The following is a 72089-nucleotide window of genomic DNA, read 5'->3' as shown; positions in this document are numbered from 1 at the left end:
CAGGAGAGGGAAATTCTTACCCACATCTTGTTGCTCTTCTCACTTAGCCAGACCACTTTCCATTAAATAGCTATTTGATTTTGATGTTTCTCCTGTTCTCAACTCAATCAATAATCACCTCTACAGTTTGGTTCTGTCCATAGAGATATAGTACTATGTGGCTGTGAGTCTTTTCTTTAATCACTTTGCTAATTTTGTCTTAAGTATTGTTTAGCCTTGGGTATCTGTTTTTCCAGATTTATTTAGAGTTTAGAAAGATTTGATATCTATGACAATATGTTACTGTCAGTCCAGACCGTCTTACCAATTTGTTGGTTTAAACAATTTCATCCTCTTTCATTCTATCTCTCATAGACTTCCAGTCTTTCTTTAAAATACTTTGTGAAGTACCTTATGGCATAATTAAACAGACTATGAGACATTTGCTCCTAAATAGTATTTATGCTACTGTTAGTTCTTTGAGAATATTGTATAGTATATTTTACTCATATTACTCCCTCCCTCCCCATCTTCTTCTGGACCCTTTCACTCATCATACACCCAACTTTGTGTCCTCTGTTAGGTTTTCTTTTTACACCCATATAATCCAATTTGTGCTATTCAAATATTTTTTGATGTGTATCATTTCATTGGAGTGTGTTCGACTTACCAGCGGCTACACTCTTACTTCCCCTCTCCTGGCAACTATCAAATTCCATTCACTACTTGTCTAGGGGTAGAATTTTGTGCCTAATTCATCTCTCTACACTGGGAGTTTGTCTGGTTTGTGCATACCATGTATAATGTCATAACCACTGTAAGTTAATATGTATAGCTGCCATGCTGTATCCAGAAGACATTCTTTTCTTGTAATCACCCATGGCCTCTAGCTCTGACATTTTTCTGCTTCCTTTTCTTCAATGATCACTGAGCCTTGTGAAGAGGGGGTGGGATGTAGATGTCACACTTAGGGTTGAGTATTCCATAGTCTTGTATTCTCTGCAACTTGACCAATTGTGGATCCCTGTTAGTCACTATCTACTATAAATAATAGTTTATCTGATGAGGGTTGAAAGGAGCATTAATTTGTGGATGTAATACTAGTCATAAAGAGTTGGCTTAATAATATGGTCATTTAGTATGTTAATACTACTAAGCTCTCCTGTAGGGCCTATTGCTTGTTTGGCCATAGGTTGTTGGCCCTTGACTCAATAATGGTTCCAAGCATAGCTTTCATCTTGTGTAGTAGGCCTTAAATACAAGAAAGTAGTTTGTTATATCCCTGATGTTCATGCCATTATTTCATCACTAGGTATTTCTTGCCTTACCAGTCATTATATTAGCTTATAATGTTTATGGCTGGGCGAGTTTGATTACTGTTTTTCCAAGGTAGCGTGCATAGCACCTTTCAGAAATATGAAAGCTAGCCAACAGAGTTGAAGCTTCCAAGTGAGTACCAGCTTGATAGCTACATGTTTGATGGACTCAGGTACATGGTATCTCAGGAACAGTATCATACTTGAAGGGTTCACAACATGCCCCCATGGTCAGGAATGTTTGCATATGCCTGGTGGACACTTCCGCCTACCCAGTTCCAGGTCAGGATAGCCATTTCCGGGTCAGGGAGTCTCTCATAACCAAGATGCCCGGTGGACCCGGACACTTCCGCCTAGCCAGTTCCAGGTCAAGAATGCCATTTCCGGGTCAAGGCGTCTCGTGTGACCAGGATCCCTGACGTATCATGGCTATGTAAGTGCGCAACATGGCCATGTGATCTACACACATGCGTGGAGTAGTGACGTGACCTGTGCATGCCCAGCCTTTAAAATCCAGCGCCATGTTCCTGGTTCCTTCTTCTTCTCCACACATGTCTTTCACACAGGCCTGTGCACTCTCTGTCCCTTTATCTTTAATAAAACTCTTATTAGCAGATTCTGTCGTGTTTCGTGACATTTTCTTGCAGGATAAGAGCACAATGCGGCCAATTAACTACAATACTTTCAAGTTCTGGAAGGTAATCAATAGTAATGGGAAAACTCTGTAATGTTTGAGGGTCTGTGGGAACTCACTGACCAACAACTCTAAAAATGGCAACCTGTTTCTGACACTGGACTTTTTATTTGTTAGCTGAGAAAGCAATGAATTTGTCTTCTATTGGTTTATTTAGTTTTTATTGGTGGTGGTTTTGGGGGAAGGGTTGTGTTTTTATTTGCTTTTGATTTTTGAGATAGTGTATCATGTAGCCCACTCCCTCGAATTGCTATGGAGCTGAAACTGGCCTTAAAATTTGATCTTCTGCTCTCCACATCACAAGTGCTGTTTTCATTTGTTTGTTTGTTTGTTTGTTTTTTAAATAAGATTGTATAAAAACATCTCCAGCCATGTATAGCAAGTATCAGTAATCATATACTGATGATTTATCATGTTAAAAATTCAGAATAGTTTTATTAAATGGCCCGATTTTAATATCAAACATTAATTTTGTTTGTTTGTTTGTTTTTTGTTTGTTTGTTTGTTTACAGGGTACAATTCTTGTGGGTCACAAGAATATACTATAGAGATTCAGCTGTGTATTGTTGTACCCAGATCGTGACCCCCAGAGAGACCACCAAAGACGAGCATGCCAGAATGCAAAAGCAAGGTTTAATTCTGCATATACAAGCCTAGGCAGGGACTTTGTCCAATACATCCAACAGATGTGGAGGCTGGAGGAAGCGCCCACCTATCTGCAAGCTCAGTTTTTAAAGGGAAAAGTCACAAGGTTACATCATTTAGGGGTGCTAGTATGGGTACAATTCTGATTGGCTCGCTTCTAGGGACTTCTAGAAATTACTTCTAAGGGAGTGGTTGCCCACCACCATTTCTCATTGGCTGCCCTCAGGTGGGGGCATTTCTGTGGTCAGTTACCCTGGAAACCAGGGAGAGGACATTCCATAGTCTGGCAGGCATTACCTCGTGACTATCTTGTGACTCTGTACTTTTACACTTCCTGGTTTCTGGAATCTGAACTGACTGGTTTCAGTAACTAATGGCCTATTCCTAAAAGGAGAAATCTTAGGCCTTAGTTTTAGGGTGAAAGCATTTTGATCTTATTTCTAAGATGGCCCACTTTGGTCTCACAGTACGAAAGCTATATTTTGACCACCAAGGGCCTGTCAAATCGGAAGCCATTCATCATGGAATATTTGGTGTTATACAGCTTTAATATTCAGCTGTGCCTTGCTATGAATTTCTTGTGGGCCCATATACTACTAGACTATTTGGCAAACCGTTCAGCTTCTCAGACCTGCTGAACCTCTAGGTAACTGACTCCCCCGCTGAGACTAGGAGACAAGCAGGCTATAGATGCTTCTTGTGCAAATGAAGCTGAGACCATCCCTTACCTTCAGGCCTAGTTGCTTCCCAGAGCAATTGACTGAGAACAAAAGAGGTCTTTGCATAACCAGGTGCAGTAAAGACTTGAGCCAAATTCCAGAGGCAGACACAGAACCACAGAGAAAAGAGGAAGACAGAGATTCTGTAGATGGTAAGGCAGAGTGGCTCAGGCTGAGAATTGAGGAGCAAGGAAAAGTTTCTTGTAGATTTTAGGTAAATCAGATCAGGAGAGGAGAAGAGGAAGAAAAGATGGAGGACGAAGAACAGGGGACAAAGATGAGATCAAAAGCATAAGGGCTTAGTTATTACCAGGGTATTGAAGGGGCAAAAAAAAGTAAGTTCAAAGAGGAACTGAGACTCAGGAAGGAACTGAAGCTGTATAGATAGTTTTGTCATAATAAAATAAAGGAATAAAATAAATGGACAAAAGAGTGTAATGTACGCAGATTCCCATCCCATGCCTGACGCAGCAACTTCCCTAAGACTCTGGGAGGAATTTTCTCAGGGCTGGAATTTGGAAAAATTCCATCATACTGTGTACCTGACAAGTTTGACCATGTGCTAACAAACAAAGATATTCTCCAGATCTCTTTCCCTTTCTGTGTATTTGCTTTTCCTCTCTGTTCTCAGTGTCACATTTATGTGGCACTTCTGGTTTCCATAATATCTTTCAGAGAACTTGAATGGGAATGTGTTAGATAATATCATCCTATGTGATACTGTATAATATTTATATAGTCTTGTTATAAAGTCAGAACTGAATGGACTATAAAACAACATCCAATACAAACTCTTAACTAGAATGATCAAATTGATAAGTGGAAACATAAAAAGAAATATCCATTTTCATTTGTCCTTACTGATGTCTATTTCTGATTCTTTTACTGTATCATGCACTATGATTGCTAGCTTCCTCTCTGTGCAAATGTGGAGTATGTAATTTGGGGAGATTTATGCTTTCAACAAAATTACATAAAGGAAGAAATATTAATGTTGCTTTTTATATTTATATTTAATTTTATATTACAAAATACATATATTACAGTTGCTTTTATTACTATGTACAAAATAATGGGTTCCAATATGACAATTTTATACATTCCTATAATGTTTTTTGCTTGTCATTTGGATTGGTTATACTGTGCCTAATAGGACAATTATTCTTCTCTTAGATGCAGCTATAATTTTTAAAATATTAAAAACTGCACATATTCATACATATTTGTTATATAATAAAAGTGAACCCTATTCATAGTATTTTTGTAGAAATATTGTTCTAATGATAAATTTTTGAAACTAATTATGCACAAAGTTCCTTATTGACAAAGAAGCCTCTTAAAGAATCTTGAAGATATGAGCTATGTAACAGAAAAATTTAAATATCATAATTCACAAATGTATCCCACTATCCTCCTCCTTAACTTCTTTTGCTCCAATTCTCTTTAGACAGTCTGTTTCCCCACAACTTTGCTATTGCTTTCACCTTGCCTCTGTATCCAAGCTGCAAACACAGAAAGTGTTGCATCTCCTGCTATTGTGACTGACAACACATTGAATCTCTGGTGACACATTTGGCAGTTTGACAGTGTGAAGGTCATAGGTAGATGTTTTGACTAAAGAGGACAACAATCACATTTCAAGTTTCATGGTATAGCATTATGCACATGTTGGATTATAGCACAAAACATATAAGCACTATATAAGCGTGTATTTCTTTTTCCTTTTTAAGGCTACAAATACATTGGTTTCTCCAAAGTGGATTAACCAGCCTAGACACACTATGAAATGTCAGTGCAAGTATGGATCCTCTATACACCAGTCTCAGGAGATCAGAGCATGTCTGCCATGCTGCTCTTTCCCAGTCAGATCAATAAAGTCACATATTTTTCCCCACTTTGCGACAGAAAAATATTATCAAAATACAGAGTCAGTGTTTTTTATATTGTTTTCTAAACAGAAAGTAACATAGGACCAGAACTCAAGAAGGAAAAAGTTAGCTGACAAATAAACACTCAAAAACTTGGGAAGAAAGTATATATATTTTATTACCCACTAAGCCAGGATAAGGGTTATTATCATGAGATAATCATTCCTCTGGAGCCATACAAGACAGGGGACACAGCTGAGTGCTATCATGCCCATGGGATGTGATTAGCTCATGATAACAGCATCCCCTGGACTCATTGCTATTATGAAATGTCTATTTCCCCCCATTTTCTATATATAAATAAATGATTTTGGCGGACAGATTCAATTCCCACAAACTGCAAGTTTGCATTAAAATGCGTCAGCTGTGAGATTCACAGATATTAATCTACCCTTTTGGAATGCTGAACAGTCAATCAGAATCCCTCTTCGTCTCAAGCTGTTTTATGATATTATTACAATGTATTTTGTGACGGAATGGCGGGTAAGGCAAGTCTCAGAGAAATAGGCTTGTTTGGGCTCGATTTAGTTGCTTGAGGGAAACCTCTACATAAAATGACTCTCCCTGCTCATGAAGGCATCCTAACTTTCTCATTATTTTTTTTTTCCTGCCTGACTCAATTTCTTTCCTGTATCTTAGAAGTCTGAAGTTCATTCCCCTAACTAGATTAATAAAAGCAGATTTCTCATTTTATATTTCTGAATTGACAGAAGAAAATACTACTGTGGTAATTTCAGAATAAAGTGAGAAAATGCTAGTACAAAATCAGGAAATTAACTTGGAAGTAAGTTTCTTTTTTTTTGTATTTAGGAGCAAATGGGAAGATTTTGATATAGTAGCAGATTGGTGGGATAGCTTTATCTTGAATTTGAATGAATATTGTGAAAAGGCAATAATAAGTTGATACAAATTTAAAACTTAGTATCATTAAAAATGCCAATATATTTTGGAAAATATTATTGGGATGAACATATCTCCCTCATTGTGTGCACAAGAAGCACAAAAATTATATCAGACATTTTTAATAAAAATATTTTTATCATGAAATATTTTGTGCATATGCTAATAATATTAGAATTAATTATTTTATATGAATAAGGTTGGTATCTAAATATGAAGGAGGAGTTTAGGACTAAATTCCAGTCCTTAAAACTATTTCCTTCCTTTGGATTGACCATCTCTTTATCACCCTTTATCTCGAGTGCTCTGTATTGCTGAAACCATCTAGGCATCCATCACTTGAATATGTACTGTCTTTAGCAAGAAATATACAATTTTCTATTTTTCTTTCTTCTCTCATTCTATAAATGCTGCCCTATGGTATTAATGAGAACAATTCTGCCTCACTCCACACAAACAGAATTATATACTGGCTTTTCTGCAATGTTGGATGGAAATACAAATTCATAATCAACTTGGATTCATAAATCATAAAAATACAAATAGTGTTGTATATGTAATTTTAAATTATAAATACTGTCAATACTTTATGAATCAATAGCCTGATATTATTGGCATGATATTTTGAAATAAAATTCTGGGTTGTACATTTCTAGAGAAAAAGATTCTCTTTTTCAATTGATAAAGCATTGGAAAGTGTGTGTCAAGGTTTGTTGAAGTAAGGGAATATATTAAAGTTAGGCTATACGTGCAGCATTTACTTATGATAAAAGAAATACCAAAATCATTTGTAGATACAGTTCAAGATGATGTATATATCCTCCAGCCTAATCTCAGCTGTGTTGTTACACACCAGCATCTAAGGAGTTTATGATCGCAAAATATGTTTAAGAAATTGTAAGTGAAATCTGACAACTTTTTAATGTTTAATTTTGATTTTGTATGTTTTTGTAAGATTTTATTGTGCATTTTTAATTATGTTAGTGTGTGTCTGTATATGCATTTGAGTGCATTGCCCATGGAGGCCAAAAGACAGCATTGGGTGGGTCTCCTGGACCTGTTTGCTGTAAACTGAACTTGGGTCCTCTGTATAAGCAGTAAACACTTAACAGATGAGCCATCTCTCCAACCCCAGACTTTTCATTTCATCTACAAAGATTGTGTTTTACATTTTTTTCCTAAAAATGTTCTTAAGTGTATGTCAAAGGTAGAACAAAATATGAACAGGCCCACATCAGTAAGTTTTCTAATTATTTAAGACAATTGTTATGTGGATGATTATTCTCAGACTTGAAGGAGTCCTGTACTGGAATAAAGTTTGAAAGTTAATAACTTGTTTCAAAGTTGATAGTAAAAATTAGTTCATGATACATGCAAAAAGTAAACAGCCAAAATAAGGAAAACTTGGTACTTTATTAGACACCTTTCTTGAGCAATAACACTTTTTTTTTGACATTGAATATTGCCTTCCCTTCCAAGAACTCATAATAGACAATGCAGCTGCAGAGACCATGGTGTTCCATTGTGCTTGCCTTGTACCTACAGGGCCTCACATTTGTTCCCTAGAACTGGGGAGAGGGGAGAGGAAAATTAACTTCACTCTAAATGTATATGAAATGCTGATTGACAACTAGTTGTTGTCTAAGTCAACATTTATTCTTACAGTTCTACTCTTATTTTTAAATTTTAGTATCAGTATCAGAAAGTGGAGTGAAAAGAATTCGAATTAGATATATATTTCACTTGTGTATTCAGAATAGTTAATATGAAAGCATGTTGAATTAATGCTGAAAGAAAACAGCATTAATTTAATGAGGATTTGTCTGTGTGTTAGGAATAAATTTGCCATAGTACACATTTACCTTTGCTAGTGTTTCCTCTGGATATTCAAGGAACCTATCTAAAATTTTTTTTTCATAAAAATGCTAACTTTAGAAAACAGTGCTACACTAGTAGTAAGAACTAAAAGGCAACATATTTTGCTATGTACTCTTCAGGCTCTGGGAGCTTTTAAATACACAGTGCCATGTGGAAGGAAAACTAAATACAATAACACAATTGTGCTTAACTTGGATTTTTTTTTTTTTTTTTTTTTTTTTTTTTTTTTTTTTTGGTTTTTTGAGACAAGGTTTCTCTGTGTAGTTTTGGAGCCTATCCTGGAACTCACTCTGTAGACCAAGCTGTCCTCGAACTCACAGAGATCTACCTGCCTCTGCCTCCTGAGTACTGGGATTAAAGGGATGCACCACCACTGCCTAGCTTAACTGGAGTTTTCTAATCCTGTCTACAGGAACTGACATTTGTCTCTCTCCTGCCTCAAAACACTGGTGTAGTTGCCTAAAGCATTAGTGCATGTGTCTACTAACGCATCAAAGAAATCATTTTCAGACAACGAGCCCAGACCCTCATTATTGGTTAGATTAGGTCGTGAGGCAAGTGCTGCTTGTACAGTCACAAACAGTAAATATTTTAGGATCTAGGGGCCACAAGTGTCTGTGTTGCATATTCCTTTGTTTCTTTTACTACACTTTGAAAATACAAAAGCATTTTTAGCTTGAGGGCCATATACAAAAGAATGTACTCCAAAATGCATATGGCCTTAGAGTCAGAATTCTGAATTAAATAATAGAAATTATTTTTAAAAGATGACTATAAAGAAGAAAGTATAATTAATTAACTAAGTCAAATCACATGCAGGTAGCTAGTCAAATGTGGTTTGGGCCAGCAAGTAGACACAATGGCATAGAGAAAATTAGGCGTGGACAATGGGTTTAATTTATGATGATGGAATCAGGACTGTGTTTAGAAATTTGTTTAATTGAAAATTATGAAAAGATGCTTTGGTTAAATATACCGATGCATCAAGTTATATTTAAAATTTATGATTATGATTCATTATTGTGATTATTATGATTATGTGACTATAATGTCTGTGGAGGTGCATGTGTCATGGTGAGTGTGGACAGCAGAGAAGAATTTTATGGTATTGGATCTCTCTCTTCACCTTTAGGAGATTCAGGGATCAAATTCAGGTCATTAGACCTGTGCATCAAGTAAATCCTACTGAGCCAATACATTGAGTGCTAAATGTGATTTTATAAACTAGAATTTATTAGGGTACCCTGTACTACTTAGATTTTTATTGCACTCTGAACTGATTGAGCGTAAGTACACAATTTCTTCTCACTCTTCAGGTATATCAATAAGAAAACCTGATTTAGTATGCGCTAAATTCCTTAGAGTAAAATAGGAAGAAATACAAGTTTAAAGTCCAAATTTGTGATTTCAAATTATTAATAGTGCAAAGTTAGAAAAATTACATAACAAAGCAGGTTCTGTAAATTTAAAGAAAATATTAATCAGTAAGAAAAATGAGTATATCAAGAATTTTTGTTTAGGTGAAACTAACAAGTAATAGAATACATATTTAAATTTATACTATTCAAAATATGTTGTTTGTGAAAGTAAAGGACTAGAGAAAGTTATACTTCCAAGTGCCGTATTGATATGAAGCTATTTTTTTTTCTAGAAGTATGCTCATAGTAAAAGATAAATGAGGGAAAAATCAAAATACAATCAGTAATATTGGATCTGGAATATTTATTTATTTATACATTTCTGCAAAGGATATATAAATTTTACATTTGGAAAGGAATGTGGAAGTGGCTTAAGTTTAGCCAATGTTATTGTGTGATGGTTTTCTATGCTTCACGTGTCCTGTACAACTTTTGGATTTTACAACACAAAGAATCTACTGTTATTAGGTTCTTTGCTTTGAAGGTATGTTCTTTGACATGGAAAACCTTATCACAGTTCCATTTCTGGACTCAAGGAGTCTAGACATTGAATGTCAAGTAGGAGTTCCAATCCACTATCCAGCTAATTTACTTCGAATGTAATGATGATGTGCACTGGACATAATATCTTGTGAGTCCTCTCTTTCCAGGTGATGTATGGCAGTGTGCATTCCATGCAAACTGGAGTCAGCAGACTGAGGTGCTGCACAGGACTTCCTTCTATGATTACAATCATTCTACCTCCCCAGGTTTGGCCAGATGGGGGTGCCTCTCTTAATTTAACCAAATATCTCTATTGTGTTACTATTTCTCCTTTTGTGGTCTGACCAGATAGCTTTATTGAGCTGCCCACAAGGCTGCCTGGATCCCCCCTCTACAGCTCGCTGAGATGTGTCAGTCTGGAGGCCTGCATAAGCCTGAGGAAGATGCTCTACCATTCCTTCTGATGTGTTTACATCAGGACCGGCCCTGTCTGGTCTGAGTTTCATCTGTCATTTGATTGCAAGGTGATTTCAAACTTCTCCCTCCTAGCAGCAACGTCTTACTTCTACATGACAGGGTGTCAGCATCACTGTTGAACAGAAAGCAGTTTTTGTTTTTGTTTTTAACATAGTTAACATTTCTGCAAAGGGTTTAAAACCCAGCTATCCTGTCGAGCAGAGCATGGCCCTCTGTGGATAGCTTGGGTCTTTGTGCCTGAAGGACTCCCCCATTGTACACCTGTCTTGACAGATTGAGGCCCTAAAACAGTATCGCTTAGTCACACACTAACCAGCAGGGGGAAAGTCTGTGCTTTTTATTAAAGCATACCTACTGGCTTAATGTTTGGAATTCAGTTCTACCTATAAATCAACATCAGAGCATACAACCCAGCGTGTTCAAGTGCTTTGTTTAGACATCAAAGGAAGAACACAGGCAAGCAGGATGATAGAAATATAACTAATCACTTGCAAATACATCTTTCCTGTCAGTGGGAGCTTAACCTTTCTGTTTAATGTGACGGAGAAAATGCAGGTATTTCCATCCTATCTGCTTCCTTTAAAGAAATATGGACTTGTTTCTACGGAAATAGGTACGCGTTCTCCAAGCAATGCAGAGCAAAGCGAGGCATGGAAGGAAGTCACAAGAAAGTGAACCCTGTCAAAATCTAAAAGCTGATTGTCACTGAGTGAAGGACAAATGCACTCTCATTGAATCTTCTGTCGGGTAGAAGAAGGGGAAATATTTGTGACTAAGTAGCGTTAGGACCAAAAGCCAAATATAATTTTTAAAGGGGCTTTTTTTTTTTTTTTTTTTTTATAAACATAGGAAGAGGAATTCCTTATTTGTTTTTTGACTGTCAGGGAATACAGTTTGCTCTTCTGTGGTGCATTGATTGGGATCAATTAAACTTCATCTTCTTCTCACGGTTTAGCCATCCATGAAGGGCCTAGCAAGGATTTATTTGAGGTGCTCAGAAAAATCCTAGAATCTATAAACCCTTCCTTTAATTTAAATGCTACAGATTACAGAAGAGCATTTGGTCACCTGCATGGATCAGTGGGATTAGAGACATCAAAGGAAAAACATTAAAAAAACAAAGAGAGAGAAAGAGAAAGAAAAGAAACATAGAGAAACAACAAGCAAAAAGTGCCACAGTACCCGGTCAGGAGGCAATGCTGAGGAGAATGTGAGGTTCGGCTGAGATTCGTTACTCCTGAATGGACGAACTCTGTGCCTGTGCTGGCCTTCTATCTGAATTTGGGAGAAATTACAGAGGCAAGACAGCTCAGACTGAGCATCTCTGCAAAGGGATCTTTCTATTTCTTCCCTATTTGATATCTCTGTACAGGGTTGGAAATCTTGATTTTCAAATATATGAGTGTAATGAAAACATTGTGGATGCTGTAAGAACCATAGATGATTGGTATTTGATATCTGATAATTGTATATCAGTGTAGTTCTCCTCATGTACCTGAGAGTTGATGTTTTCTAGTGATACTGGTACCCATGTTAATCTCATAATAAGGGGAAAAGGCAGAACTACTGACTTTGATACATCTAAGACTGTCCTGGGTCAGTAGTTGTGAAATGTTGAGTAATCAGTATTTTGGACGTTTTGGAAAATAAATGAACTCTCCCATAGAACACACTAAATTGCACTTTCTAAAACCTGTATACCCTATTTAGCAGTGGTGGTATTACTCCTTAAACAACACAGCATAGATAGGGTCAATGTTTTTATGTCAAATCTGCATGACTCAAGAAAATGGTATAATTAATTGATTCAGTATCTCCCTGCTTAGTATTTATGATGGTACATTTTCCTTAAAGAGCAAGATGGTTTTCTTCTGATATTGTAGCAGAATAATAATGAGTTGTCATTGATCACACAAATTTTATCTCACACCTGTGCCCTGGTGTCTGGAAGCGCTTCTCCACTGTACTTTCAGATATATCAGCATTACCAAATAGAGCATGGCTGTGGCCTCCCACTCTTCACTCCCCTCATGTTACACCCCAGAAATGTGCTCTGTGCAGAACATGGGCACTACGTGGGAGTATTCACATATATCAAGGTTAATAGCCAATTCCCACTGGCAAATGCTAATCCATGTTGCCAATGAGTCTTCACTGGAATAAAATGTGGCAGTTGAGCCCAATTAAATAAGGCTTGTCTAACAGCACCACAGAATTATGGCACTATTAAAATGCTAATGCACACACAGTGCTTTGAAAGAGATGGTAACATCCTTGAGGGCAAGAATTTGTTCTGTCCTTAGGTTGTGTACTGCATGGAGGAAAGTGGAACACTTAACGATTTTATTCGTAACAGCAAGCTAATTCTCTTTGTTTCAAGAAAAATTTAAGAGTGAAAATAACTTCCTGGGGCTTTCTTCTCAGAAGGAGGAAATAAATTGGTGACTTACAGAAATCAAGTCTGGGGTATCTTAACACCATTAGAAACTTCTGTAACATCCAGGAGATGGAAAGTTAAAAAGTCTTAGGGAATCCACATGTGCTCTGGAAGGAAGGCTGGGCATGGCTCCCTCTAAGTAACCCTGTGCAGAGCACCTCAGTTCTGACATTCTCTAGAGCTTCCACACCTTTCTTTTTTAGGTTGAAACCCAGAACCTTCCCAGTGATATTTCTTTCATGCTTTCAAGGCAGACTAATGGACTGTTCTGTACCCAAAAGTGAGTGAAAATACAGAAGTGTTTAGAATGGGTTGTCATGATCAACTATCAGTTCACAAGAACCTCTACAAAAACACTAGGTGTTGGTGTAGTACAGCGAAGTAGCAGAATAGGGTGAGTGGGTGGAGTTTACAAAAAGGATTTGGGAAACGAGTCACCATTATTGAAGTACTAAAAAAACTAGTGACTCTTGGTTACTATCTGTCCATCTGACATAACTCTACATAAGGATCAGAGAAAACATTAAATGAGATACTCTGATTCTTTTATATTCTCAAATCTTAAAATCAATTTAAATCTGTTTATTAAACAAAAGTTACATATGTGTCTAAAGTTCATTTATGTTTTGTAGCTTTCCCTTTTGAAGTTGCTTGGGTAGTCATCTGATCCCGAGAGTCAATGTTTGAAATAAACATGTATGGATGTATATTGTCAAGTATATTATATATTTTATTAAATAGATACATTAATTAAGCCATTACTGACATTTGAACATGAACAGAGAATAAAATTCTCTTCAAAACAATTTTCTCTGGTAGCATTTATTTAGTTGTTGGGTTTCTGTGATTTCTGCCTCATTTCTGGAAGCTGGAGACAGTTGTGTTAATGAATTGACCAGCATTTTTCACGGTACTCCACCTCATAGTCAGCCTCGAATCGGGCCATAACAACACAGAATGCTTAGGCCACATTTGCAGAATCAGATTTCCTCCCATTGAAGGAAATTACGCATGTGAGTAACAGATGTTGGCAAATCAGTCTCTGCCTTCTCTTTCCTGAGCTCCGCATTTGTAGCTGGACATGTAACATGTTGTTAAATGTGCTCACATATCTTTACAAGAGACTAGTAAGTCAACAGAAATAAACAAACAAACAAACCAACAAAAAACCCTGCTCCTGTTTGCTTCACTTAAGCAGACAAATCTACAAATAAATAACTCTAATTGCAATAGAGGATATTACACATTCTTTACCTATTTCTATCATCTTGGTAGAGAGAAAGGGTCTAGTCAATACTTTTAAGAACTTTGTGTAAATGAAATTACTTTTTCTGTATATATTTTACTGAATTGTGTGCTTTCAAGTACACAGCTTCTTTAATGGAGTTCCAGACCCCACATATATAAAATCAGTCCTAACTTGTGATGTGAACTATGATGTTATATGTTCAGTGCACTGGAAAACCAGTGGTTGCTTCTTCTTGTTCATGTTTCTTTCGTTGGCCCTGAAATATGAACAGATGATTCTGATCCTAACTTTGACAACAACATAAGAGACACATTCAACCCAGGTGAATTTTCCAAGGGTAGATACTGTAACCAGTCTCCTCAGAAATGACCATAAATTGAGTGCAGTCAAAAACAGTGCATATTATTTCCACCTGAACCAGAGTCTAAAACCATTTAAACAACACAATGTTTCCCTATCTTTTTTCAGATTATTAAATCTGCCATTGTTTTCCCAAGCTAGCTAATTATTTTTTCTCCTCAGCTTTAGTTATCTGCAGGAGATGGCTTGAAGCTTAAATAGTTTTTTTTTTTTTTTTGTGTTCACAAATCCATCCTTAACACACATAGGAGCAATATGCAACACACACACACACACACACACACACACACACACACACACACACACACACAGAGAGTCCTCTCTTCTATAAGACTTTATGAACAAGTAGAACGGAAGCCACTTGAAAGGCTTGGAGAAAACTTTCAGTAATGATCCTTAAGTCTCCTGTCATCCTTTGTAGGGAAGAAAGAAGAGGAGGAAACATGTGGGCAGTCATCATCAGGAGATATTGCCTTGGTGCATAGATGATCAAAAAGAAAGGTCTTCCCTAGTCAGCTCTAGGCTCTTGCAATAGTCACACAGCTCATCTCACTGCCTACTGACTAAGATAGAACATCGGGTCCTGCTTGCACTGATCCTCCAGCTCCACTCCTTGAGCTTGGCATTCAGAAGTCCTCAACTGCATTGCAGCCTATGGGAAGATGTTTCTTAATAGATTCTCAGCCCAAAGGAATCCTAGTCCTCCCCCTCTGGCCGGTCTATGGGTTCTCCTTGAGAATTCCAAGGAATTATAACATGGGCATACTTTTTATATTTGGTAGTAAGGTGTCTGAGTTCAGAGTCAGTTTACTACATTAAGTTTTTTTTTCACTTTTATTCATCTCCTAATATAACGATCACTTTTGTTTTCTACATAATGCTGACATCCATAAAGTACAACCTCCCACAGTTGCAGTAACCTAAATATAGATTTTTTTTTTCCCTTCTGGACACCACAGCCTACTATGGGTTTAATCCAGGCTCAGGTTTCTCTAAATCCAATGGATACACAACTCAAAGAACTCAGAAAAAAAAATATCTGGCTTGCTTACTTTAAAGAACAAAGGACTGTATTCCATGTTCTATCTGGCAGACAAACTCATGAAACTTAAAAACTATAGATAGTATAGCATTCGGTTCTATTGGTTAGAGGAAGTAATAATTCCTTTTTTATCTATCAACTTAAAGACAAATTGTGAGCCAGTGAAAAGTGAGGTGAATTGGAAATGTTTATATATTTTTGGTGTAACTCTATAATTATTCATGTTATACTGACTAATTCACCCTTCTTCATGGTGTCTAGGTTTTCCTCTTCTGAATAGGAATAATAGACATATGCTTTAAACCAAGCTAACATCTGTGAAGTTTTACAAGGGGCCCGTATAATTTTGAGCTAAGGCTCTGCTTCCCGGGGCTTTAGGTTATAACCCAAATAGAAAATTTAAAACTAAAACTACTCTTCCAGAAAAGAATATCCTTGCAGGATACTAAATTTCAAAGGTGACATAGATAGGGAACACAGCTACGTTTATCTGTCTAGAAACGAAACCACCAGGTGGGACACATGATAGAGATGCACAAATTAGGAAGGCTGGGTTAAAACTGTGTGAGTAACAGACCCTCCCTAATCCTTATCCATCTTAGGTACAGATGACATACTTAGCAATAGTTTATTTCCCACAGAACCTTTCCAAATAAGGGATTTACCTGAAGCAGAAAGTTCAATAGTACATTAAGATATATATATACATATATATATCATATCAATGTAGAGAAGCATGTTATAAAAACAATATGTTTTTGACCCCCCAAAGTTGATAATGTGATAATCATATTATGGATATCTGTATCATATGTGATTGTCATGTGATCAAACAGGAATGGTTTGTCATTATAGTTAGTAATTCTTATCTTCTAACACTAGAAGGTTCTTGTCAGAAGATATGTTTTATAAAGCACTGTATTGTCTAGAATATAAAAGGAGTCCAGAATATATAAATTGCAAGGGGTTCAGGAGCAGCTGAGACATAAAAGACTTATTAACTCAAAATTAGAAATGGACAGTTTGAAATATTTTTTTCTTTTTTTCTTTTTTATTCATTTTTACTCTGAAACTTTAAGAGATTATAATAAATTTTAGATATTTTCAAGTAGAATGCTATGGTAATAATTCAGGCAAAATTTAGCTCATAATATCACACACACAATGTTGCATTATTCTTTTTTTAAATTTATTTATTTAAAATAAGTTTTTTTTCATTTTGCATACCAATCCTAGCATTATTCTTAATGTAGAATACAATATTCTTAATTTAGAATATAGGAACACTTTCATATCTAATAAGGACCTCTAAGGATAAAAGCATTTAGAACAAAAGAAAGTGTGTTAAAATGGTCCTACTTCAAAAATATTCTGATTGAGGACTACATGCACACGCACACAGACACACACTTTGCCATTCTTTACAGAAACCTGTCACAGACAGCTCTTTCCCTTCCTAATGCTGTTTAGTAAATACTTTTAAACTTTTGTGGCTTTCTTTGTTATTTTACTTTACTACCTCCGCCGTTATGACAGACCCACACTGGCTACCTTATTAGCACGAGAGACCACTCACATCTACTGATGCTTGCCTGGCACCACGTATTTACATATTCCTTCCTCTTCTTCCTCCTCTTTAATTTCCTTTTGTATTAAGCACGGTGCACCTCCTCCTAGTGGTAGCACATGGGAAATCACAAGCTCACTGCACTGCACCACAGTGACAGAATGTCATTTCAATTGCCTTATTAACCATATGAAAAAATATATCACAACCGTGAGAAAACTTCTCAGTTATCTATATCTTCCCCCTTAGGCTATTGTCATGAGCCACTGGCATACTAAGAGGAGTGTACTAATTCAGTTGTCAGCTGGTTCACCTATTAAAAAGGGGGAAATACCAGCAAAAAATATGAAACCCATAACAGGAGTGCTGAAGAGGTCTGGAGAGCTCTGTCCACTTGTAGTCCCGAATTAAACAATTGCTCAAAAAATATCCTATTTGAACTGTCAGGGAGAATGCTGCTGTCACACATCTGGCTTGGTAATGAGACATTAGTGTTGTGAAGGCACCTTCTGGAGGAACATAAGACTAGGGGCTCATGCTTGAAGTTTTGAGGTGGAAAGAAAGTATCCAGGTATCAATCGCCTCCTGTTCTTTTATGAGACAAATTTGTGAGAAAGTTATAAAAGTAAACTAGTCTGGAAGTCTGATCAAAATCATAGGCAAGGCAATTAAACATACACATATTCACAGAGAGAAAGAGAGAAGGGGATAGAGAAAGAGATTTATGAACCAAAATGCTAGTATGAAATATAGAGATATCAAAGTTGTTAGATTTGACCAGAAAAATGGGAATATGCTGATTCTGGGAGACTCAATATTCCAATATAGGAAAATGAATATTTGATTTAATATATAAATGTTGTGTTTTTAAGCTACTAAATATGGAAATATGCATGGAAGCTGATATTTAAAGCATATGTAAAATATGCTTGCTTAATCATAACGGCTAAGGTAATTCCTCATGTCTGTGAAAAAAACTTTTAAACCTTCCTGCTTTGTTCTTTGTGGTTGATTGTTTGAAACAGAGCTTTACCATGTAATTCTGATTGTGAGCCAGGCTGGCCTCCAACTCACAGAGACCCACCTGCCTCTGCCCCCAGTGCTGGAATTAAATCATGTACCACCATTCTTGCCTGACATATGTGCTTTGCACTAAAACAATACTTTATATGATAACACACAAGAATACCAAAGTGATATTATGCTGTTCATACACTGCAGATACCAGATACTCTGCAGAGGGCTTTATGGTTTGATCTATTGTCATCTTCTTTAACTTGGCAAACGATAGTGTGTGTGTGTGTGTGTGTGTGTGTGTGTGTGTGTGCGTGCGCGTGCGCGCGCGTGCACGCATGTGCGTATGTGGTCATAGTTTAATTTCTGTAGAGTGTATTTTCTTCACCTGCTGTTATATAATTAACAGGTTACCAGCATCATGGCCTTTGAGCACAGGGCTGACTCCAGACTCTTTGGGTTTTCCTCTGAAACACAGTGACTCATGAATCTGTACAAAAAGTTTTAATTTTCAATCCACATTAAAAGTCATAAATTGTAAAAGTAAGTTTACTTACATACAGGATGTAAGACTTAAATGTGTCCTTTGGGATTATCCATTAATATAAGATATTAGAAACATCTGTGGTTTGCCCTCTTTCTCCACAGTCTTGGACTGTTTTTCACCTAGTTATAAATAACTGTGTTGTCCTTACCATTTGCTAATTTTTAATTTCACATAGATTCTTTTTTTTTTTTTTTTGATTTTTCGAGACAGGGTTTCTCTGTGTAGCTTTGCGCCTTTCCTGGGACTCACTTGGTAGCCCAGGCTGGCCTCGAACTCACAGAGATCCGCCTGCCTCTGCCTCCCGAGTGCTGGGATTAAAGGCGTGCGCCACCACCGCCCGGCTCACATAGATTCTTAAGGTATTCTAATTAAGAAAACCTATATGTGGCAGCTTTAATGTAGCCTTTAAAACTCATATTTTGTAGATATGAAAAAAGGTCACTGTGTGCTTTCAAAGTGTACATGGGAGACCATGAAAAATGTACAAGGCTATACAAAATTCCTTGGTAAGAGTTTTGATTGCCCAGTGAAAATCTAGATTTACAACTTTAGCCACATACAAGACAGTACTGCATAAAGTATGCTGTCTCTGTCCTCACATCTATTTTGAGTGTTTGCTCTGCTCTTTGTTCAGTCTTTAAAAGGAAAATGGTTGGTCCAGCTCATGAGATCCAAAAGTAGAAGACTCAGAAAAACCTATGAGATAGTGGTCTTTGAGGGGATGCATACAGCTCATCCAATCAGTTGTATAAATGGTAGTCTATGATTTGAAAGGTTCTTTTCAGACAGCATAGGCTTGGAGGAGCATGAAAAATTATGTAGGGCTTTATGGGGGGTGAAAATAGTCTTTTTATTATCTCTTTGGTAGACAAAAGACACTGTTCTACCAAGGAAGTCAGTACACCACAATTGTGTTTTAGGAAAGTGATCAGAAAGAGAAGTCCCAACATTGGTGCAAAGTCTCAGCTTAGGTTACATTCACTAATCCTTATGAAATACAGTATTTCTGCTGGATACTTCCTTCCACAGATGCTCATAAAGATACGCCCTACACGACAAGTGAAAGGTCTGAGAGATTAGAAGTTTAGTGTCTAGATCATAGACAGTTGCTCACCTGCCTTTCTCAAGTTTTCTCAATCTTCAAATTTAAAACAGTAAAACCTAAATTAAAAAAAAAAACCCTATAAGGTTTTCTTTAGGATATGTAAAATACTTGTAGCACTTCGAGTGAAGGACTTATTACTAATGAGAGATACACTAGAAAATAAAATATCTGGGACATTGTGACTCTCCTATCTTCAGGAAAATAGGAATTATTATAGACATTATGAATTTAACTGCATAGTTGACTTCAGTTTCAAATCTTTATGTTCTATTAGTTCTTGAGAGTTTCACACAATGTGCTTTGATGATATTTACCTCTCCATCAGCTTTTCCATGATTCACCCCCATTTCCTAGCCATACAAATTTGAATACCTTAAAAAAACTTCAATACCAATTTGTGCTGCCTAAAATTTTGAATGTGTGGTCTTCCTCTGGAGGTTAGTTGACTTACCAGGGACTCCACTTTTAGAGAAAACTGTCTCTTCCTCACCCAGCAGCTAACAACTGCCAATAACCCTATGGTTAGGATAGGATTGTGTGCCTAACTTCATTTTCCATGCTGGGATTTGGTCTCTCTTGACAATTAAGGATAATTAATTTATATCATTTAATTCCAGATTCGGTCTCATTACTAAGAGAGAACAAGTCACCTCTGAGTCTGTAAAATGGTGACAAAAATATCTTCAAAGAGTATTGTGAAAGGAAAATTTGGGATGGAAAACATCTAATATTTGAAAAAAAATCTCAGAAAGCCTAAGTCTCTTAAAGAGTTAACCTTGGATCCAGAAAATTCCTTAAACTTACCTCTTTTCTATGATAAATACATAGATCTGAATTCTCTATCCTCTTTTTATTTCACCTCATAGTTTACAACAGTATTTTCTGGAGCTTTGGATAGTGGGAGAAAGTATAGGTATGTCTGTATAAGAAAGGGAGGAAAGGAAGGAGGGAGAGAGGGAGGGAGGGAGGGAGGGAGGGAGGGAGGGAGGGAGGGAGGGAGGGAGGGAGGGAGGGACGGAGGGACGGAGGGAGGGACGGAGGGAGGGATTTTATATAGGCATGTGGATGGAGAGAATGGCCAGTTCTTACCTATTTGGTAATACACTATGCTAACTTTACTCAGTCCTATAAGCTTAGAGATCTCAACCATAAGAATCATTTGTAGTTTGTTTTTTAGAGTTGAAGGAACATATTGATAGGAAGATCTCATAATTACTGGGCATATGATTTTAAGTTTGTTGTGCTAAGATATGAAAGGAGTGGTGATCATGGTCTCAGGGCAATGATAAGCATAAGTAAATTCCTATGAGGGCAACAAATTTAGAGTTAACTGATGATGAGGATGGATGTTGTTAAGAAAACCACAAAGGAAATCATCACTAGATAGATATAGGGCCTCTAGAACAAGTATCTTCTGTTCTTTTGGTTTTAATATTCCTACCATGGGACATGTTTGTCTCCTGACATTCTGCAACTTACTACTTTAGGTCACAGTATCACCTCAGACTGGTGCTTCTGTGTGTGCAGTTCAGTGTCCTTTTCTCAATGTTCACATGACCATTCTGTTTTTTCTTACAGATAGATAACTTCACTACTGCTCTTCCTCTGCCTTAGGATGTGATGTTTTGTTCCTATGTTTCACCAGAGGGGTATATTTATTACTATGACCACCAGCCATTTCCCTCCAATGACAATGTCACAGATTTGATCCTCAAACATGCTCATCCTAGGGTATATTTTTAATGTCATTAACATTAAAATACCAACTTCAGACTTAAATGAATATATTTTTGAGATTTTTTTTCCTGTTGCCATGAAACAAAGTACCCTGACAAATACAACTTAGGGAGAAGGATTTATTTGACTTAAAACCCAGGTTACAGTTGATCATTAAAAGAGAAGTCAAGGTGGCAGGGAATTGAAGAGCTTGAGAGATTGCATCCACAGGCAAGAGAAGAGAGCAATGAATTAATACAGGCGTATTTTCACCTTTTCATTAGGGCCATAGCCCAGCATATAAAACGATACCTTCCACATTCAATGTGGGTCTTCCCATTTCAAATAACCAGTTAAGAAAGTCTGATCTAAACATACCCAACTAATCTAAACAGTTCCTCATTGAGACTCTTTTCCCAGGTTAATTCTAGAGTGTGCCAAATTTATAATTAAATCCACCATCACATACATATCAGAAATGTAAATGTCACCTAATCTATAGTGTTATCATTTAATTCAGTGGCCAGTCTAAGATAGTGATGCTCAAAATCTTGCTTACTGATAGACCAGCCCTATTAGTATCTCCTCAGAACTCAAGATCAGATGAAATTATGATGAAGAACTTGGCTAGATGATGCTGAAATGCTTTTCTAGGCCAAATAATTCTGTTACTAGGTGAATATTTGAAACTAAGAAAATTATTTGTGATTGTTTTCTTAGCTAATCATCTGTGGGAGTTCTTCATTTTCATGAACAGCTTTCTGGCATGAGTCGTTTGAAGTTCTGCAACCATCCTCAGACTCTACTGCCAAAGACTTGTTCTTACAATATTGTAAAACACAGTGACAAGTTCATAGTGACATTTTCACACAGACAAATGGTTTGTTTTTTGCTTACCACTTGATGATTCTCCCTTGTGCAGGGTGGTCTGCTTCTAACACCAATACAATTCAACTTCTGTTTTAATTTAATTTTTTTTCATGTTGTGGAGGGCACATTTGATTTGTTTACCTTTTCTTCTTCCTCATCTCTTCCCTTCTTTAGATCATTCCTTTGCACAACCCACCTTCTACCTTCCTCGCATGTACGTACATCCCCAGGCATTTAAATGCACAATGTGAATAAGAAAGTACTCATGACAATTATCTTTGATTCTTGCTTATTTCATTGAATATGATAATCTCCACACCCATATATTTTCCTGCCATATATATATATGTACATATTTATATAACATATGTAATGTTATATAAGACAATGCAAATATAAATTATAAAGTGTACATACAACATTTTCTTCAATAATTCATCTGATGGACATCTAGGTCAATTCATATATTGTTTGCTGTGGAAAGTGTGGTAATAAATATGATGTGTAGGTGTCTCTGCTGCATTTTGACTTAGGTCCTTCCAGGTGCATACCAATAAGTTGTGTAACTGGATTATACGATGGCTCTAGTTTTCGGTTTTGAGGAAGTCTGTCTGACCTCCATACCCACTGCACTATATAATCCCACCAACATTGTGTAAGACTTTCATTCTCCCTGCATCCTTGACAGCATTTGCTGATGTTTATTTTTGGAACACAAATTTCCCACAACAATGAAATCAAATTAATATTACTTCAAAATTGTACATGTCATTAAAATTCTGACTTGTTCATGATTTTTTTTCAGAAAATTAAATCCTCCAGTTCAAACAAGCTTATTTTTTCATACATAACCTATAACTCCAAAATCTCCTTCTGTGGCATAGTTTTCCAACCAAGGGGAAAACAATTTGCCACATTCCGCAATAAAAAAGTGAAACAAACAAACAAACAAACAAACAAACATAACAACAACATAAATCCGGCCCTCGTGTGGAAAATAGACTCACACTCTTTGAAAGTACATGGTCAAATTTTAAAGAAACATAGTTTGGGGGGTGGATAAAGCAAGAGAAGGGCAGGCACATTTTTAGACACGTCATAACATTTACAGTGAGTTTGGGTGAAAAGAACAGTAACTTCCAGCAGACCAAGAGAAATCTGCAGCACAGCCTGCCCCAGGGTATCGAAGAACAAAAATCTGTCTTCCACAGAGATCTTGAAACCTTCTGTTGCAAAGGCTTCCTGAAATGTGAGGATGCTGGATATTTTCTCCAGAATTCTGTATTTGCCGCATTGTTAATGCAGCATCTCTAAACACTTAATCCTTTCTTTCTGTCATCTGGGGATCCCTGGGAGTAATGTAGGTTTAGGATTCTCATCATCATCACTGATGCTGAGGACTGATTTCAACTCAGGGTGTTGTGTTTGCTTAATTGGAGGTGAGGGTAGTAGTGAGGATTGAAAGTGAAAGGCGGGGGCTTTGGTTTCAGGTGCCCCCTTCCTTCTTTTAACCTTTGGGGTGCACTCCATGTATACAGTCATTTTTTACAATTTGGTTCATTTCCCCCCAGAAGAGGCTGTTCTCTAATTCTCCACGTCAAACACACTGCTCTTCATCGGTTCTGGGTGTGACTACTAAGACTCTATCTACACTTGCTGGAGAAGTTTAGTGGAGTCACAACTTGGATATACAAAAACCAAGATTCAACCCAAGAGACGTAGGAAGAAATTTCATTTACTATGATTATTTTCTTCTTTTCATCTTCCTCTTCAACTTTGGTGCTTTATATGTTTTCATTGCCTTTTTAAAAACTTCAGTTCTGGCATTCTAACTCTGTTTTTGCACATGCCAAGCCAGAGCTCTTGTAGTGAATTATACTTCTGAGCTGTCTTTGCCTTCATGTGAAAGCTTCAATGCGTACATGCTTATGGGTACACACAGCCAGCTTTGACAACTCTGAATATGGAGAGACTAAACGTATAGCACATTTTACAGCCTGGCATGCTTTGGAACATAATCAACAATATTGTCATATACTGAGATTTTCATCTGTTACTGTACTCTTAATTTTACTACTCTTTAAAAAAAAATTTCAGGGCCTGAGATGGTTGTTATGTTTCTAATACCAGACATATTCTTTCTTCTGTTGAATGGGTCTTAATTCCAGTTAGAGAGCTGTCTGTTCTACACATCTACAAAGATGTGTTCCATTATTGTACCTTTAGGAGTATCTTGTAGGGCTGTTTGTTGTTATGTTTCATGGGTATCACATCTGGATAGAACTATTGGTTGCTTTGACAACTTGCATAGCACCTTCTGGTACTGTGAAAGCAAGTCCTCCATAAGGAGGTTCTCAGGTTAGATCCAGCACGAATGTTCTTCGTCTTTTGTCCAAAGTACATGGAGTGTTTTTTCAGCAGGTAATTGCAGCTTTAGCAAATTTCCACTGCAGGTTTCAGTTACTCCGTGTCTTAGTTAAGGTTTTGATTACAGCGAAGAGACACCATGACCATAGCAACGCTTACAAAATAAAATATTTGGTTAGGGTGGCTCCCTTACAGGTTCAGAGGTTCAGTCCATTATTATCACGATGAGGAACATGGCAGCATGCAGGTAGATGTGGTGCTGGATCAGAGAGTGCTGCATCTTGCAGGCAACAGAAAGTCAACAGAGACACCGGGCAACATCTTGAGCATAGGAAACCTCAAAGCCCGCCCCCACAATGAGACACTTCCTCCAACAAGGCCATACCCACTCCAACAAAACCACACCTCCTAATAGTGCTGCTCTCTATAAGATTATGGGGGCTAAATATGTTCAAATTACCACACTTGGGGTGGCCGGAAATAACTCAAATGAACTGTCTACAACTTTAACTGCTTTGTACATAAAGCCATGGTGATTTCTAAAACACATTTATTTTCTTGTGTGCCTTACTCAAAATCAGTAAAAATTCTTTTTTTTTTCCTTTGTGTCTTTCACATCTTGCATCTCAGTCCCATTCATTCACCATCCCTGTTTATCCGCCATTTGCCCTTGCAGGCCAACAACCCTCCCTCCCCGCCCAGACAAATAAAGTTTAAGAGAAAAAAAGAAAAAAGAAAAGAACAAAAGGTAGGGAAATCTCACCATGGAAGCTGCAGTGTGACACAGTGAGTCATGCAGTAAACCCTTTTATCCACATATCTTTACTTGTAAGTGTTCATTGCAGAGTCATTGGTCTGGTTTAAGGCCTCTGGTTTCTGCTCCACTGCATACTGGATCCTCACTGGAACTCCTCTTGGTTAAGCTGTTATTGCCCTGTGTTATGGAAATCCTGCAGCTTTGGGTCTGCAGGACTGGTCTCTTCACAAGCTCCAGCAGATCACAGATGGGGTGGGCCAACACATAACCCTGCTTCTGGGCCTGAGTAGTTGCAAGGTTGGTCAGCAGGTCAGCTCTCTCTTGTCCTCACCAGCAGGGTGAGCTCTCCTGCATTGCCCTGGTGAGTTCACCCTTTGCAGCGAAGGCGGGCGGGTGCAGTTCTCTTTCTTTCATGTCCTCAGAGTCAATCCCCCACTCCCACACCTTCAGGAATGGCTCTACTGTGATGCCCAGGCATGGCATAGGGGCCACTCTCCTAGTGCTGCTGCAGATGAGGGACAGGGCTAGCTCTCTCATTCTTAGGACCTCAGGGCCAGCTCTCCCACCTGCCTCAGGCATTGATAGGGGTGTGTGTGGGGGGAACACGACACAGGACACGCACACACATCTCTCCAGCCCATGCTGACACGTGACAAGTGAGTAATGGGGAGAGCTCTCCCATGCTCACAACTTTGGGGCTGGGTCATCCACACCTCTGCCAACAGGACTGGCTCTCTTGTGCTGCCCGGGCGAGGTCCAGAGTGTTGTAGCTGGTGAGGAGCAGGGGAAGCTCTTTGGCCCTTCTGACCTCAGGGCCAGCTCTCCCACCAGCCTTAGGGGTTAATGGGTAAGTTGTGGGGAGCAAAAATTCTTAAACTAACTTGTTAAAAAGCACACACAAACTTACATACACCCCCCCCACACACACACACACAAAGACAAAACAAAAATATAGTTTTAGGGAAAAAGCTGGAATGAAGAGATCTGGACTATTAGGATCTTTTACTATTATTTATTACTATTATTAAATTTATTTTACATTCTGACCTCAGTTTCCTCTCCCTCTTCTCCTTCCATTACCCCTCTCCCACCTTCCTGTGCCCTCCTCCCCCACTCACTCCTCCTCTGTTTCTGTTCAGAAAGGGGCAGGTCTCCCATGGGTATCAACAAAACATGGCATATCAAGTTGTAGTAGGACTAAGTATCTCCTTTTGTATCGAGGCTGGGCAAGGCAATCCAGCATGAGGAATAGGTTGCCAAGAGCCAGCCAAAGTATTAAGGACAGCTCCTGCTTCCATTTTTAGGAGTCCTACAAGTAGACCATGCTATACAACTGTTATACATATGTTGAGGGCCTAGGTCAGTGACATGCAGGTTCCCTGATTGTCACTTCAGACTCTGAGAGCTCCTATGAACCCAGGTTAGTTGTTTCTGGGGACAAGGGGTTCTGGTGATGTCCTTGACCCCTCTGGCTCCTAAAATCCTTCTTCCCTCTCTTCAACCATGTCCTTCAAGCTTAGCCTAAAATTTGGCAATGGGTCTTTCAGCGTCTGTTTCCATCAATTACTAGATGAAAGTTCTTTGATGACAATTGGAGTAGTCATTAATCTGATCATAGAAGATGGCCAGTTCAGTCTACATATCTACTGTCGCTAGGAGTCTTAGCTAGGGTCATCCTTGTAGAATTGTGGGAGTTTCCCTTGTATAATGTTTTGATCTGACTCTGAAATGTCCCCCATCTTTCCAGGCATCTCTTTCAATACTCTCTCCCTCCGTTTACTCCCCGACCCAACCCCTCAAGTTCCTATCGCCACACTCCCTCAGTTCACTTAGGAGATCTCTTCTATTTCCCTTTCCCAGGGATATCCAGGCATCACCCCTTGAGTCTTCTTTGTTACCTAGCATCTCTGAGCATGTGGATTGCAGCATGGTTATCCTTTACTTTGCGGTGAACTCCTTCAACACTGGCTCTGGGAAGAACTAATCTTCCCCAAGTTCCTATGGAATAGTATTTCTACTCCTGGGTAGAGTAAGGCCCCATCCCCAGTTGCAGACATTTCATTATTTTTAATTTCTTATTTTGCTTATCAACTTACAAACACCAATCTTTTGCATTTATGTATCGTATTATAGTTTATAAAAGTATTAACACACAGGGCTGGAGAGATTGCTCAGTGGTGAAGAACACTTGGCTGCTCTTCCAGAGGAACTGAGTTCCCTTTTCCAGCATGAACATCATCTCACACAGTCCCAGGGAATCCAATGTCTTCTTCTGACCCCTGTGGGCACTGCATACACATGATGCATAAACTTACATGAGACAAAAAAAATTAAACACATAAAGATAAAGGTAAAAAAAAAATTAAAATGTCCTTGCACATTTACTGTTCTAGTTCCAAGGAAATTTTGTTGAAATCATTCCACAATTGTGTACTACTCTGTGTAACAGAACAGACTCAACATTATAGCAAAGTACAGAAGGCCATTCTAAGGCCCTGCAGAGCATACTCCTTTCTCCAAAGGAAGAGTCTGATTATACCAATGACTTTTGGACCTTTGCCAAGGGCAGAGCAACATGAACCTCTGCAGTCAGAGTTCACTCGACAAAATAAATATTAACTAAATAAATTCACTTTAGGCACTTCAATAAAAAAATAGAAAGAGAAGAATTATGACCTCTCTCCCCAGCAACTTTCTTATCTGCAGAATAAAGAGTTTGCTCAGTAGACTTTGCACAAGCTATTCTTTGCTGCCTAATGCAAACTGAAATAGGGAGAGAAGTCAGGGAGAAAATAACAGCATTTCCACTTATATGACTGCTTTCCACTTCTGCCTAATCAGAACTTTATCCCAGGAGAGAAATGGAATAATCGAGTAGTGTTTTTGAACACATAGATAGTTTAATGAATGAAAGTTAACATAATCTCAGCCATGGGAGAAAGCACTGAGGTCACCTGTGTTTTTTCCTTCCCTAGAGAACTACACTGAAACCCAGTCCAAAAACTGGGCAGACACTGAATTCAAGCCCAAATTAGGAAGAAGCAATACAGAATTGCTTGGGTAAGATTCTTATTAAGCTCATTTTTTTTTCTAATGTATAAAAGTCATTCAGCAATGTATAAATGTAGAGGCTTAATTTCATTGGAAATAAGAATATGTATTCTGAAAAAATAAATCCAAGCAAACCAGGCTGGAGTTGATTCAGTATTTATGTTTCAAGATCAATTACTGATACATTGAGATAAAAGAGGAAACATAGCCTCCAACTGTACCAAATATGCTCCAACCAAACAGTTATAAATTTTATTAATTAAATTCTCCTTGCTGCATTTTGGGTACATTTCTTTCCTTCCTAAAGAATGATCAATTTCAGTATCAGCCTGTTTTTAGATGAGAATTTCCATCGGGGATGCCCACGGATGTTGGAAAAGAATATTTTCTTGTCATTTTTACATTCTCAGTATTGAGTCACAAAATTAATAATGAATATTATTTTCGTTTCTAATTGTATACTTTTAATTTTTAAGAATTTATGTATGAAGGGGGAGTGTCATGTAGGTCTGTGATTCACATTACAATCTTGCACTGGCACTAGTCATGACTGCAGATAGTTACATCCTCTTCAAGAAGAAGAACAGGTTTGTAGAAGCAAAGGTGAAAGGAATGGAGATAGAAGATTTTATGGTATTTTCTACTGCTATTTATCCTGCTCAATGATTATTCATCTTAAATGTTCCATACATGGCTATTCCGTTTTAAACTTTAACAATTTGGGTGTGTATTTTTATCAAAATTAATTTGGATAAACAAAAGAAGGATATGTAGTTTTAAGATGTTAAAATAAAAGCAGAATCCTTAAGTTCAGGAGAAAAACAAGAGCAGATACTATTCATATATATGTATATGTAGTATATATTTCAGATATCTTACAATATAAGTGACTGTCATTCTGAATATTTCCTTCCCCTCAGTCTCATAGGACGTTTATATAATTTCTGCAATGTTACAATAGAATCACTCCTCTGAGAAATCTCATACTGTGAGAATGTACTGGAGTAATTGAGCTGGCAGATGGTCTTAATATAAGAAATATATTGATACAACTACCACTTACTTTCTTGACCGATGAAGCTGATAAAAGGCAGAGTAGAACGCAGAATGTATGAGGCGGAAGCATTCAGGCTGCTTAGACACCTGCTGTGGGAGTTGGAGTCAACACAATATAACCTACCTCATTCACTTTGATTAATTTTTTCCTCTGGTGGCATTATTTTATTCTCCTCTCATTGTTCAGGATCTTTACTTCACTGAAGTTATTTTCCATTCCTGTTGATATGAAGTATCAAGTCCCCCGTTTTATTCTCACAGTGAACAAAGCACCCCTTGCTCAGTCTTTACCAGTTCACAGGACCATGATTTCTCATTCGCATGTAAAGCTCCATCTCTCCCCAGAACCTATTTCAATCATTTTCTTTATTTATTTCTGCTCCCAGGTCCCTCAGGACTTGACACACTGTAGATGTCCAATAAGCATTTTTTAAGTGAATCGGGACTGTTTATTAGTAGCTATACCTCCTCGTGAGTTTTGTAGACCTAAAATTATTCTCTAACTGTAATTAATTACCTCCCAGAGCTGATCTTTAAGCACTTAGCTGTGCTATGCAAACACATATAACCTCAGTTACCTTAAATTACTTATTCTTTCATAATGTGATCACTACTTTTGCAAGCCCTTCTAGTAGGAAAATATGATCATTGAATTCAGAAATATTTGGATTTAAATTCTGGCTTCCAGAGAGATTAACTGTGTGACCATGTATACATTGCCAATCACCTCTGAGATTAGGTTCCCTTACTTGTGGTAACATCTACTTTCTGGAATATCTTAATCACAGCATTACCAGTGAGTGATCAGCACAACTCCGGCAGCACAGAGCAGCTCACTCAAAGCCATCTATTACTGCTCCCGGGCTTCACTTTGTAACAACACACTGAGCCCAATTTTCTAATGATATGTATTAAATAGTTCATAATATCTTTCATTAATTTAAACCGAAAATATACTCCTTGAAAATAAATCCAAGCTGGACTCTAATACTTCAAAAAGTATTGAAGCATTCAATTCAAAACTACTAGTCAGAACAGTACACATATTAAAAGTAAATGTTAAAACTCATGAATTAAATTGCCCCTGTGATTTTACTAACACTACTACAGTAAACTGGTATTATTTCCTATGTCATCAAGGTGAAAAGAATAAGGAGCCTGAGTCTTCTGACAAGTGGTGAAGCTACAGGACTGACTGAATCAAGCTGGCTTTTCCTTTGTCTGTTTACATAGCCTCACTGGTTCAACAGTTAAAGACCCACAGGTTACAGTAAACCAATCATGCACAAGAAGGGATATTTTTATAGTAAATTCCAAGAAGAAATTTGAAGAAACAACCTGCTATTGTTCCTTTGACATGATATTTGCTATTTTTGTTTATTAGGTTGTTCATTCTTAGGAAAGATTCTTATTGTCTAGTGTGTCCAGTTTGAGTTCATTGTTGAACATATGAAATTGACCTTCACCATCAAGTACTTTATAATATAATGAAGAGGGAATGTTTTATGGTAAATAAAATGGTGTGGGTGCATATATTTTAAAATGCAGTTTAGAGTTTTTTCAATATGACATGTGTTTCAGAAACAAAGAATAAATAAAGTCTACAAATAACAGCATAGTACTCACATTTGTAATTCACATGTTACTTGGTTTTAAATGTTTGTTATGTTAAAATTTTTGGTTAGTGGGTGGGTTTTTATGCTTTTCTAAAATCCTTTAATATTAATAAATCATTTTCTCACAGTGTCAGCAGAGATATCAGCAAACTAGTATATTGTATGAGTGTCTAAAGTTTAGGGTCTAAACCCCCCTTTCCCTTAGGTTGAAGAGAATATGTTCTCATAGTTTGAAGACTCACAAAAAGATCACATGTCATAAGAGCAGTATAAGTAGTAAGAACAGAGACAACAGTATCTAACACAATCTGAGGTTCCATTGCATTTCTTATTGTAGGTAGCTGTTCTCGCAATGCCTTCCTGAAGGTAAGGGTCATGCCCTTTATCTTGATTTTGCATGTTATATACTGAGAGTCTAAGAAACTGTGATTTCCAGAACTCTGAAGTGGGGTGTGATGTTCTATAGAAACAAAGTGAAAGGAACCGAGGTTCTTCCAGCTCTAGAACCATAGACCAGTATCTGCATGACATGGGGTTATGTCCTGTGTTTATAACAGATACCTGAGTGATTAATTTATAAAGAGTAACGGTCTATTTGGATCCCCAGGTTTAGAGGTTTCGATTGATGCAGCTTGTTTATACACTGGGGCCTGTGGTAGATCCCAGTACTTTGGAAGTAAAGGTAAGCCGATGGGGAGTTTAAGGCCATCTTCAGTTACAGAGCTAATGCATGACCTAGGCTACAGGAGACTCTCTCAACAAACAAACAAAACAATCCAAAGTTCTTGGTAGACAAGCTTTTGTTGGAAAACAGAAAACACAGTTTTCTAATAATACTTTCGAAATAACAATCTTAGAGTGCCTCAAACTCTCCCATGAAGGTCTATACCTGAAAATTTCAACACCTTCCAATAGAGCCCAGCTGAGGGCCAGGCCATAAGCACATGTACCCGGGGGAGGCATTCCATGAAGTCCTTTATAATCAGATTTTCCATGTCTGAAAGCTACATGTCAGGAAGCATCTGTCCCCACTTCGGTAGTTCCAGGACTATGTTACCAATAGCAACCTTACAGGCTGACCTCTGGCACCTCCTTTCTAACAGAACCTTATCAGTCCATCAGTCTCTCTTCCTTGATTTTCAGTTCACCTCTACGTAATGTAGTTACTGAGATGTCTGCATAAGAAGTTGAGGTCAGGAAGTTTAGTGAGTGGCTTGAAGAGCCAGAATTGAAATTCAGGCATCTTATCTGCAGATCTGTGTCCTTCCTCACTGAACTAAATTATTATCCTGGGCAGAGGGTTACAAAATCATTCCTGTGCACCCAAGTATTCACCCAACTTCCCTCCTCATTCCTATGCAACCACAAGGCAGAGAGAAGCTCACCTTCCCTTTGGTAGTTGATTGACCTACTGCGGTGTCCTGTTTGTTCTGCAGAATCATGTACCACCCTGTTTCTTTCTGAAATATTTGCATGGCCCTTCTAAAACTCCTTTTAGCCTTAAGAACTTTTTTTTAGAATGACGTTTTTCCTTATCCCCTTTTCTTCCTCCTATTCATTGTTTCCACACATACACATATGAGAAAATATTTTAAAGAACTATGTATTTTCTATGTTAATTTTATTTCAGATTATGTAGAGTGTCTAGAATTATTTCTTCTATCATTAAAAAAATAAAGTTTTTTTTTCCAGTGGTTGTTCTCTATCATAAAACTCCAGGAAATATTTTCAGGAAGTTTTGCTAAACAGATTTTGATATAGTATTGTACACTAAATAAAAAAGGTATGTGTGTGTGTGTGTGTGTGTGTGTGTGTGTGTGTGAGAGAGAGAGAGAGAGAGAGAGAGAGAGAGAGAGAAAAGACAAGGAATAGCACAGATAGTTTTAAACCTATGATCCTCCTGCCTCAGACTTCCAAGTATTAACATTACAAGTATACATCATCCTTCCCAGCATCACAGTAAAGATTTTAAACAAAGAAAATAAGATATTTATTCATAGTAGCTACTTTATTCAAAGATTTTTTTTTAAACTCTAGGACACACAGAATGTATCCTTTAAAAGTTATGGTTCACACGTTTTAGTGAATAGCAGAAGTTGACAATGAATTTTAATCTATTTTATGTTTATTACAGATATATTTTAATCACACTGGAAAATGAAAGTCATACACACGGAGGCCTCTAAATCTTTAAAAGAAGGCTTCGAGAATATAGAGCAGAGTTGCAATGTTGTAGGTTTTCATCTTGACAACATTGCCACCTAGTGCTGATGTACAGCTATAAAGGAAAAATCAACATCGATTTTGGCTTTAAATTCTAGATCTCTATTCATACAAAGGTTGAAAATGGATAATGCAAACATTGATGAAACTGGACAAATTGCTTCAAACTATGGAGAAAGCATACTTAGTTCCTCCGATCATTTTGGCATTCAATAACAATTTCTCAGTTGTCTTAGTGAAAGAAAGAATTATTTGGAACCAAAGAATAAAATTGCATCTCTTTATTTCATCTATTAGAAAAACTAGTTATTAAATTATTTCAGTGTAGTTAAATTGTATCTTTATTAATTAGAACATAAGGAGATGGGACCTTTGTGAATTGGCAAACATTTGAATTACACTCTTTAAAAAATGCAGATTCTGTTGTACAATTAACTAGATACATTGTCACAGAATAGGGCTTAATAAACATCCAGAATGACAGGAATTCTTGTGGGTGCCAACCCAGGCATTTAATGTGACTAGGAATTATGTGCTTCATTATGTTGGTTAAACGCTATTTTTTAATTCTCCCTAATAAGTCAAAGGAATAAAATTCTGTACTTCATTGCAGCCTTTGTCCAAATTGTCTAACACATCAATTAAGATAGAGATGCACAGGCTCTGTATTTAAGGGAGCCCTATAATCTGCAGTCCATCTTTGAATCTTTCTACAACTTAAAATTGGCTGTTTTGCAGACTGCATTTCCCAAGTAATATATATAGTCCTGTGGTACAGGCATTCAAAGTCTGTTTGGTTGGTTGGTTTTTGCTCCAAAGGTAGCAACTTCAATGCAAAAGGAGAAATGAACATTATATTTAAATGATTTATGATTTTGACTCTTGAACTCTTCAAGTCATTCCCCCAAATAACTCAGTTCTAACTTTCTTCATATATGTGGAACTGGTGCTTCATTTTTATGAACAAGAGAATAAATGTTTCTCTAGTTTTCTCTAATAGTTTCCCACTGTGTTGAGAATGAGTTGTTCTGGGTGCAAAAGGAGACTGGCAGAAAACAGAATCAGAGCACCTAATTCCTTTCTCTTCCTTTTGTATGTGTGTGTGTGTGTGTGTGTGTGTGTGTGTGTGTGTGTGTGTGTATGGCAATGCCTAGCAAATGCTTGCCTGTAATCCAATGGCTGCATAGCCTGGTTGCATTCATTGTGTTTCATTTATAATATGATTCATTACCTAAAGTTTCTAGTTAACACAAAGAATTTTGTTTTATCTTCATTGCAAACACTTTACAAACTAAACTTCCTCTGACATAATGTGTTGTGGGATTCTGTCTAGTTTCCCACCATAGAAACTCTTACTAATAAGTTTAAGAAATACACCTCTGTACTTCAATTCAGCCTTTGTCCAAATTGTCTAACAATTAAATTATGATCACAACGCACATGCTCTGCATACAAGCAAGCCCCAGAATCTGTCCACCATCATTAGATCTTTTTAAAGTAAAAATTTAAATGGTCTGTTTTGTAGTATGCATTTCCCGAGTTACATGGACCATATTTCATGAGGATGTTTGTGGTAGATACTGTATATTAAGTTGATGCTGCCAACTTTACTCACTCACACTATTCCTTAATCTTTACAGAGCTGTGTAAAAAAAAAGGAAATGTTTCTTGAAATGCCTTAGCCGCTTTAATCAGTTACTGTTTCCACTTTTCCTTTTCTCCGTCTTTTTGTGTTAATGTAACTTGGTGTTCATAACTTTACCAGCCATTTCATACCTGCTACAGAAATGGTGGATACCTTTAGAAGTGCTGGTCCTGGTTTCATGATTTAGTGTCATAAGTCTATCACCGACCAAACAGAATACAGTAAGACACTTCAGACAACTTTGCAATACTTTAATCTGAGAAGTATATCAAGAGGTCCAGTAGTTAGGATAGACATGATAGACACCATGACAAAAAACAACTTGGGAAGGAAAGGGTGTGTTTCAGCTTACAATTGTGGTCCAGCATGAAGGAAAGTCAGGGCAAGAACCTGGAAGCAGGAGCTGATGTAGAGGCCATGGGGAAATGCTGCATACTGGCTCTTTTTTCATAGTTTTCCCAACCTGCTTTCTTATACCATCCTGAACCAACAGCCCAGACTTGGCTCTGATCACAGTGGATTGGACCCTTCCACATCAATCATCAATCAAGAAATGCCCTATAGATTTACCTACAAGCCAATCCTATGGAGGCATTTTCTTGATTAAGAGTTCTCCTTCCCACATGACCTTACTTTTTGTCCACTTAACATAATAAAGTAGCCAACACAAGGTCCATAAATGTAAATGACAGTTATTGATGTTAAATCTATTGTCTAAGCACTGTGACATGTCTGAATTCTAATTGTTCTTAATAATAAAAACCCAGAGTTATATATCAGGGTGAACGCTGAAAGATTAGAGTGTAGAGCTGGCCACTAGAGGCCAGGCAGTGGTGGCACACACCTTTAATCCCAGCACATGGGATCTCATGCCTTTGATCCTAGTACTTGGGAGTCACACTTTAATCCCAGCACTTGAGAGGAGGAAACAGGAAGTGATATGGCTGAGTGGAGAGAGGAAGTGATAAGGCAGAGCTCGGCCCCTTACAGTCTGAGGGTTTCTAGAGGTAAGAAGTCTTTCTAGTGGCTGGCTGCTCTGCTTCTCTGGTCTTTCAGCGTTATCTGACTCCAGGTTTTTATTATTAAGACCAATTAAAATTCGTGCTACACAAAGGGTTAGGAATAAAAATCTATGCCTTATCTGTGTTATTCATCACTGCCATCATAGAAGTTCATATGTCCCAGGACTGGGTTAATCAGCTATATTTTTTTATTCCTTTTACAAACTAACCACAGATCCCCTCTCATCCCTCCTCCTGCTCCCCACTCCTCATGCCCTCTGCCAACAGGGTAAGCTCTTCCATGGGGGACAGCTAAACCTGGTACAGTCAGTTGAGGAAGGACCAAGCCCCTCCCTGCTTTATCAGGATGAGCAAGGTATCTGACCATAGGTAATGGGATCCAGGAAGCCAGCTCATGCACCAGGGATGAAGTCTGATCATACTGCCAGGGGTGCCTCAAACAGAACCAGCTACACAACTGTCTCCCGTATATAGAGGGTCCGCTCCCATTCAGGTTCCACAGCTGTTGGTCTAAAGTTCGTAAGTTCTTATGAGCTTGGTTCAGTTGTCTCTGTAGGTTTCCCCATGATGATCTTGACTCCACTTGCTCATATAATCCCTCTTTCCTCTCTTCGACTGGACTCCCAAAGGTCAGCCTGGTGTATGGTTGTAGATCTTGGCATCTACTTCCATCAGTTACTGGATGAAGATCAGGAAATATTTGAGTGACCATTTCAGTATAGACCATTGCCTGTGACTGTATTACGACTGATTAAGGGCATAGCCATTGCACGGATATAGTTGCAAATCTTATGGGGAAGGGGACAAGAATATGACATGGCAAATCAGCTGCTATGTGCCAAATAGGTATTTGTTTAAAGGTATGCTTGAAGAGCTTCTGGAGATTGACAACCAGGTAAAACATTTATTGTGCAAGTGTGAGGACCGGCCCCAACACCTATGTAGAAACTGGATGGGCATGGCAACCCATCCTTATTCCCAGAACATGGGAGACAAAGAAAGGGATCACTGGAACAAGCTTGCCAAATCATGAGCTCAGGTCGAGAATACTCAAGGAAGACACTTGGTGTCTCCTTGGGCCTCTACATGCTTGTACACACACTTGAACCCAAACTCACACTGCACACATACACATGCATACACATAAGCACACCTTATAGACCTACGAACAAAGAGCAAAACAAACATAACACTAAAGGTATGCCTATAGATATGTACTTTTATGGTCATAAAGGAACATGATTGAGAGAAAGAGTAAAAGCATTTATTGTTAGGGAAAAAATGAGAGGCTGGGCATCTAAAACAAGTATGTATATTTTTACTCACTATGCAGTGGTCAGTAAAGAAACAGGTTAAAATAGGGGGAAAAAAGAGACTTTTTCTAATCCTTTGCTCAGTTGCCTGTCTTAGGAGATGATTTGATACTTTTTATTGGGGAATATAATGAGCAACAAAAGGAGAAAGAAATGATTAAGGAGAAAGAGATACTCAAGACTCATGAGACAAAAACACAAGATTATTTGCAGGGCTGAAAATTTGAAAATTAATAATCAAGTCTAGTTTGAAACTGTCCATAAAATCATGAATCTGAAACCATAACATATGTGCCACAGCCAGCCTCTGACCTAACACCGGAGCCATCACGACTTTGACAAGGAGTGTCAGGTGTTGGGAATTGAATTCTAGTTCTCTTGCCAGAGTAACACATGCCCTCTTCCACTGAGCTATTCCTCCAGCCCTGTCATGTATTCTTTCAATAATCATTCCTCCAGTCTTTGTTCTGTACCAGGAGCTGTGAAGGCCACGAGGATATGGAAACTCGACCGTCACCACTCTTACCATTCATGCATTTGACCACATATTGGCAGCTACTGAACTATAAATACACATTAAGAGACTAGGTTTACAAAGCATAGTCAGAAGTTTAATTCCTAACTCAAGCAGAAAGCATTTACATTGTTTGGAGAAGACATAAAGGAGTGTTTATTGTAATTTGTCATCACCAGGGAGAGGTTGAGAGGCCCACCTTTCCTTGTCACTTGTATGCCCCATTAATTCTAAATATTATACATATACGAACAATTTTATTGTCCATATATAATTATGATGCATTGTGTACATGTATCACACTATCAAAATGCACCCCCACCCCAAAGATGCTCAAGGGTTGGCTTGGAAGATGGCTCCATGACTAAGAGCACTTGAAACTCCTAAAGAACATCTGAATTTATTTCCCATACCCATATTTGACTGTTCATAACCACCTGTAACTCCAGCTTCAGGACATCCAATGCCTGAAGTGGCCTCTTCTGTCCTCAGGTGGCCTCTGGGGACACCTGCACACCTATAGCATACATTTGACACACACACACACACACACACACACACACACACACACACACACACACACACACACGATATAAGTACAAATGCATCTTTTTTTTCAAATGATGTCTAAATTTCCTGTAGCTGGCATGGTTTCCCTCAGTGTGGACAGGAAAAGACCAGGAGGTCTCAGCCCTACACAGAGAACTACAGGCAACTAAGGAAAGCTGAGAGCAGGAGAAAGAGTCTTCCCTAGGGAAGAGCACACCAATTAGTTATCCAATGCCATAACATTACATGGGCTGAGCAGGTTGCACTTAAGTATTTGGGGAAATTATGCATATAATTGTAAAATATACATAATATATACTTGTATGTGTAATTATATATAGAATATGTATATAATATATATGTGTACATGTGTATATGTGTATTTGTGTGTGTACATACATTATTAATAGCAAATGAGGCTGTGAATTTGAAAGAGTACAGGTATATTATATGGAAAGAATTGGAGAAAGGAAAGGGTAATGTACTTATATTATAATCTCAAAAACTAAAAGATATAATTTTAAAAGGATGCACAAATACTACTCATGTCCCAATAAAAATTGTTTGTATTTTATAAACAAATCACAACAAAAAAAATTCACCTACTACCCCCAAATTTTTCTACTTTTGCATCTGAACCATAACATCTTTATTTTTTTAAAGAAATTTTTCCACTCATTCTACATATCAACCACAGATACCCCTCCCATCCATCCTCCCACTGCCCCAAAGATACCCCTCTAACCCACCCTTCATTCCCTCCTACCAAAGGGTAAAGGCTCCCATGGGGAGTCAGCAAAGCCTGTTGCATTCAACTGAGGCAGGACCAAGCCCCTCCCCTCTGCATCAAGGCTGAGCAAGGCATTCCACCATAGGTAATGGGCTCCAGAAAGCCAGCTCATGCACCAAGGATAGATCCTGATCCACTGCCAGGGGCCCCTCAAACAGACTAAGCTACACAACTGTCTCCTGTATGCAGAGGGCCTAGTCCAGTTGGGAGACATTATGGGGTTAGGGAGAAGCTTGGTGCTAGGGAAACTTCCAGAAATACACAAGGATGACCCCAGGTTAGACTATTAGCAATAGTGGAGAGGATGCCTGAACTGGCCTTCTCCAGTAATCAGTTTGGTGAATACCATAACTGTCATTATAGAGCCTTCATCTACTAACTAATGGAAGCAGGTATGAGATCCACAGCCAACCACCAGGCCAAGCTCTGGGAGTCTGGTGGAACATTTCTACTTTTTATAAAAAATTAAGCTGGGTAGTGGTGGTGCACGCCTTTAATTCCAGCACTCAGGAGACAGAGGCAGGCTGATTTCTGTGAGTTTGAGGCCAGTCTGGTCTACAAAGCAAGTTCCAGGAAAGGAGCAAAACTACACAGAGAAATCCTGTCTCAGAAAAAAAAAATTAATGTTTTTAAAATTTCTCTTAATTTTGAGTAAAGTATTTCTTAAATATCTTCTAACATCTAAATTGAATTTGTGTGTGTGTGTGTGTGTGTGTGTGTGTGTGTGTGTGTGTGTGTGTGTGTGTACTTACATGTGTGCCTACCTAGGTAGACGTAGCAATCTATCCATGAAAACAGAGACTAGGGGAGCAGATTATTATGTGTAAAGAATAATTGAAAGAGATAAAAAGGATTCTGGGAATCAGAAAACTCAAGTTAGGGCAACAAATAAATTATTGAAGCAAATGAATGCATGATGAACTCTATAAATCATGTAGTTGTTTTCTGCTAAAGTCATTTCAATATAAGCCAGGTCTCAGAAAACTTAAATTTTTACATAGTTTGATGGTTCTTATTTCCTTATCATCTAGACAGAACAGAATAATGTTCTTTTACATGGAAATGGGAGGAGAAACCTCTTGCTTTACATGCATGAAACTGTTTTCCCATCTTTGAGTCTTTTGCTCAGATTCTCCACAGAAGTACTGTACCATGAATAGCAGCCCCATCCAGGGTCTCCTAGAAACAACATTTTGAGCTCTTGCCAGGCACGAAGAGAGTATAAATTTGGGACACCTAATGTCCCTTGAGTTGGGATGGAGCAATGGTCTGTACCATTCTGAATCAATCTTTCTTTTCCACTTTCATCTTTTCTCATTTAAGTGTACCTCTGAAGGTTTTTAGTGCTTTAAAGCATTTCTTAGAACAGAAAAGAGAGAATGTAAGCTGTACTGAGTTATCTCCAAAAAGTTAGCTGTATTGAAAGTATTAGATTTTGAAAAATTTCTGGGACATTATTTCTTTCACCTTTAAATGCATATTTTAACAATGTGAATGTGGCAAAGTGCATACTCACCATTTGTAGATGGAGTTTTCCTCCCCGACTGCCTGCTCCCAAATAACCAACACAGAATCTTAATATTATTTATAAATTCTCAGCCAATAGTTCAGGCTTGTTACTAACTAGCTCCTACAAAACACATTTCTATTAATCTATGTGCTGCCCCACATCTCGTGGCTTTTATTTCTATCCTGTTTCGTATGTCTGACTTGTTCTCCATTTGGCTGGTGATTACTCTGGCTCCACCCTTCTTCATCCCAGCATCCTTAAAGTCTGGTTTTCCTGCCTAAACTCCTCCTGCCCAGCTATAGGCCCGTGAGCTCTTTACTAGCCAATGAGAGTAATGCATATTCATAGTGTACAAAAGGATTGTTCCACAGCATTTACCCCTTTTATCTAATTAAAAAGGAAGATATTAACTTTAATATAGTAAAACTATATATAACAAAAATAGTTGTTAAGAAAGAATTAATTATCATATCCAGTCTACTTGTATTTGGCCATATTAGAGAAAATACTGTATTATCAATCTTATCTTTGTGAGTCAAAAGTTTTATACCTAATTTTCCTTTTATTATAACTAGGTAAAATGATAACTGTAACTATCTTGTTTTCAACTCCATCAAAGACCCCCAAAGGATGAAATGTTACCTAAAGATAGGGGCACCAGGCTGCCTGGATACTCACCCCAAGGTTCCTCTGCAAAAGTGGGGTATCCAACTCTGGCTTACAGGCACAGTATATCTGATAGACTTTTTCTGAGAAGCAGGGAGTTTTGAAGGAATGTCCTATGTTGTTGTCTTGGCAAAGTTTGACAGTCACCTTCTTTTGCGTCCTTTTAGTCCAGTTTGTATAGTATCTGTCAGCAACTTGAAGAAAGGGCAGTTTCTTTGCCCACATGGCTTGCTTTTGCCATAAAAGAAAAAAAAAAAACTCCATATGGAGTTTATTTGATGACCATCATCTTGTCTGAAGTAGATTGGTGCTGCCAGGAACAGACATGTCTCACTGTCATGGTTATTAAACATATTAAATGCCATGTTCTGTAGGTCTTTGGAGTGTTTGAAGATCATCTATCTATATAAATATATCTGTTTATGACCTTTAAAACATAACTAACATGACTATAAGTTTGACTATTATAAATGACTATTAAATCTGTATTTCTAATAATACATTGCATTGTTAAAAGAGCTACATAAACGCAATACCCTAAACAAGAGTAGAAATATACATACAGTATAACAAAATTAACTTTAAATTTGTATCAATATACCAAAATCCATATTAATGTAAAATACTTATTTCTTTTTTTTTTTTTTTGGTTTTTCGAGACAGGGTTTCTCTGTGTAGCTTTGCGCCTTTCCTGGAGCTCACTTGGTAGCCCAGGCTGGCCTCGAACTCACAGAGATCCGCCTGGCTCTGCCTCCCGAGTGCTGGGATTAAAGGCGTGCGCCACCACCGCCCGGCTAAAATACTTATTTCAAAGTAGACTTTACCATCTATGTTTCTATTCCATTACTTCTCTACTATATCCTCCCTTTTTCTTTTTAGAGATCTCTGAACATAATCTCCTTTGTTCAGTTTTTTTTTTTGTCTGATCATGGATGATAACAATTTGTAACTAAACCCCCTAAACAATCGCAAACATCCATAACCCACTGAATGACCGAAAATCATTCACCCCACCTCTTTGGAATGTGGATGTTGTGGTTTCTAGACTGCTTTCAGTTATCTGGGGGCACTGAAATATTTGGGGGACCTGAGAAAATTAGAATAATAGTCAGGTCCTGGCTAGAATAGTCTAGGAGGCTGGACCATCTCAGCCAGCAGCCTTGAAGCTGTTCTGGATCTAGAACTCTGAGGAAACTGCAACAGAGGCATCTGAGAGGCTGGATTATCCGGGCCACCTATTTTCACTGGTGTCTGGTCCTCTGGTTCTGAAAACACACAAACTTTTAAAGGTAACATACATATTTGCGTTAACACAGTATAGAATGTGTGGTGTGCACAAGTCAGGTAAAGATGAGTTTTTGTTTTATATTTGAGCAGGTAAAATATACATTAGGTATCTTGTAGTTCTTCTAGGTTTTTATGTCTATAGCCAGGATTTCAGGGGGTCTTCCCCCATTCAAACCTGATTTTCTTGAACCCAGAATGAATCCACATCTTCTCATTTCCTGTGGAAATAAAAGAATAACCTCTCCCCTAAAGCAATATACGTTTTTAACTTAAAGTTTGAAATCCAGACATTTTCAAAATACATAAGTGGGTTTAATTTAGCAGTCCTCACAATCCAATTGTACTAGTAGCCAAAAAAAATTCAAAGACAATAATATACAGGTCCAGAATCTGTGTATTTTTCATCTTTGTGTGACTTTTTTTCTGTTACTTTACTACCTTTTTAAAGACTTTATTATTTTAAAACTACATATTTCATTTTTAATGACTGTGTATCTGTGTATATCTTTTTTTCTCTCCTAAGCCTATGTATATTTTTAAACACACTGTAATCTGTTTAGAGTTTTTTTTTCCTGAATCTGTCCTTTACTGAGCATCTGTAACTTTTTTTTTTTGTCTGAAGGAGCAAATCTTAAACTGCTGTGTAACTTAGATCATTGCATACTGGCAGCTGGCTCCTTCCTTCCTGAGAACCTAGTCTCATGGTGGAGATACATTTACTGACCAAACTCCAGAAACTTTCTGGGTCTAGGCAGTCACCAAGTTTGCTGCTCATAAACAACATATAAATGTTTGGCATCAGGGCCTGACAAAAAGCCCTTGGTTTTTGCAGCTAGCACGGAGCCAGGTAACCATTTCTTAAAGGAATCATGCCTCTGCTTGCTGCCAGAAAACAGAGCCCACCCAAGAAAATATGGCTACCAAGAAGCCATGCCTGACTCCATTCCTGTGTGCCTAGAATTCTTTTTTAAATTTTGTCATGTTTTATATGGAAATTTTGACCCCAAGTTGAGTGCCACTTGTAGGCAGAGTATTCCTATCCTAGTTGCCCACTCCCAAATAATCAGAAGCCACTTCTCAAATAACTGACTTGGAGACTTAATATAAATTTTAAATGCTTGGCCAATAGCTCAGGCTTGTTATTAACTAGCTTTTACAACTTAATCCATTTCTATTAATCTGTCTGCTGTCCTGAGGCTCGTGACTTTTACCTCTATCTCATTTTGTGTGTCGGACTCATTGTCCACCTGGCTATTGACTCCTCTGACTCTGCCCTTCTTCATCCCAGCATTCTCTTAGTCTGGTTTTCCCACTTATCCTTCTCCTGCCCTGCTATAGGCCAATGAGCGCTTTATTGGCCAATGAGAGTAATACACATTCATAGTATATAAAAGATTGTTTCACAGCAATCATTTTCCCTGGGCGATTGAAGAAGAGAGATACTTTGGCTCCAGAATTATGCAGTCTTTATTTAGCCAACAATGCAAAGCAGTAGAGGTTCCTTCAAAACAAACAAACAACAACTACAAAATATGAGCTGGGAGATTGGTCATAGTTTAAGTACATGCCATGTAAGTGTAGGGACAGAGTTCAGGTCCCCAGCACCTACTCTGGAGAGAGGCCAGGGTTTTCTTGTATTTCAAGAGGAGGCTATTGAAACATTGCAGGTGAGACAGGATGAAATTATGTGAATATAATTGAAGTCACAATAAGAAAGCAAAGCCTGTGGGAAGCATTGTTGAGTTTGATAGTGGGAGGGCCAAGCAGCAGAAGAATGGAATTGTCGTAGCAACTGATTGATGAAGACTTTGTGCAAAGCAGTTTTAATGAAGGAGTTCTGAGCTCTTTGGTGGGATATACAGGGGAAACACCAATTGCCAATCTAGCTGGTGTTGTCAAACCACCAGCAGCTACATATAGTCAGAGTTCAGGGAGAATTCTGGGGAGGTTATTTTTTTTCTTTAAGTTTGTAAACACATTACTAATATTAAAAAATAACCATCTTCAGAAACATCGCTGATGTACCAAGCAAAGATGGAGAAAATTTCCCATACTGAACCCTGCCACATCCCAGAGCTAAGAAGTCAAAGACACAAAGAAGAGCAGAACAATAAAGGTTCTGGAGAAGGGGTGAAGCTAGCTCCCACAGATGGATCAGAAAGACAACATTATTGTTCATCTAATGAAGTAATTTTATTTTGTGGGGATAAGTGAAGTTTTCCCCAAAAGATGGTGTTGCACTTATTGGTTTACCTTCTTTATTTCATGGAGAGATGATAAAAAGAAAAGAGTTCATATAGGAAATTTTTGCTATTTGTCTCAAATACTATTTTTTAATTTGATGGTCTAAAATCCTTGAAAACCTCAATTGAAAAGATATTGATTTTCAGATGATTAGAACTAACCTTCATGAATCTCTAAAGTAAGTTCTGAAACATTCAGATTATATGAAGTGACAAAATCAATCAGTTTAACTTCTGCTTGTTTTTTTCTCTATAAATACTTTAGCAGTGTACCAATAATTTGTAAAGTTTTACTAATCATGTATAAGAAATGAGGACAGTGTATATTTTATGATAATTTCTTAAAACCCTGGCCATATAACATAGCTCATCCTTATCATAAAAACACTTCAGGAAATGCTGTTTTAATGCATGGATCTTGCTGTTTATGAACAAGTAAAATATTGTTTTGTGCTCTTGCTGCCATTAAATGGTTGACAGATTTGGGAATGGGATGTAACAAGATGCCCATAGTTATCCAACGCAGGTTTTTCCTCTTCTGCAAAATATAAAATCAGTCATTGTATGAGTGCTCATCAGATAGTGTACAAGGTGAAACAAACTGGCAAATGAATGTCCTGACCCTCCCGTTGTATAACTAGGACAGATTTGCAACACACATTCATAAAACTAGTTCATTCTGTAAAACATGTGTGACACAAATGTGATTTTAGGAAGGGAAAAAACCTCATTGTCTTGAAAACAATCTCTTCTGAGCTCTGGATCACTTGTCATGGTTGAGGGAGGTAAGCTACTATAGTGTTAAAGGCAACCTGCACCTTCCTCTATGAGATGTCACTTTAAGTAGGATCTGAAAATGACAAAATGAGATTCCATTTGGAAAAAAAAGAAAACCTGCACATTTGGCATGTAGACAGTTGAGAAGAAAAAATACAGAAATTTATACTGTCAAAGGACTTAGTCACTGGAAGGTGGACAGTTTATGGAATGATCTCACAATCAGTAGGCTATGTAATATTGAGTCTGATAGGGTCGATGTTACTTAGAGATGCAGACATAGAGTCATCAGACTGCCCTGGGAAAGTTGTAGACTCCCCTCTAATGACAGAGACATTCCATTGTACACTCCCATTTGCCTACAGACATCTCATTTTGAAAGCAAGTAGACAAATTGGGAAGCAGTGAGATGAAATGTGATGCGATGATTAAGAGAATGATGAACAGGCATCCTGAAAACATCAGGCAATCAGATGCAAATGTAAAAGTCCGAGTAAGCAACAGTACAGTGTGAATCTCACAGCTGTGAATGGAGGTAAAAAACATCAATGGCTGAAAGTGGGGCAAGTCAGGAATCTGCAAAAGTTACTTATTTTCCTTCTGATGATGCCATTAATCATTCATCTTACCAGACAAAATGCACAAGACATATAGAGTTTGATTCTTTTGAGACCTGCATGAAATCCACTCTTTTTCTAGCAGTGTTCTTGAAGCAGAAGACTGATAAAATATTTCCAAGAGATAAAAGGCAATGCCCAGTATATCTCATGATCAAGAATTAATAATAGAATTATAATAACAGCATTTTAAGTTCACATATGTGAAGTATATAGAGAATTTTAAGTACCTAAGAGACACACAAAGCCACACCCGTGTTAAAGATTCTGTAAGACTGATTGATCACACTGTCAGGGTTGTGGAGATTTGGAATATTCAGACCCAGAGCCACACCACTTAGAGTTATCTTTAGGCATTTATCATGATACTCCAGTAATAAACCAAACTGGTAATTGACATGTGCACTAACTGATTCAGTTATTACTCAAGCTTAATGCATTATTGAACAGACTGTGGTTCAAGAGCAACATCAGAATATGACTCAGAATCACAGAAACTCTTACCAGGTGGCAGAAACTAGGCTTTTCACTGCATGAATGTGCTCATAATTTGAGGGTGGTGAATGGTTGAGAAAGTTACAGTTAGCATTTATCAAAACCATCTTGCACTATGCCCCAAAGTGTGGTGTCATTATTTCTTGAAGCCTGAAATGACCATTGTCATTGAAAAACATAATCATGGGAGTAAAATGAGCAAACCAACACAGTGACATCCAGGTCAATGATGATAGTAATGGAGCTGATATATTCAATCCTAGGAGAGAGAAAGTGGATCACAGGATACTCACCTGAGATTCTCTCGCCACTCTCCTCTGCCGTGAGTTTTGCTGGTCTTGTTAGATGCTGGACTATATAGGAGGCATAAAGTAGACTGGGTTTGTGGCTCCAGTGACTTCAAGAGCCATCACTCCTAGTAGAGAAAGACTTTTCAGTGGTGTGCTACCTTTGAGTTACTAATGGCTCTGTAACTCCTTAACCCATGCTTCCATAAGTAACCACAATCAACTTTTTGAATCACCAACCTGGTTTTGAATGGAATCATTCCTTTGTTCTGTTGGTGTTCTACATGGCACAAATAGATGTTTATCTTTATCTCATTCCAAGAAAAGTCACACAACACCAACATATACTGGTCTCAGAAATAGAATCTATTATTACAAAAGGGATGTAGTCTTGGAAACCCATGTGGGCAGTAAGAAGCCAAATCAAAGAGCACTTAGAAAAGAGACAAGAAATGGGAGGACTGAGACACAGGCCTGAAAGGTCACTGAAGACACAAATATCTGAGATCTAAACAGAATCTGCAACATGGTTAGTGCTGTATGTAAAAAGATCAATGAGAAGGATTTCCATTGTTAATAACCACCTCATTTTAAATGGAAGTCATATGTGGCCTAAGCTATGACACTCTTAGCTTATCAGGCCTAGAGGGGTTCTGTTCATTGATGGCGTTCCTTTACTTAGATAGATTCAACATCTTTTTTTAAAAAAAATAATTTAATTTAATTTTACATATCAGCCACAGATTTCCTTGTCCTGGCTCCCCCCATCCCCGCCTTCCTCCCAGCCCACCCTCCATTCCCATCTCCTCAAGGGCAAAGACTCCCCTGGGGATCGAGTTTAGGCAGGTCCAGTCCCCTCCTCCCAGGCTGAGCTACGTGTCCCCTACATAAGTCCCAGGTTCCAAACAACCAGCTCATGCACTGAGGACAGGTCCCAGTCCCACTGCCTGAGTGCCTCCCAAACAGTTCAAGCTAATTAACTGTCTCACTTATCCAGAGGGCCTGGTCCAGTTGGGGGCTCCTCAGCTATTGGTTCATAGTTCATGTGTTTCCATTTGTTTGGCTATTTGTCCCTGTGATTTTTCCATTCTTGGTCTCAACAATTCTCAATCATACAAACCCTCCTCTTTCTTGTCAATTGGACTCCTGGAGATCCACCTGGGGCCTGGCAGTGGATCTCTGCATCCGGTTCCCTCAGTCATTGGATGAGATTTCTAGCATGACAGTTAGGGTGTTTGGCTATCCTATCACCAGAGTAGGTCAGTTCGGGCTTTCTCTCAGCCATTGCCAGTAGTCTATTGTGGAGGTATCTCTGTGGATTTCTGTGGACCTCTCTAGCACTTTGCTTCTTCCTATTCTCATGTGGTCTTAATTTATCATGGTATCTTATTCCTTGTTCTCCCTCTCTGTTCTTGATCCAGCTGGGATCTCCCACTCCCCTAAGCTCTCTTTCCCTCAAAATTTGCCCTTCATTACCCTTACTCATGTCCAGGTTGTTCATGTAGATCTCATCCATTTCTCTGTCATTGGACAATCCGTGTGTCTTTCTTAGGGTCCTGTTTTCTAGGTAGCCTCTCTGGAGTTGTGAGTAGCAGTCTAGTTATCTTTGTTTTATATCTAGTATTCTCCGAGTGAATACATACCATGTTTGTCTTTTTGAATCTGGGTTACCTCACTCAGGATGATTTTTTTCTAGATCCATCCATTTGCCTGCAAACCTCATGATGTCATTGTTTTTCTCTGCTGAATAGTATTCCAGTATCATTGTTTTTATCTTAGGATTCTTGGTTTAGCATGCAGTTAAGCTACACATTATAGCTAAGTATTTTAAAACTGTTGGCTTTTTAAAATTGATGAAATTATTAAGCCACAAACTATCTAAAAACAAAGTTCACTATAGCCTCATGAGCAAACTTTGGATATTGAGCAAGAAAATACACGGGGTCACACATTCCATGTCTGCAATTTGAAGAAACACATTGAGAGTTCTTTCATTGCATTCTGGTTTTTATTCTTTTAACAAAAGCAGTTTAGGTTTAAGAAGGGACAGAAAATTAGTTAGAACCCCTTTAAGCTAAATCATCTATTAAGTTTATTTAATTTTTATCTCAGTATCACTCAAGAGAATATTTAAATTTAGGACTTTTATCTCTGAAGTGCAAAGGACTTTCTTTATTTGCTCCTTTGCAGGTCTGCTTTAATTTTAGTCTAGTAGAGAGATGAAGATATAATTTTCCCTGCTACCTTTTAGGTTTCTTTAACCACGTAGGGAAATATAGCTGCTCTTGGTTATTCCAAATGGTAAGAATTATGTTTGGACCTACATTTGTTCTGACTTACGCACAGTCCCAGAGCCTTCTAGCAGAAGTCCAGGCAGTGGCAGCCCCACCCAACTACTTATGACCAACAATAACAACAACCAATCAAAGAAGTGAGCAACAGTGAAAAGCAGAGGCAGGAGTTTCAATCAACATGGTCACAATGGAATGAAGTACAAATAAAGGGTCCAGTGATCTTTAAGTCCATTTCAGGATATTGACATGAACTCCAGATTTAGACAGTGATAGACTTTGGTATAGGAGGTAAGAGGCATGCATGATTCAGTAGTCTAGTCCTAGTCAATGTTTTGATTACTTTCTCAGTTCTAGTTTGCAATGTGGTCCTGAAGAAGTTGTCTTCACTCTCATCAGTTGAGGGAAGCAATGTAATTCTCATGAAATGATTACTTTTGATCCATCATAGATAATTGCTACCATTTCAACAAAGTAAATTTGGCAAACTGACAGTAGCTTAAAGGCACTTTGAGATCCATGTCACAAAGTTACTTATTTATTAATCTTCTAATTTCTGGAATTCAAGATGACTCAAAAAGACAGATCAAACAGACACATATAGAGCCAAGGTGGGAAAAGATGGAATTTCTTAGGCCAGTGGCTGTGTGTGTGTGTGTGTGTGTGTGTGTGTGTGTGTGTGTATGCTGTGTGGGTATCTATATGTATATCACTATACATATTAAATCTTTTCCTCTCCTTTTGTCTTTTTGAATTTTCTCCTTTTCTTCATAACTACTAGGGCAGAATTCGTCTTTCTCATACAAATATACACATAAATCTTTCAATTTCTTTCTCTATTTACCTCCAATTTTCTCTTGTTTTTTTAAGAAAGGTATCTGTTTATGTCTGGTTCTCCTCTTCTAGATTTTTCTAGCTAGACCACTTCAAGGTAGAATTTATCTCCTTGGGGTTACTAGAGTCTAGAGTCAAACTTTTGTTCCAGTCCTTCCAGTAAGTACCACATTTTAATCTATTTGCACATCTTAGTACTACTTTCATCCAAGTAGCTTCGTGCCTTTGTGGGACACACTTTACTCTGTACTTTGTATGTAAGGCTATGTTGATGGCATAACTGTATGCTAATTAGACCTTTAACTATATTCTATTTATCTGTAATATATAGATACATTTTCTATATTGTGTTTTCTCATATATATATATCATATATGTATATGATATATATATATATATATATATATATATATATATATATATATATATATATATATATATATATAATCTATGATATATTTCCCTTGTCTGAATTCCTGCCGCTGTGTATCTTACTGTTCTCACTATGCATTCTACCAGAATGCCATGAAATGCAATATGCTCACAATGCATAATTAAATAGATAGCTCAAATTATGTTTCAATAATTTAGGATATGTTTAAAGTTAGTTGACTTGGGGGAGATTATCCTATAAGAGCCTTCATCAGAATAATAAAATTTCATATTTAACAGTGAACATATATTTTCTGACTAAATTAGAGAAAATATTTTTAAGATAATTATGAAAATGATTTTATTGGCGTATCATAATAATTCAAATGTCCAAAAATAAGCCCCAGATACATGAAAAATATAAACCTATACTGGGTGGGCAACTGCTTCTGTTTAGGAAGAGTCTATACTTTTTTTCTTTTTAGAAAATAACTAGGAAAACCTTTTCCTTGCATGTATGAAGTAATCCATGTGAAGCAAAAAGATAAGCAGTAGACACTTCAGAAGTGGTGGATGAATTGGCATGTACATACAAGTTAGTATCAGTCTACAAGAGATGTTTTGTCTATTCCCCACAAATGGCAGCCAAACATAGCATGGGTAAGATAACTCTCAAAATATCCTATAGGGGGTTTAAAAATTTAAATGACAATTCTGTTTTCTTGTATTAACATCAAAAACAGAGTGAAAAGGGCAAGAGGGGAGGCTAGTTAGGACTCGTTTTGACTCTTTTTGTAAACAAGACAATGTAATAAAATATGGGGTCAGGAATGGTTTAGTTTGAAATTATGATTAGGACACCTGAATTTCAAGTCCCAGTATATGAAGATGAGTCTTACAGGTGACTGACTCATTGGTGTTTGGTGATGTCATTCCAGAGATGGAATCTGTGAAGTGTTGTGGGTCAAAGCAAGAAGTTTAGTGTGCAATATTGAGTTTGTAATATTTAAAATACTTCTAAAAACATCTCCCAGTAGAACTATCAGGCAGAAGAGCAACCATATTTCCAAGGTTCTGAGAAATGCAGACTTGGTGCCTATCCATTACCATGGAGCTTATTCTTTAGTCTATGTGTGGGGAGATGTTTCCTAATGAAGTAATTCAGGATGGAAGGCAGGAAGAAGTCACATGAATCCATGAGAGTCTGTTAAAGGATCTCAGGAATTTATTAAGATATAAAATGAAGATAATACACTCACGGATACACATCGAAATAAACACTACCACTAATCCAGCTATTGTTGTCCTACGTCCGTTCTTCCCAAGAGTGATGGAAATCCACTGTCTGATCTCCAACCACCCAAGAGTATGAGCGCCCCCCCCTCCTCAGTTTTAACTGGTCATGTACCCAGAAAGGGCCAGTCCATAGGTCCAGATAGCCTAAAGTTCATTGGTTGAATGGTACGAATTCCCACAACAGGAGGAGCTAGCCCTGAATGCTGAGCCAAGATTTGTTAACATAAATGGGGACAGTTCATGGGACCTTAATCAATGACAAAAAACTAAAAGCAACAAGGGAAGGTTGAGACTAGGGAAAGTAGTCTTGCCTAGGAAAGAGCCCCCAAAATGGTTAGCCGATACCACATGTTCAGTTCGAAAATCATAAGAATACAAGTAACAATTAAAAAGACGGAGGAGACTATAATCATTGATTTAGAAAGACATGTAACTAAAGAAAAAGAGAGGATGAATTTGAGAGAGAGCAAGGGGGTATATGGGAAATGTTGGAGAAATGAAAAGGAGGAGGAAAGGATATAATTAAGTATATTTATATTTCCAAAAATAAAAAATAAATTAAAAATGAGGACAAAAAGGCCCATTGGACATCTTTGTTTTGTGGCTTCTAACTATAGTTCCAACACTCAGAAGACTGAGGCCGGAGGATTATAACTACAGGCCAGCTTGGGCTACAAAATGGCATTCTTCAACACACACACACACACACACACACACACACACACACACACACACACACACACAAAACAGTTAAAGTTAAAGCCATGGAGATTAGACGGAATGATAACAAGGTGCATGTTTCCTGGGAGGGGAGGTGGGCGAAGGAGCTGAGATTGAGACAAGGATTCAGAAATGAATAGGAAAAGACTGTAGAAAGCACCTGGAGACTGCTTTCAAAATTGTGGAGGGGGTATACAAATAGTGTAAAAGCATCCTGTGAAGAGATGCCAGTGATGAGTTCATTACTTCCTCCCTTCCTGCCCATCTCCCACCTCTCTCTCTTAATATATGGAAGTAGCTGATTTGGTCTCAACAAACAAACATAGGTAACTGGAAAAACTCAATGGTAAGAGAATCCTATGGGCACCTAGGTGATAGCAGATTAAAGTCTTCAAACATCAACTAGAGTGTTGGGACCTGGGAGGACAATTGTATGTAATACAGAAAGAAGGGGCAGTGGTGGGTCTGAGTTGTGGTAGTGATAACAGGAGCTCACACAGGAGGCTATGGCCCTAGCCAATGCTCTGGAATGTTAGACTCTCACTGATTACTTAATTGATAGATGGGTAATTTTTATTATAGCCACAGTTACCAAAGCAAACTTTCAACTTCAGACACAGAAAGAAAATCCTTGGAAGGATCAGGGTGGCTGAAGAGAGCTAGTGATTCTATTCAGGACTCCTATCATGGAGTTAAACTGTTCTAACGAACTCAGAAGAGCTCCTTCCTCTCTCATCTTTCAGTTCATTCATTATTGTATGGCACATCTCCTGTTATCTCACACAGTATCTATCATGCCTATGTAGGGTATAAATACTTTAAATCCAGTAAAGAGAAAAAAGTACTCACTTGCAATGGATGAAACCATTTGGGATTTACTTGGAGTAGAAATGGGGGTTCAAGTGTAATTGTGGGTACAGCTGGGGTTCTCTGGTCCTTCCTTAGAGATGAGCAAAGTTTTGTAGTGATGCCCTGCAGCCGGATCAGTGCATTTTCCATTGGCTGACTCTCAGTTTCATCTCAGTAGTTGCAATAAGATCTGTATTCCACACGACATTCATTCAACATAAGAAAAATCGTAGTCTAGTATTCTGGATGCCCTATTAAGAGCAACTCAGGTTCTTCCAGGTACATAAAAATTGAAACTCTATGTATTACACTGTGCTGGGTATCAACATATTTGATTGTTCCTTATCCACATAACAATTTTATGTAAAAATGTGATTCCCACTACATGAAAAACAAACTCTACAATTTCTATAGCATTATTATGGTTGCTGAAGAATAAAGGGGCTGGATGAGAAGGGGAACAAAAGAGGCAAAGGAGAGGAAGCAGGCAGAGCTGGGAGAGATTTCTGGAGGCTAGAATTAGAACCCAGGGATTTATATCTTTGTCACTGAAACCTCAGCCCCTTCCCAAAGGCTCAGGCTAATGGAAACAGAAGATGTCTCTAATCTGTGAGGACTGGACACTGTGGCTTTCTCATACACACCCGGGGGGTCAAAGGGCAGCAGCTTTTGCAAACAGAGAGAGAGAGAGAGAGAGAGAGAGAGAGAGAGAGAGAGAGAGAGAGAGAGAGAGAGAGAGGACAAAACCAGGTGGAGTAAAGGCTTGCCCAGAGAAAATTTCACAAGAGGTCCTGCTTACTGTAAAGATGTCCTTGACATCAGCGTGAGTTTCGAAACAAGCCATTGACTTAGTGTCGTGCTGTTGAAATGCATCACCCAAACTTCTGTCATCAGAAGGCATTCAAAGTGCATTTCTCTCTTCAAGCTTGGAAGCAGAACTTGTTTAGGAGGTTGAGATTTGAATCATTCTGCTTTCTGGTAACAAACAAAAGAAAGGTCTCCTAAGGCTTCCCCTCTAATATATTCATAAGTATTGGCTTCACTTGTTGATACTCTTTCTACACACACTAAAGAGAGTCTGGTTCAGATCCCTGAAGTCAGCCAAGCACCATCATTGGTGGGAGGTGTTCTTCTGTGTGCAGCACTGTGTACTGATCTGAAATCAGTAATTTCTTCTTTTGTAATTAATTCCTTTACTTCTGTAGTCCAACAGTGTTGGCAAGTTAGTATCTACCTGTTAGTTCTGCTGATGAGGGAAAAAAAAAAAAAGCACAGAGAGAAACTAAGTAGTTGGTCCAAGGTGAAAAAAATTTGCCAATGATAAAAGTGACCTCTAAAGGGCAAATTCAGCTCTGGCCAATGTTCTTAAGCACCGTATTTTACTTCTTGGGGGAATTTCCAAAGACGGCTTTCTCAGAGCCATGAAATGGATTGGCAGGTTTAATGAATGTCTATATCCTCATCTCTGGCAAAGATAGACTCCAAGGGCTATGCGTGCATCAAGTACTTCAGTAAGAGGAGAATTTCCTTCAGCTTCCAAGGAACTGGATTGCTTTTGTGTGTGTGTGTGTGTGTGTGTGTGTGTGTGTGTGTGTGTGTGTGTGTAACAAGGATTATAGCAGCACAAAGATAGGCTGTTTGAGGTTTTTTATTATTGTGTGAACCTCCAACCTGTTTGGAAGACACGGTTGCTCCATTTGACACAGTCTGTTTCACTCATTGTGAGACTCACTAGGTTTATTATATTATCTCACAAACTAATTCAGGCTGATGTTCAGCGGCTCCATTTTTACCTTGTCCCTGCTTCTTGATATTGCCCAGGATGCCCTTTGTTTGGTTCTGTGGCTGTGGAGGGAGGGGTTGCGTTCTGCCCACCTGTGCTGGTGTCCTTAGGAGGCTACCCAGCGGTTCCTCTGTCACCACAGCCTCAGGCTGACACTCGCATCATAATAGACAGCGCTGGTCCAGGACCTGCGGAAGCACTCCAATTCTCATGTCAACTGTGTCTGAATTGCTTTTTTAAAACAGAAATCTCTGACAGATCTCACCGTGGACCTCTGATTAGCCAGATGACATGTAGATAAGGTTTCGGGCCCTACTACAGAGAACGAAACTGCAGGGCCTGTCACCAGTCTTCTTTTTGTGAAGCAACTTCTTCATCCCGAGGTGTCAAGAGGGCAAAGCTTTGACAAAGGGAGTGCAGAGAGAGCAATCGCTGAGCCCACCACACTGCAGAAGAGACATAGGCAGGAACAGATGGGACAGAGACAACAGCAGGGGCTGCAGCTGTAGCCCGGAAGTCCTGCCTGGCTCACAAAGCCATCACAGAGCGCCGAGTGCCCAAGGCAGGATGCCCCAAACCTGCTCTCTGTCCCCACGACTCTCTGGTGCTCATTTCCAGAGACGCAGAAATAGTCTCCAATTTTGACAGATACCCAAGGAGGGAATCTGCAATCTCTATACGTGCCTTTGAAATGTACCATTCAAGAAGTTATACCACTAGGCAGTAATTAAACATCTGTGTGTTTTCTTATACCTGAGAGATTAAACTAAACCAGCATGCTCTCTGTTGGTGGCTGAGGTCAGGTAGTCAAAAATTTCAGATCCAGTGAGCTAGCGGCATATATAGAATGTACAGACGTTCTCTGTCTCTGTCTCTGCCTCTCTCTGTGTGTCTCCACTCCCCCACCCCCATCTTCTCGGCTGGTCAGTCCTTCCACCTCAACTTCCCTTGGGCTTGGCCTATAGGAATGTGACACCCAACCACTTCATTTATTTTAATATTTGTTTATTTTATTGTACATGTAAGAATGTTGCCTATATGTGTGTGTATGTGCATCTCGTGCATTCTTTGTACCCTGGGAAGCCAGAGAGGGCGTCTGATCCCCACGAACAAGAGTTACAGGAATTTGTGAGTTGCTATACTTGTATTGGGAACCAAACCCTGGTCCTCTGAAAGAACAGTAAGTGCTCTTAATCACTGAGCCATCTCTCCAGCACCAGCTCAAGGTATGATTGTCATTAAAGAAATATACTGTATTTACATTTATTTGCTTGGTATACACTACTGAGAATACACTTCTGATCTGACAGGACACCACTGGGAATGGCAACAGCATGTTCCTCCTTAGCTGATTCCTATTTCAAATACACACTGGTATAGAACACTCTCACAGAGTGAAGGGACATCAGACCATGCCTTTTTGATGGTATGGAACAACTCTTCTCAACATAGAAGAGAGTCTAAACCAATAAATTTCTTGACTAATTTAATTAATGTATTCCCAGTTTAGTTTTCCTATAGTTGAATTCCCAAAGAATGACAACACTGTACATTGTAATTTAACCAAGAAAAAAATCCTTAACTTTTGCAAACTTTATAAGAAGTCTACATTGTATCTTTGGAAACTTTAGTCAGAACCTTTGAGGAGCTTGTGGAAGTAAAGCCTTTAATTTTTAAACTTTTGTAGCCTCCTGGTACTTTGAGAGAGTATAAAAGAAGAAATTAAGTGTTAGAAAGATAAGGAGATGAAGGAGGTGAGATAGGAAAAGAAAAAAAATTAGGCAAATGTTTCTTTGAAATAATCACCATGTTGCTTTGTCTTTTTAATGGAGGTTGCTAAGTGATGTTTTTAATTCTTCTCCACTTGTATATTTCCATAGTAATAAATCACATGTGATTGGTTACTATTCACATAACTTACTAAATACTTATACAAATGACATAATGGACTAATTTAAAAATACATAGATTCTTAATAAGGGAAAAAAGACTATGGATTTGAGAGAAAACAAGGAGTGTTGAATGGGAGGTGTTGTGGGAGAAAAAGAAAGGGTGGTTATGATGTGATTACATTACAATATAAAAATGATTAGTATTTTAAAAATTAACTTTGGCTCCTAGTTTCAAGGGAGTTTTAGTCTACTATGGTAATGTGACATGGCAGAGGAAGTCATTCTCTTTGTGGCAGTGGGAGTGTGTTCTGGCAGGTGTTTTTGCATGAGAAACTTAGGAGGCAGAGAGCTTGAGACCATGAACGAACAGAGGCTTGCTCTCTCAGACTACTTCTGTCCTCTAAGCCTTACCTCATACAGGCTCCAGACTACTCAAAAATGTTGCCTCAAGGTGGGGTCAGAATATTCAAAAAGCAAGTCTGTGAGGGACATTTCAGATTCAAATGGTAGCAATATGCAATTTAATGTGAATTTAAAAAAATATACAGAGTGCACTGTAACTGCTACCTCAGTGTTTTGAGATCTGTTCAAATGTTTACAGATAGCCTTCACCATTTTTTATATTAGTTAATAGGCTGTACAATAATGATCATTATGTCACCCTACTTTTGTATCAAAAATATCTAATGAAGATAATGCCTAATCTCTCTTTAACACATAGCACTTTAAATAATATTTCATATACTATCTAATTTTGTTCTGTTTTGGAATTTGTTTGATTTACTTTATTTCAATGAAGTTCTCATATAACTTGCTATGTAGCTGAAGCTGGCTTTCAACTCTGACCTTCCTGTCTCCACTCCACAGTGTTGAGATCAAAGTTCTGTAGCACCCTACCCAGCAAAACATTTTATAGTAAAATAAATTAATATAAGCAAAGCTATTATTATGTGTGTAATACATAATACAAAGCTACAAATGTGTGTAAAATTATCTGTGTGTTATATCTAATCTATTTGAAGGAAAATACAGCCAACACAGTTTTGTTGGCTAAGTTTTGTTGGCTTCCATAACGAGTTTTGGCTAAGTATAGTGGTGAACACTAGCACCTGGGAGATGGAGGTAGAAGAACCAGGAGTTCAAATTAATTCTTGTCTACAAAGAGAGTTCTTGGAAAGCCAGTCAAAAGAATAGATGAACAATGAAGGAGAGAGAGAAGGAGGGCGAGTCAATATTACTGTCTCTCGATTTCTCACTCAAATCGAACCATTTTCCTCCTATTTATGGAGCCACTGTTTGTGTCTCCCACAGTATGCAAGTGTACTTGTCTTAAAACTATTCATAGACACCATGGTGTCCTCATCTCTATTTTAAGAAAAGCGCCATGAGGATTGGAAAGACTGCTCAGCAGGTAAGCACGCGCGCTACTATTGCAGAGCACTCAAGTTCAGTTCTCAACACCCAATTTGGTTGACTCACAAAACCCTGCAAGTTCAGCTCCTGGCAACCTGATTTTTTTTTTACTGCACTTACATGCATATGTCTCCTCACACAGGCACAGACAGAAATACACAGTTAAAACTAATAAAACTAAGTCTTTTTTCCCAGTTATTAAAAACAGATTATTTTCAAATACAATACATCTTGATTTCAGTTTCTACTCATCCCACTTCCTCCTTGTCTCCTCGCCCATCTAGATCTGCTCTCTTATGCTCTCTCATTAGAAATGACCAAGCTTCTAAGATGTAATAACAAAACAAGGTATAGTAACATAAAACAAAAACCATCACATTGAAGTTGGACAAAGAAAACCAACAGAAGGAAAAGAGCCCTAGAGAAGGCAGGAGAGTCAGAGCCCTACTTGTTCACACACTTAGGAGTCCCATAAAAACACTACACTGAAAGTTCTAATACATGTGCAGAGGACCTGGTGCAGACATTCACAGGCCCCATGCTTGCTGCTTCAGGCTCTATGAATTCATATGAGTTTTGATCAGTTGATTTAGAGGTCTCATTTGCCTAAAAATAAATCTTTAAAAATATTATTAAAATAAAATTAAATTAAAACTGAACAAAAAATATATTTCTGGGGCAGTTATTCCTATTGAAAGCGAAAGATTTTCCTTTTACCTTTGTTGTGCTTACAAACTATTCCTTGTAGGATCCTAGCCATTTTCAATGTTATTTCTTGTAATTTGTTTTGTACCAAAATGTCAGAATTTTTGTTAAAAATCATCACATCTGCGTCGTTTGCATTTTCTGCAGTTTGGAATCAAAGGCTCTATGGGACTCAGACTAAAAGACCATACATGTGGCATTTTCTCTCAGGGAGAAGTGTCTCTTGTCTGGATTTAACTCTTCTTGTGAGTATTCAGAACTTCACTTACTGATTACTGGGGAATACAAAAGGATAAAACTCATTTTTTAATTTTTTTTACAAACATTTTAATGTCATTTATTTTTGGCTGAGATTAAATGTGATTTTTTAATACTTGCATTCAGAACACACAAATATACACCTTCCAAATCCCTTTCGCAACCTCTACCACGATTCTTCTATGTTCACTCCATTTTGCTCTCACATACAGGAAAGAATGTATGGTTTTTATTTGTTTGAATCTAGCTTATTTTGTTTAACATAATACCTTTTGGTGTCTTCTATTTTGCTTCAAGTGATAGAATTGTATGCTTCTTTAGAAAAGAGTAATATTGAATAAAGACAATGAAATGTATATATATATATATATATATATATATATATATATATATATATATATATATATACTGGATTTTTGTTCGGTCATCTAATGATAGGAACCTAGGCTTTCTCCATGTCTTGGCTATTGTGAATAGTGCCACGTTGAATGTGGGCTGCAAATATCTCTTTCATGTACTGACTTCATTTCCCTCATACATATATCAAAAAGTAGATAGTGGGATTCTATGATATTTTTAGCTTTTCTGGGGAGCCTGCATAACCTTCTCCACATCAATTTTTCTAAATCACATTCAGAGTCACACTTGTAAGTAGTAATAGTTCCTTTTCCTCCTGTGCTAGAATTTATTATTTATTTGAGTTTTGTTTTGTTTGAGACATGGTTGTCCTTGAGACCTCTATTAGACAAGGATACTAATACTTCTATGTCCAGAGTGCTAGGATTACAGGGATATGTCACCACACCCAGTTGTTTATTTATTTGTATATAACAACCATGCTGGCTTGGATGAGATGTCTCATTTCAGTTTTCACTAATAGTTCTTGATCAATAAAAAGGAAGGAATGCACTTTTTTAAAAGCATAATGATCATTTTTGTTTCTTTTCTGTTTCATTGAAAATTATCAAAATCATGATATTTTGCTTCTTTTTTTCCTTATTTGTCATTTATTAGCTTGAACTCTTTCTATTAAATTAAGTTTTCCTCATTTATTATCTGATTATTTGAAAATACAGAAAAGATACTTTATTCTTCATATACGAGCTCTTCAAGAAATACTTTAGCTTATTTCATTACCTTCTGAAAGTGACCATTTAATAAAGTTCATTATAAATTCAGAGCCTTAAAATCTTGTATATTTCAATTTAGAGAAATTATTCCTGTTGAAGTTCAAATTGACCCATACTAGGCCTACAGAAAACTCTTCAAGTTGTTTCTCGAATCTGATGTAATCCTTAAGACCTTTGCTTACTATGTGATATCAATCATTTTGTATGTTGCCCATGTCAATCTTAAGGTCTGTTCTTTTTCTATGGAGTAAAGTTTCATTCAGTGGGAAAGATATTCTGAGAGCACTGACTCTCCCTTGATACTTCCCCATGCATCATTCATATTCATAATCATGCTGATCATTATTTCTGGCACTTACAATGGAGATATGTTGAAAATTTATATGTCACATATTTATATTGATCTTTTCAATTCAAAGTTCACATTTCCTTCTATTTCATACAAGGAAGTGTGGACTTTAAAGACAAAGAAGATGGTATATTACCTCGATTTTTTAGTCTCAATTATTTCTTACTCCCGAGAGAATACCCTACAGACAACTACAGTGACATGGTCATCACAGCAGAGCTACTAAGGTTAGCCGTGTGGTTTCAGGTGCCCTCTCATTGTCCTACATGCTTGTAGCTGCGCATTTCCTTAGTCTGGTCATTCTTTAACATTCTCTCATTTTTATTTTTAAAATATGTATTTATTGTTAATGTGGAGCCCAGAACAGCGTGTTGGATCCCCTGTAACTGGAGTTACACATGATTGTGAGCCTCCATGTAGGTGCTGAGACTCAAGGCCAAGTCCTCTGGAGGAACCACTGGTGTTCTTAAACACCAACCTATTTCTCCAGGCCAAATCATCCTTAGATTGTCATTTGGTCTCAATTTTGTAAATAGCTTTATGTTTTAAATGCCCATCCTCAGTCCCCATATCAATGTTTCTCTAGTCATATTTTTAGAACACTTGTTCCTTTGTCTAGCCTTGGCAAAATGCGTGTAATTCACTGAGTCTGTGTGCGTCAGGAATAGATGTGCCCTTTATGGTTCAAAGTTTGATTTCAGCCAAGCATGGTAGCACACACCTTTAATTCCAGAACGCAGGAGACTGAGGCAGATGGATCTCTGCTAGTGGAGGCCAGCCTTATTCAAGTAGAAAGTTCCATGCCAGCTAGAGATAAACAGTGAGACCCAGTCTCAAAAACAAATGAACAAAAAGTTCAGTTTATTAGATTTGCAAGTCTTGACACTTCTTATTCCCTTGGAGTCCTCCCCTTTCCTCTGGTGGGAAGTACTGCAGTCTGCAGCATCTGGTTAGGAGCTCATTTTCACACTGTATTAGAACTCCTCTTTTTCAAAGGCAGCCAAAGAAAATTTAGCCTTCTTTATTTCAAAATCAGTAGGACTTAAGGAGGTCTAGCACTGATCAGTTTCACATAATTGTTCCTCATTTTCCTTTCTGTTTGACTCAGTTCCATGAGATGATTTCTAGAGTTCTGCCAATTTAATGGAACACTTTCTATCTTCTTTGTATTGTGCCAGGATTGGTTACCTGATTACTGAAGGTTTTCTATATGTTAACAGACATGAATTTCTAACATGGTCCTCCTTACAGTAGTGTTATCCTGTGCTCTTGAAACCTATCTTACATTTTGTAAGAGTCAAGTGAGACATTTGGTCTCAACACTGCTTTCTTTCTATTTTATTATTAATGGTTTTTGTTAAAACATTAGAAGATTAGTTTTAGGACCTTTGCAAACTTGACAGTGTTCTCACTGCTGTTTAAATGTAATGTTATAGATGTATGCTCACTTCCCCTTTAGACAGTTTAGCTGTTTCTCTGCTCCATATTTATGTAGTTAGTCCTTCCCCTTTCTTAACCTTTGCAATTCAGCCAGCCAGTACTGTCCACTATTGGTTGCCCTTGTGTGCAGGACCCCCTGTGGGGGGCTGCTTCCTTTCTCACACCCACTGAGGCCAGGCTCTCCCCACCACCCCACCACATGATTGGATAAACAGTAAGTATTCCCAGTTTCATAACAACACTTTGTAAAATCCAGCAGATACCTGTTATCCATGTTTCAAGTCTCCTGAGCATGCTCAGTTGCTGGGAGCTTCCCTCTTGCTCCCTGACCCCCTCTTTTCACAGTGTCTGATAGCACACAGGCCTTGTTGCTCCTGGGGCTTTACCTAAAAATATTTTGTCATATGTATTTTGTTGCAAATAATTTTATTTGGCTTTTGTAAAACTTTGTTAACTGATTTTCCTTTTGTTTTGATGTGGAAATCTGCTGAGTCAAAACCAAATCATAGTTCTGTTGCTATTTTCTGGAATCTTCCAAAATTCAAAAAAAACCAAAAAAACTTTAAGTGACTTCTGCTTATTATTAAACTTAAAATGCATCTTCCTTAAAATTATAATTTGATAATATTCAAAAGCATCTGGTGTAGCAATAGAATTTTTATGAATTGCTCTAAAAATACATCATAAGTCAGAAATATTCCAATATATGATAGCTGGTAGATATAGTTTAAATTGATATTTTGAATAATCCTTTGGAAATTTAATATTTGTATATACTATATTTTGATTTTATTCACCCCCATCCTTCCTTCTATCACCTGCCAGATCAACTTCCACCTTCTCATCCCTCCCAATTTTATGTTCCCTCTTTATTTTATTTTTCAGACTGAGTGTGAACCTAATTTGTCCTGCTAGTATCCACTGAAAGGTGTGTGTGCCTGGGTGTGTATCTGTCTATCTATCAATCAATCTATCAACTAACTATATATCAATCTATCTATCTATCTATCTATCTATCTATCTATCTATCTATCTATCTATCTATCTATATGAAAACCTATAAAATATTGTTTTCATGCGGTCTTTTCAAACCTCCTTAGTGTTAGTTATCCCTAACCTTCCACTTCCTACTCCATTCTAATCCCCCCACTTAAACTTCCTTCTCCATCATTTTCCCTTTCTCCTTTATATCAAATGTGGTCTATTCCTCCTTCATTAAGATCTTTCTTCTTCCTTCCAACCAAGGGTCTCGTTCTAGATTCCTTGACTCTGTAGGTACTCCTTATTAAATATACAGATCCAAGGAATTGACCCTAGACTCCTCAATGAGTGTCCACCTTTTTGTGTATCTGCATTTCTTTATTCTCTATTCTATTTTTCCAGTTTTATCTATTTACCTGAAAATTTAGTTTTATTTCATTTGTTTTTTTTTAATAGCCAAAAACACCTCTGTTCTACATAGGTGCCATGTTTTTATTGTCTGTTCCTCAGTTGTTTAACATCATGTTTTCATATCTTAACTATTGTGAATTAAGAAGCTATGGATATGGATGAGCATTAATCTCTGTAGTAGGCAGTAGAATCTTTGTGGTGTGTGTCCAGAAGTGGTATACCTGGGTCACTTGTTAGGTATAGCTCTGATTTCAATAGTGCCTAGACTGGATTGAGCTTTATTGCTCTATTAGTTGATTTCTCATTGCTGCAATAAAATATCATTACCAAGGCAATGTCTAGGAGGATGAATGTCTTATCCTTCTAAAGAGTTAGCTTTCATAATGGCAGCAAGCAGATGCCATGGTGGCAGGAACAGGAAGCTGATAATTCATATCTTTAACTGAGAATATGGCATTTAAATAACTTAGAATTCTGTTGACGTGAGACACAATTGCTCCTGGCTGCACCAATTGATCCCGAGAGAATGTTGGGCTTCTAAGACATTTCCATTTGGAAGTTTGTCTTTTTGGCACAAAATGGCCAAAGAACTGCCCTTGCCTTGATGGCTGACAGTACAAATGCAATGCTGTCCTTTCTGGACAAGCGGGACACAAGGAAAGCGACCACTGTACTCTGCCAAGATAGGGTAAGATGGTCTTTCAGAAATCCTGCTTCTGAAAATGGTCTGTCAGATACTCTAGGCCTGTAGCCAATTTGAATGCACCAACAATGCTGAGAAACATTAGGTGACTGTCCAGGCTACCAGCTGTCTTGGTCTACTCTTGCAAGATTCCCGAAAGTTGCTTGCATCCGTCTACCATTTCTCAGGTACCATTATGTTCCTTCTCAGGTCTTTGATGGGATTGAAGACTAGCAGTTATAGTTACAACTTAGTATATATAATATCTTAGATAGAACATATTAAGTATTAGATTCAGGTTCTTTAGGATAGGACACCATTGAATGATCTTTATAACATGCTGTTTACCTATGCTCTATACTTCTCTGGATTTTAGAATGTGTTTCTTGCTTGATATTGTTTGCATTGGTTGTAGTTACATCTTATCTAGGTCATTATCCCTCATTATTTCTGGACAATATTTGATAACCATTCCTTTGTATATAGTCTTGTATTAGTTTAGAACCTTCTTATTTAGACAAAAAGGGGGAGATGTAGTGGGTAGCCATTCCAGCTTGGATCTGTGTTGCTGGAGGGCTTCTCTCCAGGTTCCCCAAGCCCCGCAGTCCCACAATCCACTTATAAAATAATCACTCAGACGCTTATATCACTTATAAACTGTATGGCCATGGCAGGCTTCCTGCTAACTGTTCTTTTATCTTATATTAACCCATTTTTATAAATCTATACCTTGCCACGTGGCTGGTGGCTTCCCAGCGTCTTCACATGTTGCTTGTCCTGGCGGTGGCTGCAGTGTCTCTCTCCTCAGCCTTCCGCTTCCCCGAATTCTCCTCTCTCCTTGTCCCACCTACTTCCTGCCTGGCCACCTACTTCCTGCCTGGTCACTGGCCATCAGTGTTTTATTAATATAGAACGATATCCACAGCAGATCTGGAAGCTCCAACCCCCATTGAGACTCTGGCAACTGTCACGCCTACGAGGCGGGGCGAGGGGAGGTGCTGGAAACCTGAGACCTGGATGGGCAAGCGCTCTCTCTGGGCGCGCTCTCTGCGCCTGGACCCTGGATGGTGGAGATTGATTGTGCAGAGCTCCAGAGAACACCTCTGGATTGCGATACGCCTTCCCCAGACCCCCCCCCCCCGCGACCTATCCATTCCTTCATTTGTAAGTCATCCACTAAATAAATCTTCCTTTTAACTATGTGGAGTGGCCTTTATAATTTTCCCCAATACATAAAGGCTGCACCCCTGAACCTCTTGAAAAATCACCACCAATTGGGGACAGAGTATTTGAATGTCCCAGACTGTGGATTTTTTTAAATTGAAAACACAATACTTGCTTAGGCTGAACTTAACCCTTTGGGTTCCAGAATTCCTTCTGACTCCATATTCTCAGTAGCTGGGAAGAAAAATGAGTCTTACTATGATGGAATATCCAAAATGGGTGATTGTGTTTGATTTTTTCAGAGTCCTATAATTAATATTTCATAATTATAATTTTGAGCACACACAGAACAAATACCTCAAAGGAGTAATTTACTTATCATCTCTATGAACAGAACATTTGGACAACTTGAGAATCTATAGACAAGGATAAAGAAATATACAATTGGTCTGAGGAAATGGCAGTGTGAGCAAAGTCCTTGCCATCCAAGTGTGAGGACCGGAGTTCAAATCCTTAGAACCCCTCCTAAAGCTGGGAGTATTGGTAGATATCTCTACCCCTAGTACTTCTAAGCCAAGAACCCAGGCAGAGACATAAGATGCTCAAAAACCAGCTAACTTTATATTCATGGTTGTGAACAATAAGTGACTCTATCTTAAATAAGATGGAAGGCAAAAACCAAAAACAAAGGTGTTTATCTGACTCTATGTGAACTGTTGCATGGTGTGCCATTACAGAGAAATGTGTTGGGCTTTGCTGTTTGTAGATACTTCTAAATATTTTTAATCTAAGTGGTTTATTCATAACAGGCATGAGAGGGTCTGTATAAGGACCCATCTTAATTCTTCCACAGTGCATTTGGCATGAGAGCCCGACTCTTGGGAAATCTTTCCCTTGGCAGATAACCTGGTATTTGGGAGGTGATGCTCTTCATTGAAGTGTGCTCAAGACAATGCTGTGACTGTCAGGCCTGTGGAAACCATATGAGCAAAGTACTTTGGCCTATTGAAAGACAGATGTTGCTGGGCCATGGTTTTGAAATCAAGCCCCGATCTCGACCACAGATCTGCAGACATGATCATCGCTGCATCTTTTGGCTTTGCGCTGGAGCTGACGTTGAACTTCAGATTGGCCTGCAGAACTGCTTTCCTGACAAGGAGTCACTTACTGCCATGGCATCTTTTCACTTGATTATTAAGATTCCCCCTTGCTGCGCTTCTCCCCGGAGCTTTAATTACAGGATTGCAGCATGTTCAAAACACGCTGCCAGGTTTCTCAGTGTACAGGAGACAGTGCATTTTCACATCCCCCGCGTGTCCTTGATCCCTCTCATTGATTTCCTAGGCAATTCTGTATTGATTTTATCTTCATATTTCAACGCCTCCTTGGTCTGTTTCCTCTTATTTCTCTGAGCTCTTAGAACTCTGGCTTTTTTCCTTGATCAGTTAGGTCATCCAATTAGGATTCATGTGTGATCCTTTTTTTTTTGCCACTCAGAGGACTCTCCGTGATCCAGGCCAGAGCCCAAATATCCTTAACAGGATAGCTTTTATCTAAAACTCACACCGGCTTCCGAAACCCTGGCACCAGGGCGAGCAGAAAGTGTAAAAAGAACGTATAGCTAGAGACCTCCTGCATAACAGTATCATGTATTGTCTTATGCACCCCTCCCCCACCCCACACAAGCAAATAGTCAAGATCTGGGCTACTCTGATTCGTACTGGTAATATTGTTTCATCTGGTGGTTTTGCTTCCATTAAGCACCAAATAGTATCTTGAAAATTGTATGTTAGCTTCTCTTGATAAAAATCAGAAACGATTAATAAAAAGGAAATAAACAGCAGAAAAACAATCGGCTTTCAGTTTTACCAACATCCTGGCGGTATCCATCGGGAGCTTCTAGCATCTACTTCAGGGCCGAGTATTTTGTGGATGAAAGAATTTAGCCAACAGGAAAATAGTAAATGACACCTGCGTTGTAATAAAAGGCAGGAAGTGTACCTTCTGAATGAGTTTTAAAAGGTGTAAGTTTGGTCTAAGAGGTCAGCTCAAGTGAATATAATGCACATTTCACGGGAACTTCAAATTGATGAAGCTTGAATTCAAGATGGAAGACGGGGCATCAAAATCTTTTATTTTAATAAGGGGTTGTTTAAAATTCTTTCACAAGCTGGAGAGATAGCTCAGCGAGTAAAGTGTGTGACTCGGAAGCATAAGGACCTTAGTTCAAGCACCAGCCCTCACCGAAAACGTGAAAAGCATGATGGCTTACACACAGCCCCAACACCGAGGAAGCAGAGGTCCGCTGGCTTCTGAGATTGGCTGTCATGCCTCCTTAGCCAAAACAACAAAAGCTGGACCAGGAGGAAACCTTGTCTTAAAATAATTAAATAAAAAAAAGAGGTGAGTGCTATCTGGAGAATGAAGCCCGAGGCTGACCTCTGGCCTCCAGATGCACATATGTGCATGCATCACCATGCACAGGTATGATGCACACACACACACTTATTATATACTCTGAGCACTGTAAAGGTAAATGTATGAAATTGCAGACTATCTCTTCTTCAGGCAAAAGCTATTCTGAGCCTTTGTTGTTGTTCTTATTGGTTGTATATATTGTATGTGTACTATTTTAGGACTGACCACTTGGTGTTGGATCACCAATTACGGGCTTCATCCTTAATATTCTCTCTCTCTCTCTCTCTCTCTCTCTCTCTCTCTCATGCCTTTATTTGTCTATAGATCTTTGTCTAGGGGTGGGGCTCCATGAGAATTCATTTTCCACCTTAGCATTTCTCTTGGTGTTGCCTTTGTTCAGGTCTTGTTTAGGCAGTTCTGTTGTCAAAGTATGGCAGAAGTAGCTCCTCTCACTTCCTGAGCCTCTCGCTCATATAATCTTTCTGCCCCCTTCTCCATGATGTTCCCTGAACTTCACTTGTAGGAGTTGTATTGTAGATGTATCCATTGTCAGAAATGGTGACATGATTAGCTCTTCTCTGCATTTGGACAAATTGTGGCTTTCTGGAAACGCCTCCCTTTGAGACTCAATTTATTAAAATCTACTACTTCTGCTCTACCAATCTGCAAGGACATGCTCATTCTGTCTTGGCTGTAATGGCAGAGATTTGCAGTTCATTTACATGACTGAAGAAACGCAGAACTAGGCAACAAGTGGCTGTAATCTATTGAGCGTTACTTCATCGATTGGCTTGTTGGGCCAATATGTGCATTTTTTTTTCTGGGAGTAAAAAATTTAGTGTAACTATTCGATTCTTTTTCAAATATGTGTGTGTGTGTGTGTGTGTGTATGTGTGTTTGCTTACAGAATAGAGATTCAACTTAAATCAATTAAGAAGGATGAATTATTGCAACTGAAATTTTTCCTGCATCAACAGGTGTATAATTAGGCACAATTATGACACAGATTTATATTTTATTCTCTAGTAAGATATATTTGGATACATTCTCTAGTGACAGGTTCTATCATTATGTAAGACTTCCTAGTACTACCACCTAGACCTCTAGTCTGCCCATTTTACCCCTATAGGTCATATATAGTGAATGACAACATGTATCCTGCTCTCTGTCCTATGAAATTAGCCAGTGAATGGCGGTAGAGTAACACAGGAGCCGGCCATTGTGTCTGAGGACGCTCCTGTGGAAGAAGATGGAAGACAGGACTTGGTCTTGGATGATATCAGTCTCTTGTGGGCTTCTGGTTCCTACCAAGTAAAACAAATGACTGAATAGAGACATTGTTACTGTCTATTTTAGATGAAGAGAAGACATCTCTTGTGGAGTGAACAATGGAGAAGGAGACAGTAAAAGGGGTAACTTAAGCGACTGTCCTCATTAAGAACAACACAGTCAAAGGAAGAGAGTGACAAACTCTCAAAGCAGCAAACTGGTGTGTCTGATCATAATGGGAATGTTGCTTGACTTTGCAAAGTGTGGTGCGCTCACATTGGACATTTTACCGACTGAATCACAATATTTCCTCAAAGGAAACTTACGCTGCGGTGCAAAGTTTTCCTCCAGAAGATGAACTGTTATTATCCTTTCCCAAGACACTGAGAGAATGTGTTTATGCAACTGCATTAATTCATATTTCCTCTGGGCAACCATGAAGAGGTATTTATTAATAAATCATTCATTTGCTATTAAGCATATAAAATAATGTAATTACTTTGTGGTTCTCTTATTTTTATTTAAGTTGACTTAAAAGCAGAGAATTTATGTATGTTTAGCAAAATAACAAAGATCAAGGAAAATCATGAGTTTTACCATTTAAAGTTTTAGTTAATTCCTATGTTAAAAATTTGTTTAAATTTTACTACTGGGAATTATTTGTGAATTGATTGTCTTACCTTCCAAGCATTTCATTTTTTAATAGAATGTTTTATTTATTCTTCAATGATTACAAATAAAATTTTCATTACAATATGATTTCAGGGATAGAGGTGTAGCTCACTTAGGAAAATACCTCTCCTAGCATGCACAAAAAGCCTGGGTTCAACCTCTAGTATCTCATGAAATTAGATGTAGTAGCACATACTTACAATCCCCAAACTCAGGAAGTGGAGGCTGAAGCACCAGAAATTCAAGGTCATCCTCAGCTACAAAGTAAATTTGAGCCAGCTTGGGTACAGGAGACCCAGCTTCAAAAAACACAAAAAAGCAAAAAAAAAAAAAAAAAAAAAAAAAAAAAAACCCACGACGAACACTTTATAATACCCTCCTGCTGCGAACAGTTCTTTCTTTTCAGTATTTCCCATACAAGGGTTAATTTTTTTTTCTAAGTTCAGTGGATGAGTCTTAAGTTCTATAACAAATCTGCAGTAGTTTTTGTGTTCTGCCTGCAAAAAGGGTAATTGGGGACATGCTATGTTTCATCATTTCAATGCTTCCTTCATTATTTGCTGCTACCATGTGATGTCAACACCTATATTTGCAGTTTTTGGTGCACAGAAAGAAAGAAGCATTTTTTTCAATGCTACTAGGATAATGAGTCAAAGACAGAAAATAGGGTGCTAAAAACATGTATGGTCAATTATAATAAAACAAAAATGGAATTATAACAGGACAGAAGATACTTTCAACTGATTAGAATTTGAATTTATCCCATGGAACTTAGTGGATAGCCTTATGTGACAGAATATTTCTGAATTTATACATTTATTTCATCATATTTTTATTTATTTTATCAGTTTATTGAGCTGCATGATACTCTTGATCAAAAAGATTTCATGACACTTCTATACTGTGTGTATTTAATTAAGAAAAAATGGTCTGTGTTAACATGGGCATTTGTGAGAATTTATTTTTACTTGTTTTTTATAGTAACAGTGATTTTATTATTAAGTAATAAATTTCTCAGTAATAACTTGACACCCATGAAGTTTCGACTTTTAACCTTGCACCATATTATGTAGCAATGTTGCATTAGATCCTTAAACAATAGTCTGTTTCTAATAAAAACAGACTTTAACACATTTGCATCACCTTTTTATCAAAAGAAATACAATTTTTCCCAAAACCTACATTACATCATTTCTGCCCAAACATTGTATTTTCACATTTTATAAAAATCAAAATGAGGTGTGGGTAGTCTAAAAGTCTGTATCTCTCTCTCTCTCTCTCTCTCTCTCTCTCTCTCTCTCTCACACACACACACACACACACACACACACATGAGAAATCAAAAGAATAAGGGACAAGGAAAGAGGAATATTGAGTTAGAGGACTTTGTTCATAGCACCTAAGTTTTGAATTCTCTGTCTTAAAGTAAGCAAATTCAAAGAATTAGAATAAACAATTTCTGATGATGTACATCACCCTCAGTCTGTGAATGGAATTTGAGAAGAATGGTTCATTTGGAATATCTTGAGTTTGAAGTGGTTGTGGGATAGCTACCGGTTATATCCAACCTGCAATCAAACCCCTCAGTTTGACAACTCATTTTTAAAGAAAAGTGAATAAGGATTATATTCAAGTTTGACAGAAACTGAAATACTATTATGTAATTTACTGTATATGGCAGTTTACAGGAAAATATATTTTATAAATTCTCAACACCAATAGTTCAGTGCAAGTGTACTAAAGAGGTATTAGTGTGGTGTATTGAACAATGCACGCCAATTAACACTGACATCACATAAAAGTTAGTGCACATAATGCCAGTAATATCATGTGAACAAATCACCCCAAAGATATTACATATTTGGGAGGGATGCTGATATATTCAATGTAAATTATTGTAGAAAGTGAATGAAGCATTCCATGTATCCATAAGAGAATAGGTTTTCTTTCATGGTTTATTCACTCTGTAAAGTTAAAAGTAACTGGTCATTTCACATTTATTTAAAGGTGCCAGGTTGTATTATGCTTAAT

The sequence above is a fragment of the Peromyscus maniculatus genome, chromosome 21, assembly GCF_049852395.1.
Source record: "Peromyscus maniculatus bairdii isolate BWxNUB_F1_BW_parent chromosome 21, HU_Pman_BW_mat_3.1, whole genome shotgun sequence".
In the NCBI taxonomy this organism is placed as follows: Eukaryota; Metazoa; Chordata; class Mammalia; order Rodentia; family Cricetidae; genus Peromyscus; species Peromyscus maniculatus.
The sequence above is the reverse complement of the archived record's forward strand: the minus strand, read 5'-3'. Positions refer to the sequence as shown.